Source organism: Macaca nemestrina, chromosome 4 (genome assembly GCF_043159975.1).
Source record: "Macaca nemestrina isolate mMacNem1 chromosome 4, mMacNem.hap1, whole genome shotgun sequence".
Lineage (NCBI taxonomy): Eukaryota > Metazoa > Chordata > Mammalia > Primates > Cercopithecidae > Macaca > Macaca nemestrina.
This window is the reverse complement of record NC_092128.1, coordinates 146,742,734-146,814,822: the sequence shown is the minus strand read 5'-3', so window position 1 is coordinate 146,814,822 and position 72,089 is coordinate 146,742,734. Positions and strand designations below refer to the sequence as shown.

Here is a 72,089-nt window from a genome sequence, read left to right as displayed (position 1 = left end):
AGTCTGTCTGCTTTTTGTTATCACCATGTACCAGCAATCCTAAAAAAATGTTAGTAGTAAAGTACTTCTACCTAAGAGTACTCGGCACAGTAATGTTTGTAACAGTGAAAAACCAAAGAGTGGATAAATGGATCGCAGTGTGTTCAGATCAGAGAACACCATGCATCAGTGTGAACAGAGGAACCATAACTCCACACGTCAACCAGGACAACCCCAAAGCATGATGTTGCTACTTGCAGAAGTCTACATAGTCTAATGTCATTCACATGAAATTTGAAAACATGTAAACTGAGGGTTGTGTGTGACTCCATATTGTAAAAGTTCACAAACGTGGCTAGGCACAGTGGTTCATGCCTGTAATCCCAGCACTTTGGGAGGCTGAGGCAGCTGGATCACTTGAGGCCGGGAGTTCCAGACCAGCTTGCCCAACAGGGCAAAGCCCCTGTTAATCTACCAAAAAAGATTTAAAAATTAGCCAGACATGGTGGTGCACATCTGTTAATTCCAGCTACTCAGGAGGCTGAGGCTCAAGAATCACTTGAACCCGGGAGGTGGAGGCTGCAGTGAGCCGAGATGGCACCACTGCACTCCAGCCTGAGTAACAGAGTGAGACTCTGTCTCAAAAAAAAAAAAAGAAAAAGAAAAGAAAAAAAAGTACACAAACATGTATACATATGACAGACACCGGGCAGAATGGTGATCTCTAAGGGATAGGGAGGAAGAAATGCATTCAAAAAGGGCACACAGGACATTGTTAGTAACTGGAGGTAGAGAGTATTTTTTATTTATTTTACAAAGATGGCGTCTTGCTATGTTGGCCAGGCTAATCTTCTGGGCTCAAGTGATCCTCCTGCCTTGGCCTCCCAAAGTGCTGGGATTACAGGCGTGAGCCACCGCACCCAGCCCATTGTGAGTATTGTTTCTGTTGTTTTTGTTTGTTTGTTTGTTTGAGACATAGTCTCACTCTGTCGCCCAGACTGGAGTACAGTGGCACAATCTCGGCTCAGTGCAACCTCCACCTCCCGGATTCAAGCAATTCTCCTGCCTCAGCTTCCCGAGTAGCTGGGATTACAGGCACGTGCCATGCCTGGCTAATTTTTGTATTTTTAGTAGAGATGGGGTTTCACCATGTTGGTCAGGCTTGTCTCAAACTCCTGACCTTAGGTGATCTGCCCACCTCAACCTCTCAAAGTGCTGGGATTACAGGTGTGAGCCGCTGCGCCCGGCCATTGCTGCTACTGTTTTAAGCCCAGGGTTGGAAACCATGTGTTCATTATATTTACTATCTGTTCTTTTTCTACATGTTAGAAATATTTCTTAATGCAAACAACATTTTGACCCAACAAAAAGGCCCAAATGCTCCTAACTGCCAGGAAGGACTGTGCCCACCTTACCCCTCATAAACCAGTGCAGGTGAATGATTCAGGAAAAAACAAAACAAAACAAAAGCTGTGACGTATGTGAAGGTGTCAAGAGTCTATTCCTATTGTGTCATGAGATGGGCATGGGGCCAGGTGAAAAAAAAAAAAATCTGACCTTCAGGGAAAAGGCTCTTGCAGTATGCCTGAAAACAAGATGCCGTGTCTTTCATGCCGATACAGGGTTGAAAGGTTAACATCCATGTAATAACTGGCCCCAAAACACCTTGCACAGACCTTGTTGTATATAAGCAGGCAGAGATGACTCAACTCTAAATCTGGGAAACAGCCTGCCCGTTACAACCAGGCACCGTGACATTTTGGAATATGTGTTGGCAAGGTTCTCCATGTTAAATAGCTTTACAAGTTGTTATTAGAATCACGTTAGCTCGGTGCTACAGTGAATGTCCCACGTCCACAGGCGATTCTCTCCAAGAAACCTATTGATTTGCTTTTCTTCTCTTTTCCTTCTGAATAGCAACTGACAGACAAAGGGGAGCTGGCCAGGGCCTTTGATGGTAATGCCAGTTGAACAATAGCCCTGCTTGTGGCAAGCACCCTCTTTGTTCAGCCAGGAGAATGCTGAGCTGGTTGCTCATTGGATCCAGTGTATGTGGGTGGCCAGAGCAAGGTGCATTTGGCAGCCAGATGTAGATTCTGGGTGGTATGAGCTGACTGTCCAGATAGCTAAAGCTTGGGACTTGGCTGGAACTCCCCTGGCCAGTGCAATCAGAGAGACCAGATGGACTCGCCTCCTTGTCCTTTGAAGATGGTGTCCTTTATTTAGCTAAAGGGAAGAGGCAGCCAACTATCTGACCTGGAAAGCATTCTCAGGCAGCCTGGTCCTTGTCGTACACATCTAAGAAAAAGGGAAAGTGTACTTTTGAAAGGAAATTCAGGGAGAGCCTTCGCAAGCCACCAAGGAGGTTGCAAAATTACACTTATAAATGGGCACCAGAGGTTCTATTAACCAGTGGGAGCTTCCCCTTTATTTTCCTGGGGCAGTTCCGCTTAGAAGGCAGATGACATTGCAGGGAATTTGTCACTATTCTAGGGGCTTCTGTGCTGTTGCTGTCAATGCTACTATGGCTACTGCTGCCACCAGAGAAGCTAGAAAATGCCTGGAATTCAAATAATAGACATCTGGAAGCTGGAAATGCCCCATCTGTTGTTTTTTTTTTTTTTTTTTTTCAGAGGCAGGATCTCTGCCTGTCACCCAGGCTGGAGTGCAGTGGTGCCATCATAGATCACTGCAGCCTCTATAAACTCCAAGGCTCAAGCCATCCTCCCATCTCAGCCTCCTGAGTAGCTGGGACGATAGGTATGCACCACTATGCCCAGATAATATTTTTTTTTAAGAGATGGGGTCTTACTATGTTGCCCAGACTGGTCTCAAACTCCTGACCTCAAGTGATTCTCCTGCCTTGACCTCCCAAAGTGCTGGGATTATAGGCATCAGCCACTACATACAGTCAGTAGTGTTCTTTAAAGCATAAAAGTTTTGGCTGGGTGCAGTGACTCAGGCCTATAATCCCAGCACTTTGGGAGGCCAAGGCAGGAGGATGACTTGAGGTCAGGAGTTCAAGAAGTGAGAGCCCATCTCTACAAAAAATACAAAAATTAGCCAAGCATGGTGGCACATATCCGTAGTCCTAGCAACTCATGAGGCTGAGGCAGGAGAATCGCTTGAGCCCGAGAGTTCAAGGCTATAGTGCGCTGTGATTGCACCACTGGACTCCAGCCTGGGTAACAGCAGAACCCATCTCAAATTAAAAAAAGGAAAAAAAAATCACAAAAGTTTTGAAATTTGAAGTTCAATTTATCTATTTTTTTTCTGTTGTTACTTGTACTTTTGGTGTCATATCTAAGAAACTTTGCCCCTAGCCCAATATCACGAAAATTTACTCTCTTATTTTCTTCTAAAAGTATAGTTTTAACCCTTGCATTTAGGTCTATGATCCATTGTGAGTTAATTTTGGCATATGGTGTAAAGAAGGGGTCCAACTTCATTCATTCGCATGTAGACACCCAGTTGTCCCAACTGTTTGTTGAAAAGACTATTTTTTTCCTCCTAAATTGTCTCGGCATCTTGTCAAAAATCAATTGACCATACATGTAAAGGTTTATTTCTGGACTCGAAATTTTATTCCGTTGATCTATATGTCTATCTTTATGCCAGTACCAGAGTACTTTGAACACTGTAGCTATTTAGTAAGTTTTGAAAGAAGAAATCATGAGTCCTCCAAGTGTGTTCTTTTTCAACATTGTTTTGGCCATTGTGGTCCCTTTCATTTTCATTTGATTTATAGGATCAGCTTGACAATTTCTATAAAAAGGTAGCCTGAATATGACAGATATGCATTGAAGCTGTTGATCAATTTGGGAATGTTACCAACTTAACAATATTATCTTCAATCCAGGAACAAGGGATATCTTTCTATTTACTTAGTATTTCTATTTTTTCATGCTAATGTAACTGGAATTGCTTTCTTACTTTCATTTTTGAATTGTTCATTGCTAGTATGCAGAAATGGAATCATGTTTTGTATATTGATCTTGTACACTACAAGTTTTCTGAAGTAATTTGTTCCAATAATGTGTGTGTGTTTCTGTGTGTGTGTGTGTATGTGTTTTAAGATTTTCTTTCTTTTTTTTTTAATAGAGACTTGGTCTTACTATGTTGCCTAGGCTGAAGTACAGTGGCTATTCACAAGTGCAGTCATAGTTCACTACAACCTCAAACTCCTGGGCTCAAGTGATCCTCCCGCCTCAACCTCCTGAATAGCTGGGACTACGGGCATGCACCACCACACCTGGCTCTATTTCTTAAGATTTTTCAATGTGCAAAATTATGTTATCTAAAAATAGAGATAGTTTTACTTCTCTCTTTCTAATCTGGATGTCTTTCCTTTTTACTGTGTAGTTGCTTTGGCTAGAACCTCCAGTACAATGCTCAATACAGGTGGTGAGAGCAGACATCCTTGTCTCATTCCTGATCTTAGGGTGAAAGCTTTCAGACTTTCCCCATTAAGTACAATATTAGCTTTGGGTGTTTTGTAGATGATCTTTATCAGGTTGCAGAATTTTCTTTCTATTCCTAGTTTTGTTGAGCTATCTGGGCCTGGGATTGTCTTTGTGGGATGTTTTAAAATGAATTGTTACAGTTTTTAGACTATAGACTGATGGTTCTATCAGTCTTTTTACTTGTTATAGTTCTAGTCAGATTTTCTAATTCTTCTTGAGTCAAATTTGGCTGTTTGTGTCATTCGAGAAATTAGTTCATCTCATCTAAGTCATCAAACTCATTGGCATATGGTTGTTCATGCTATTCCCTTATAATCATTTTCATTTCTCTAAGATACATAGTGACATCTACTTTTTTATTCCTGATTTTAGTAATTTGAGTCCTTTTTTAATTTTTTGGTCATTCTACGTAAAGGTTTGTCATTTTTGTTGATCTTTCAATTAACTCTTTTGGGTTTGTTGATTTTTTTTATTGTTCTATTCTCTTTTTTTTTTCTTTAAAAAGTTTATTTAGTATCAAACAAGAAGAGACTTTAACCTTAAGACAACCTCTTAAGTCTAGTTGGTTTATAGTGTTGTTCAAGTTTTCTGTTTCCTTGTTGAGCTTCTGTCTAGTTTTTCTACCCATTATTAAAGGTAGGATATTGAAGCCTCCCCAGTGATAACTTTTGTTGTTGTTGTTGTTTTTGGTTTTGTTTTGCTTTTTTTCTTTTTAAGAGGTAGTCTTGCTCTGTTGCCCAGCAGGCTGGAGTGCAGTAGCGTGATCTTGGCTCACTGCAACCTCTTCCTCTCAGATTCAAGCAATTCTCCTGCCTCAGCCTCCCGAGTAGCTGGGATTACAGGTACCCACCACCATGCCCAGCAAATTTTTGTATTTTAGTAGAGATAGGGTTTCGCCATGTTGGCCAGGCTGGTCTCGAACTCCTAACCTCAGGTGATCCACCTGCCTCGGCCTCCCAAAATGCTGGGATTACAGGCGTGAGCCACCGTGCCCAGGCTCCAGTTATAATTTTTGAATTGTCTATTTCTCTCTTCAGTTCTGTTGTACTTCCGCTTCATGTATTTTAAGGCTCTGTTTTTAGATGCACGTATGTTTACAATTGCTAAATTATCTTGATGGATCGACCCTTTTATAAAATGTCCCTCTTTATCTCTAATAATATTTTTGTTGAAAGTCTAATTTGTCTCATATTAATATAGCCACTCCAATTTTCTTAACATTGCTATTTGCATATCTTTTTCAATCCTTTTACTTTCAACCTACTTGCATCTTTGAATGTAAAGTGTGTGTTCTATAGACAGTATGTAGTTGGATCTTACTTTTTATCTGTCAGAACACACTCTACCTTTTGATACAATTGTTTAATCCATTCATATTTAATATTATTATTGATATAACTGGAATCACATCTGCCATTTTGCTTTTTGTTCTCTATGTGTCTTAAGCCTGCTTTGTTCTTCTGCTTCCTCCTTTACTCCTTTCCTTTTGCATTAATTTAATACTTTCTAGTGTAACATTTAAATTTCTTTTAATGATTCCCTCACTATGTATAGTTTTATTATTTTCTTATGGTTGCTGTATGGCTTAACATAAATATCTTAATTTATCAGAACCTACTTCAGATTATAGTTTCTTAAACCCAGTAAAATATAAAATCATTGTTCTGTATAGCACTATTCCTTTTTAAATTTATGCTACTATTAATATACATATTACATCTGCATATGTTACAAACCCAACAATATATTTTATAATTACATTATATAATTGTATGTGTGTTGATGAAGAAAAGAAATGAAAACAAGTAATAGTAGAGTTTGTTACGTTAACCTTCTTATTTGCCATTTATGTTTCTTTTCATTTGTTCCTGTGAATTTGAGATACCATCTGGTGATGTTTCTTTCTCCAATACAGTTTTGCTCCCGTTTGCTTCCTTTGTCATGTTATTGTCAGATGTATTACTTTTTAAAAATACAGACAGGTTCTCACTTTGTTGCCCAGGCTGGAGTGAAGTGGCATAAACATAGCTTACTCTAACCTTGAACTCCTGGGCTCAACCGATTCTCTTGCCTTAGCCTCCTGAGCAGCTAGGACTACAGGCACCCACCACCATGCCTAATTTTTAAAAATATTTTTGTACAGACAGAGTCTCGTTATGTTGCCTAGGCTGGTCTCAGACTCCTGGTCTCAAGCATTTTTCCCACCTCAGCCTCCCAAAGTGCTGGGATTACAGGCATGAACTTCTGTATCCAGCCACATTTTTATATATAAAAAACTCAACAATACTGTTCTAAACACACTGTTTTATGAAACTAATTTTTAAATCAATTAAGAGAAGGAAGGAAATATATGTGTTTATAGTTTATTTTAGAATTACATAATGGACTTGATCCTTTCTTCTTTCTTTTTTTGTGTGGATTTGAATTACTGCTTGGGGTCACTTGCTTTCAGCTTGAAGAACTTGTAAAATTGGTCTACTAGCAATTAATTACCTTGGTTTTTTGTTTGTTTTTCTGCAATGTCTTTCCTTTTTTTTTTTTTTTTTTTTTTTTTTGAGACACAGTCTCACTCTGTCACCCAGGCTAGAGTGCAATGGCACAATCTTGGCTCACAACCTCCGCCTCCCAGGTTCAAGCAATTCTCCTGCCTCAACATCCTGAGTAGCTGGGATTAGAGGTGCCTGTCACCACACATGGTTAATTTTTGTATTTTTAGTAGAGACAGGGTTTCACCATGTTGGCCAGGCTGGTCTTGAACTCCTGACTTCAGGTGAACCACCCCCCCTTGACCTCCCAAAGTGCTGGGATTACAGGCATTACCTTAATTTTGAAAGGTGGTTTTACTAGATATGAGATTCTTGGTTGATAGGGGTTATTTTTCTTTGAGCATTTTGTATATGACATCCCTCTGCTGTCTGGGCTCCATGGTTTCTAATGAGAAGTCAACTGTTAATCTTATTGGGGTTTCGTTGAACATGAGTAATTTTTCTGTTGTTATTTCAAGATTTTCTCTTTGTTTTTGTCTTTCAACATTTTTACTCTGATGTATCTGGTATGTATCTCTTTGCACTTATCATACTTGGAGTTCATTGAGATTAATATTTCTCATCAAATTTGGGAAGGTTTTGCCATAATTTCTTCTAATAATTTTTTTCTGCTTCTTTCCTTTCTCCTCTCCTTCTGCTACTCTCATTACGTATATGTTATTACACTTAATGGTGTCCCCACAGTTCCTTGAGACTCTATTCATTTTTCTTCATTTTTTCTCTCTATTATTTGGATTGTATAACCTCTCAATCAATCTTCATGTTCATAGATTCTTTCTTCTTCTGGTTCTCATCTACTATTGTGCTCCCACAGTGAATTTTTTAATCTCAGTTATTGTACTTTCTAGTTCCAAAATTTTCATTTGGTTCATTTTTTATCATTTTATCCCTCTTTTGAGGAAAGAGATATTGTCATTATACCTTCCTTTACTTCTTTAAGTATAGTCTTCTTTAGTTACATATTTATAATGCTTCTTTGAAGTCTTACAGTTGAAGTCGGATGGTTCACACTTGTTGCACTAAAGTATTAATTGAATGCAAATGCCAGAGAGAAGCAACCTCCTGGGCATGGGCATTAAGAGACAAAATGGCGGAGTAAGACCTTACAGGGGCACTCCACCGGAAACGGGAAGAAAGCTTCAGATGGACATGCATACAACTTTCTAAACACACTGCTCATGCTCACTTCCCAAGTGTAAGGAGGGTACTATGCATGCAGGCAGCCTACCCTAAGGGAAGAATCACGGGAGGGGGTGCAAGAAGCCAGAAGTGGGCGAACTTATAAAATCCTAGGATCTAAGTTAAATGTCACATCTGACCTCAGTGCCTGCTTGGGTCTCTTCCAAGCGTACTTTCTTTCTTTCCTTTTCTAAACCTTTTAAATAAACTTCCACTCCTGCTCTGAAACTTGCCTCAATCTCTTTTTCTGCCTTATGCCCCTCGGTCAAAATCCTTCTTCTTCTTTTTTTTTTTTTTTTTTTTTTTTGAGACCAAGTCTCACTCTGGTGCCCAGGCTGGAGTGTGCGATTTCAGCTCATTGCAGCCTCTGTCTCCCAGGTTCAAGTGATTCTTCTGCCTCAGCCTCCCGAGTAGCTGGGACTATAGGCACATGCCACCACGCCTGGCTAATTTTTGTATATTTTTAGTAGAGTCAGGGTTTCATCCCATGTTGACCAAACTGGTCTCAAACTCCTGACCTTAAGTGATCCTCCCGCCTCAGCCTCCTAAAGTGCTGGGATTACAGGCGTGAGCCACCATGCCTGGCCCAAATTCCTTCTTCTGAAGAGGCAAGAACTGAGGTTGGTGCAGACCCATACAGATTCACTGCCGGTAACTCCAATACCTCCCACCAGTAGCAAAGCCTCTGTCACAGTGAACTAGGGATGAAAGTCAGGGAGTTGTGGGAAAGGAGGCAGGTCATGGTTCAGATGCCACAGAGTCTTATTGTTATTGCGATTTAGTAGATTTTCTTAAATAAATGTTTCTTCATTCATTGTATGCCTGTAGGACAATTTCCAGAGACTTCAGATGGTGGTTTTCACATAATTTTTACCAGTTGTGGTTGTCTCACTGGGAAGAGGGTCTACAGAGCTCCTTGTGCTGCCATTCTGAAAGTTGTCTCCAGTACACACTGTTATGAAAATTGCATAACTTTGCATCCTTCCTTTTTTACATGCTTTAATGATTTTCTGCGTAATTACAAATGCTTCATAAATGTCATTTCTAGCTATTGTGCAACAGTCCATCAATTTGGATATACTGTACCTTACTTTGATAAACTTTTTTGATGTTTTGGTTTTTGTTTTGTTTTGTTTTGTTTTGGAAACAGGGTCTCACTCTGTCACCCAGGCTGGAGTGCAGTGGCCTGATCTCAGCTCACTGCAACCTCTACCTCCCAGGTTCAAGCAATTTTCCTGTCTCAGCCTCCTGAGTAGCTGATATTACAGGGAACTGCCACCATATCCAGCTAATTTTTATATTTTTAGTAGAGACGGGGTTTCATCATGTTGGTCAGGCTGCTCTCAAACTCCTGACCTCAAGTGGTCCACCCACCTTGGCCTCCCAAAGTGCTGGGATTATAAGCATGAGCCACCGCACCCAGTCTGATAAACTTATTTTAGAACAGTTTCAGATTTACAGAAAAATTAGGTAGACAGTTCAGATTTTCCATATACCCTACACCCATTTTTTACCTATTATTAACATCTTAAATTAATCCAGAATTTACTTTTGGTTTGCTTCTATTTTTTTTCTTTTTTCTTTTTTTTGAAACAGAGTCTCACTCTGTCACCCACGCTGGAGTGCAGTGGCACGATCTCTGTTCACTGCAACCTCTGCCTCCCATGTTCAAGTGATTCTCATGCCTCAGCCTTCCAAGTAGCTAGGATTACAGGTATGTGCCACCATGCCCGGGTAATTTTTTTGCATTTTTAGTAGAGATGGGGTTTCACCATGTCCACCAGGCTGGTCTTGAACTCCTGACATCAAGAGATCCGCCAGCCATGGCCTCCAAAAGTGCTATGATTATAGACGTAAGCCACCACACCCAGCCAGTTTGCTTCTAATTTTTCACTGTGTTAAATAATGCTGTGATGAACATCTTTGTGCATACCTATTCTTTTGCAATTTTTTTTTTTTGGAGACAAGTTCTCACTGTCACCGAGGCTGTAGTTCAGTGGCATGATCTCAGCTCACTGATCTCAGCTCCACCTCCTGGGTTCGAGTGATTCTCTCACCTCAGCCTCCCAAGTAGCTGGATCTACAGATGGTGCACACCACCATGCCCAGCTAATTTTTTATTTTTTGGTAGAGACAAGATTTCACCATGTTGGCCAGGCGGTCTCAAACTCCTGACCTCAAGTGATCTGTCCGCCTTGGCCTCCCAAAGTGCTGGGATTTCAGAGATGAGCCACTGCACCTGGCCTCCTTTGTATTCTTAACGGTTTACTTGGGATAGATTATTTTCAGAGACATAATTACTCAGTCAAAGCATTTTAGAACATATTTGAATCTCTAAAGTCAAAGTCCCTTAACTTGAGTCTGCTATCAAAATTCTACATGATAGCTGAGTAGTAATTAAGGTATGATTTCTAGATTTGGTCAAGTAAGAGATGTGCCTCTTCAGCAGAGTCTCTGGCAAACAATGATCATAAAGCTAAATAGTTTCCAAGAATTGCTGGAAGTCCTAGATATAAGGTGATCTTGACACCCCTAGGCAGATTTGTCTAAGCCTAAGAATGCCAGTCACTCTTACTGATCAGGATAATCATGCTTATATATATTCAAGAGTAGTTAGACCGGGCATGGTGGCTCATGCCTGTAATCCCAGCACTTTGGAGGCCGAGGTGGGTGGATCACCTGAGGTCAGGAGTTCGAGACCAGCCTGGTCAACATGGTGAAACCCCGTCTCTACTAAAAATACAGAAATTAACTGGGCATGGTAGCAGGTACCTGTAATTCCAGCTATTCGGGAGGCTGAGGCAGGAGAATTGCATGAACATGGGAGGCGGAGGTTGTGGTTAGTGGAGATGGCACCACTGCACTCCGGTGTGGGTGACAAAGTGAGACTCTGTCTCCAAAAATAATAAATAAATAAATAAATAAATAAATAAATAAATAAAGAGCAGTTAGCCTTTCCAAGTCAACCTCCAGATAAATAATCAAACATAAATTACTTATATTTGGTTCTATGTGATGCAATGATGGTCTATATCAGTGGCTCTCAAAGGAACCTCAAGGATTCCTAGACCAGCACAATTACTGGTTTAGAGAGATCAGACCAGGGCTAATGCTGGCACGTATCAGTGTCAAAACCCTCAAACCTTAAAATCTGACATTTGTTGCCTCACATCCAGCCCCAAGGGCTTGTGTGTTTCTGCTGCAAACATTTTACCTTTCTCCAACTGATAAGAAAAAGGATGAAGGAAGGGTATAAGACTAATTGTATGATAATCAGCTGGGAGTGATCTGATATAGGAAAAGGATGTAATGAATCATTAATGTTATGGAACCACTTTCTGGTATTCAGGTCAGTCTGACTGGCTGGAGGGAGGGTACGAGGGCTCAGAGAACACAGAAGGCAAGTTCAGTGTACTCTGTGAATTAGGATTTAAGAGCAAGGTCTTAGAACCACCTGTTCCTCTCCTGCCATGAATAACCCCTGTGATGTAGGGCAAGTTAGAAGTCCCCTGAGATTCATTTCTCGAACTTGAAGGCTACAGGGGCTGCCATGGCACCTGGGTAGCCATTGGCCTATGGCCCCCTGTGAGTGACACTGTGGCACCAGGGAACCTTGGTCACACGGGCTAGGAGAGTCAGCCTTGCAGAATGTTTTTGAGGTTCTGCAGAAAAGCTGCACCAATATGCCTCTCTCCATCCATCCCAACAGTGATTAGAATACAAGCACGACAGCATCAAACACAGGGCCTAGTTTGCATGCCCTCTTATGAATGCTGGGGAATTATAAGTGCCTATAGGCCGGGTGTGGTGGCTCACAGCTGAAACCCCAGCACTTTGGGAGGCCAAGACTGGCGGATCACCTGAGGTCAGGAGTTCCAGACCAGCCTGGCCAACATGGTGAAACCCTGTCTCTACTAAAAATACAAAAATTAGTTGGTGTGGTGGCATGGTCCTGTAATCCCACCTATTTGGGAGGCTGAGGCAGGAGACTCACTTGAACCCGGGAGGCGTTGCAGTGAGCCAAGATTGTGCCACTGTACTCCAGCCTGGGTGACAGAGTGAGATTCTGTCTCAAAAAAAAAAGAAAAAAGAAAAAGAAAAAAGATATCCAGGCAAGAAAGCAGTCTGGAGTTCAGAGACCAGACAGGTCAGTAAATGATGCGTTTTTATGGACACAAATATGTACCATACAAACTGGCTTTTCTAATAATTGTCTTTGATGAACAGCGGTAAGCTACAGCACTCTGCGGTTTCAGCGTGGCTTTAAAATTAAGACACATAATATAACTTGCACATGCAGTTTTTCAATTTTTTCCCCTTAGAGCTAATCTTCACAGATTGTCAGAGATGATAATGATTATTGTTCACTCGGGTAGCTCTGGCCTGGCAGAAGCCTGTAGAAGGAAACTGTCTAACAACAACATTAGTGCTTTACACTGGGTTCAGTGAGTGCTGCCTGTGGCCAAGGAGGGAGGGGGGCGGAATACAGGGAGTGGAGTGGTGGAAGCCAAGGTGTGGGGAAAGGGGGGTATATAATCATTATGGAGGGGCTGTTTTGGGGGAATGTATCCACATTCCTAGAAGGAAAAAACTTGAGCACTTTTCCTGGTGGCATTAGAGAATTGTTTTTTAGTGTTTAATTTTTCTTTTTTTTTTTTTTTTTTTTTACTTTTTAAAATTTTATTAAATGTTTTTGCCACAAACGTAATGCATAAATCAGGCGCAGTGGTTCATGCCTGTAATCCCAGCACTCTGGAAGGCCAAGGCAGGCGGATCACTTGAGCTCAGGAGTTCAAGACGCGTCTGGACAACGTGGTGAAACCCTGTCTCTACAAAAAATACACACACACACACACAATAGCCATGCATGGTGGTGTGCTTGTAGTCCCAGCTACACAGGAGGCTGAGGTTGGAAGATCACTTGAGCCCAGGAGGTTGAGGCTGTAGTGAGCCGTGATCACACCACTGCACTCCAGCCTGGGAAACAGGGTGAAACCCTGTGTCAAACAAAAAAAAGTAATGCACAAATGTTTAAGCAAATCAAATAATTCAAAAGGCATATAATGGTCATTCCCTTATTTTCTCTGTATTAGTCAGAGTTCTCCAGCGAAACAGAATCAATAAGAGATAGATAGATAGATAGATAGATAGATAGATAGATAGACAGACAGACAGACAGACAGACAGATGACCGACCGGCCGCAGTGACTCACACCTGTAATCCCAGCACTCTGGGAGGCCAAGGCGGAAAGATCACTAGATTGCTCGAGGTCAGGAATTTGAGACCATCTTGGCCAACATGGTGAAACCCCGTCTCTACTAAAAATACAAAAATTAGCCAGGTGTGGTAGCGGATGCCTGTAATCCCAGCTACTCAAGAGTTTGAGACAGGAGAATCACCTGAACCCAGGAGGCGGAGGTTGCAGAAAGCCAAGATCATGACACTGCCCTCCAGGCTGGGCAACAAAGCGAGACTTTGTCTTAAAAAAAAAAATAGATAGATAGATAGATAGATAGATAGATAGATAGATAGATAGATAAGATAGATAGATGAAAATTTATTGTGGTAATTGGTTCTGCAATTATGGAAGCCACAAAATCCCACAACATGCCATCTGCAAGCTGAAGAACCAAGAAAGTTGGTGGTATAATACAGCCTGAGTCCAGAGGCCTGAGAACCAGGGTGGGGAGCTGCTGGTGTTAGTCCTGGAGTCTGACAGCCCGAAGAGAACCAGGAACTCTGATGTCCAAGGGCAGGAGCAGACAGATGTCTCAAGAAGAGAGAGAGAGAATTTTCCATTCATCCACCTTTTTATTTTTATTTTTTTCCAGAGACAGGGTCTTGCTATGTTGTTCAGGCTGGTCTTGGACTTCTGGGCTCAAGCCATCCTCCTATCTTGGCCTCCCAAAGCACTGGGATTACATGAGCCACCACACCCAGTCTCTACCACCTTTTTGTTCTGTCCAGGCTTTCAGATGGTGAATGGTGCCTGCCCACATTGGTGAGGGCAGATCTGCTATACTCAGTCCACTGATTCAAATACTAATCTCAGGCCAGGGGTGATGGCTCACACCTGTAATCCTAGCACTTTGGGAGGCCGAGGCAGGTGGAATACCTGAGGTCAGGAGTTCAAGATCAGCCTGACCAATATGGTGAAATCCCGTCTCTACTAAAAGTACAAAACTTAGCCAGGCTGTGGTGGCACATGCCTGTAATCCCAGCTACTCAGGAGGCTGAGGCTGGAGAATCGCTTGAACCTGGGAGACAGAGCTTGGAGTGAGTCTAGATCATGCCATTGCACTCCAGCCAGAGCAACAGAGGGAGACCCTGTCTCAAAAACAAAACAAAGAAACAAATGCTAATCTCTTCTGAAAACACCCTCCCAGACAACCCAAATGTTTTATCAGCTATCTGGGCATCCCTTAGCCCAGTCAAGTTGACACATGAAATTAACTATCACACCCTCCAATCCCATCATTTTGAGTTTGCCATTTTTTTCTGTTTATTTTAAAATAGCTAAACATGTTCACATCTATAGGAGTTTTTCTCATGAGCAATTCTAATCATTAATCCTGATTGATGTGTTTCCAGTGCTAGGAAAATAAAGTCACACCAGTGTTCCAAGCTGTCATCAAAAACCAAAGCTATCATGTCAATATATGACATCAACTGCATGACTGGCTCTATTCTCAGCCCTTTAGCTGTCGCCTTATTTTTGTGTTGTTACAACAAAACCTCTGAGATAAGTATTATTATCAGTCACATTTTAAAAATGAGAAAACTGAGGCTGACAGGAGTTAAGGAGTTTATCATTTGACCATGAAATCTGACAGGTCAGAAACCCTGGATTTTTTGTTTACTGCAGTATCCCCAGTACCCAATACAGTGCCTGGCATGTAGTAGATTTGATAAATAGATTTGGGAATGCTGGTAGGGCACGATGGCTCATGCCTGTAATCTCAGTACTTTGGGAGGCCAGGGCGGGCAGTTCAACTGAGGTCAGGAGTTTGAGACCAGCCTGGACAACATGGTGAAACCCTGTCTCTACTAAAAATGCAAAAATTAGCCAGGTATGGTGGTGGGTGCCTGTAATCCCAGCTACTCAGGAGGCTAAGGCAGGAGAATTGCTTGAACCCGCGAGGCAGAAGTTGCAGTGAGTCAAGATTGTGCGACTGCACTCCAACCTGGACAACATAGTTAGACTCCTGTCCCTACAAAATACATATATATATATATATATTTTTTTTTTTTAATTAGCCTGGCATGATGGTGCATGCCTGTCGTGCCAGCTACAAGGGAGGCTGAGGCAGGAAGATGGCTTGAGCCTGGGAAGTTGAGGCTGCAGTGAGCTATAAGCATGCCACTGCACTCCAGCCTGGGTGACAGAGTGAGATCCTGCCTCAAAAAAGAAGGAGGGAAGGAAGGAAGGAAGGAAGGAAGGAAGGAAGGAAGGAAGGAAGGAAGGAAGGAAGGAAGGAAGGAGGGAAGGAGGGAGGGAGGGAGGGAGGGAAGGAAGGGAGGGAAGGAAGGAGAAAGGAGAGAGAGAAGAAAGGAAAGAAAGAGAGAAAGAAAGAGAGAGAAAGAGAGAGAGAAAGAGAGAAGGAAAGAGAGAAGGAAGGGAAGGAAAGGAAAGGAAAGGGAAATGACTCTTCGTGTTCAGATTGTCTACAAGGGCAAACAGTAAAGTTTCCATGAGGCTGGCCAAGGGTCAGTGTTTCTGCCTTGCTGATTCAGGAAAATCAAAAATGAAAAAAGAAGTGAGTAAATGAACATACTCTGAACACCCACAGACGAGGTGAGCCTAGCTATATCACAGTTTAATTCACTCCCTGAATGGGAGAGTGATTTTGTGGATGAAGATACTGAAGCTCAGAGAGATGCAATGATTGTCCATGGCTGTAAGGGCAGAGCCCACATGGTCCAACTACCAGTCCAAGGCTTCTTCCACAGTACTCCATGAAATGTCTTCGTGTCTCACTTAACTGCTGTGGTGTATGAACTCACAGGGGTATAGGGGCTCCATTTGCTCTACTAACTCCAGTTCCTGCCTCTTGATAGCTCAACATCTAGAAGCTAAGGCAACCTAAGAAGAAATTAAAGAAGCATAGATGAGCCATTTTCTCACTGTAATGTTGCAAAAACGCCCCTCAGAACATGTCTGGTTTTTTTGGTTTTGTTTTTGTAGCAGCAGTTTTGGAGAAAAACATATGAATGAAGTCAAATTGACCAGTGATACAGTTTAGATGTCTGTCCCTTCCACATCTCATGTTAAAATGCCATTCCCAATGTTGGAGGTGAGGCATGGTGGGAAGTGTTTGGGTCATGGGGGCAGATCCCTTATGAATGGCTTGGTGCCATCCTCACAGTAGTAATGAGTGAGTTCTCATTCTGTTAGTTCACATGAGAGCTGGTTGTTTAATGGAGTCTCACACCTCCACTCTCTCTCTGTCTCTCTCTCTCTCTCTGTCTCTCTCTCTCTCTCTCTTATCATGTGATATGCTGGCTCCCCCTTTGCCTTCTGCCTTCACCATAAGCTTCCTGAGGCCTCACCAGAAGCAGAGCAGATACTGCGGCCATGCTTCTTGTTCAGCCTGCAGAACCATTAGCCAAATAAATCTTTTTCTTTCTTTTCTTTCTTTTTTTTTTTTTTTTCTGAGAAGGGGTCTTGCTCTGTGGCCCAGGCTGGAGTGTAGTGGCATGACTTCAGCTCACTGCAACCTCCGCCTCCCAGGTTCAAATGATTTTCCTGCCTTGGACTCCTGAATAGCTGCGATTACAGGTGTGTGCCACCACGCCTGGCTAAGCTTGTATTTTTAGTAGGGACAGAGTTTCACCATGTTGGCCAGGCTGGTCTCCAACCCCTGACTTCGAGTGATCCACCCACCTCAGCCTCCCAAAGTGTTAGGATTATAGACGTGAGCCACAGCTCCAAGCCTAACCATTTTCTTTGTAAATTACCCAGCCTCAGGTATTCCTTTACAGCAATGCAAAATGGACTAAGACAGCCAGCTGAACTCCAAGAAGGACGGGGCTGGCTGAATAAAAGTGGGGTGTCAGAGGAGGGGGAGCCAGGTCCTAGAAGGAGCAGGGTAAAAAGAAGAGCTTTGCAGCTTAGGTCAAGGAGGAGGGAATTGACCTCGTTTCCTGGCTAAGCAGGGTGCTGAAGGAAGAGACAAAAAAGCATTATCCAAATGACCTCATGTTGCATGAGAGGAGGGGACCTCTTGGAGGTGGAATTACAGGCAGGACCCAGAGGCTTCATGACCCAGAGGAGCTAATGTGAGTCAGCAGGAGAGGGGTCACACGCAGGCAAAGCCAGTAGCCTGGTGTTGGAGACTGATATGGTTTGAGTCTGTGTTCTCTCCCAGATTTCATGTCGAATTGTAATCCCCAGTGTTGGAGGAGAAACCTAGTGGGAGGTGATTGGATCATGGGGGCGGAGATCTCCCTTGCTGTGCTGTTCTCGCGATAGTGAGTGAGTTCTCACGAGATCTAGTTATTTAAAAGTATGCAGCAGGCTGGGCACAGTGGCTCATGCCTGTAAACCCAACACTTTGGAAGGCTGAGGCAGGCAGATCACTTGAGGTCAGGCATTCAAGACCAACCTGGCCAAAATGGTGAAACCCCATCTCTACTAAAAAATATAAATTAGGCAGGTGTGGTGGCAGGCACCTGTAATCCCAGCTGCTCGGGAGGCTGAGGCAGGAGAATCACTTGAACCCAGGAGGGGGAGGTTGCAGTGAGCCAAGAATGGACCACTGCACTCCAGCCTGGGAAACAAAGTAAGACTCCGTTTCAAAAAAAAAAAAAAAAAAGTCTGCAGCACCTCCCCCTTCCCTCTCTCTTCCTCCTGCTCCAGCCATGTAAGACGTACCTGTTTCCCTTTTGCCTTCCACCACGATTGTAAGCTTCCCGAGTCCTCCCCAGCCATGCTTCCTGTACAGCGCACAGAACTGTGAGTCAATTCAACCTCTTTTCTTTGTAAATTACCCAGTCTCAGGTAGTTCTTTATAGCAACGTGAGACCGGACTAATAGACAAAAGCTTTCTAGCAATGCAGTTGGCTCTCTTGGCATTGGGTTCCTGAACATACAGTAGGGCACGGGGCTTCCTGCAGATTCTGGGCAGTGAGATCAGTTAGGAGCTTCTGCAAGGGAGGCTCTGGGGAAGGCCGCCTTCCCTGAGACATGACAGACAACAGTTTATTTCCACATCAACTTATACTCAGCTATAGCTGCAGGCTGAGAAGGCTGGCCAAGAGGGGAAAGAACACTACTTATTATGTTTTTTCCAATTGCATATTTTGCCTCAAAGTCACTCATTGAAAAGGACTGGCTGGACAGGGCGGTCATGCCTGTAATCTCAACACTTTGGAAGGCTTGAGGCCAGGAGTTCAAGAGCAGCCTGGGCAACACAGTGAGACCTCATCTCTATAAAAAATATGTTTAAAATTAGCTTAGGCCGGGCGTGGTGTCTCATGTCTATAATCCCAGAAGTTTGGGAGGCTGAGGCAGGTGGTTCACTTGAGGTCAGGAGTTCAAGACCAGCCTGGGCAACATGACGAAACCTCATCTCTATGAAAAACACAAGAAAACTAATCAGGTATGGTGGCATGCACCTGTAGTCCCAGTTACTCAGGAAGCTGAGGTTGGAGAATTGCTGGAGCCCAGAAGTTCAAGGCTGCAGTCAGCTGACATCACATCACTGCACTCCAGCCTGGGCAGAGAGTAAATTTTTTTTTTTTTTTTTGAGACAGAGTCTCTCTCTGTCACCCAGGCTGGAGTGCAGTGGCGTGATCTCGGCTCACTGCAACCTCCGCCTCCCGGATTCAAGTGATTCTCCTGTCTCAGCCTCCCAAATAGCTGGGACTACAGGCGTGTGCCAGCACACCAAGCCAATTTTTGTATTTTCAGTAGAGCTAGGGTTTCAGAATGTCAGCCAGGCTGGTCTCAAACTCCTGACCTCAGGTGATCTGCCCACCTCAGCCTCCCAAAGTGCTGGGATTACAGTTGTGAGCCACCTCACCCAGCCAAAAAAAATTGTTTAAATTAACCAGACATCATGGTGCATGTCTGTAGTCCCAGCTACTGGGGAGGCTGAGGTGGGAGGGTCACTTCAGGCCAGGGGTTCAAGAGCAGCCTAGGTAAGATAGTGAGATCCCATCTCTACAAAATAATTTTTTTTTTTTTTTTTTTTTTTGAAATTAACCAGGTTTGGTGGTGCATGCCTGCAGTCGTAGCTACTGGGGAGGCTGAGGCTGGAGGATCACTTGAGCCCAGGAGTTCAAGACTGCAATGAACACCACTGCACTCCAGCCTGGGCAACGGAGTAAGATTGTCTCAAAAAAAAAAAAAAAAAAAAAAAGCAAAAGCAAACTACAAAGGGGACCAACATTTTAAAAGCTAGATTTGAGTGGAAGATACATATTTGTTTCCAAGATAGGTAGTTTTTTGAGGCTTGCCAGTACATATCTGGAGCCAGTGCCCTCACAGTCTCCCTTTCCTTTCCCCACCCTTCACCCTTGGGTTGCATTTTCTCATCTTGCTTCAATCAGCCTTATCCACATTAAGGGAAATCAACTACTCCTAAGGAGGCTTCTCTGCTGTTCCTCAACTTGGCAACTAGTTAATTCTCAAAAGAAGGGTTGCATTTGAAAGCAAGTACCGCCTTTATTTTATTGTGATGCAGTTCTCTGATCCTCCTGCTGCTGCTTTGAATAATCAGTATTTAAAAAAGAAAAAGGACAGGGCGTGGTGACTCATGCCTGTAATCCCAGCACTTTGGGAGGCTGAGACTGGTGGCTCACCTAGGTCAGGAGTTCGAGACCAGCCTGGCAAACATGGTGAAACCCTGTCTCTACTAAAAATACAAAAATTAGCTGGGTGTGGTGGTACACACCTCTAGTCCCAGCTACTTTGGAGGTCGAGGCAGGAGAATTGCTTGAACCTGGGAGGCAGAGAGCCAAGATTGCACCACTGCACTGCAGCCTGGGTGACAGAGCGAGACTCAGTCGCCAAAAAAAAAAAAAAAAAAAAAAAAAGGAAAGAAAGAAAGAAAAAAAGAAAAAGAAAAGGATCAAACAAATGGTTAACCTCTTCATTCTCTTCATTGGCCTTCAGCATGGTGGCTCCAGTGAGCTGTCAGGAATAGCATTCCGTAACAAATGAGATTATACCTCTTTTCATTATCCATCCTTTTCATTTGAGTACAGTAGCAGTACTGGGACTTTCAAGGATCACATCAATTAAATCCTGAGTTAGAGACATTTAAATTCAAAAATCCACACTCAGCTGTACCTGTTCTTTCCTAGATACCTCGGTGAATTTGGGGTTTGGTTATAACTGCTTGAAATTCTATTTTAAAGTAAACGGAAGCTTGTTTTGACATCGCAAAGTTATTTCAACATGCATCCCCAAGAGTATGCTGCAAATGGAGTATAAATATGACAGGATCCCAACTTGAGATTTTCGTTTTAGCCCAGCTCATTCAAAGCAATAATCTACATTGTGCCATGCCAAGTAGTGAGTGACTACACTAGGAGGATTAAAGGATTATTTTTTTAATCCACTGGAACTCAAGCCATGGCCCCTCTATCAGTAATATTAATAACTAAAATGGACTGAATTCACATACCTCTTTTCTCCAAGATTCTCAAAATGTTTTTGCCAAATGTAACATACCAAATCACAGATTAATTTTTCGAGCTGGGAAGAGAGCTTAGAGATCAACTAGACAAACTCAATAATTTAAAGATGAAATCCGGGACCCAGGGATGTTCAATAACTTAGTCCAGGTCTTGTGGCCACTTACTGGCAAAGCCGACCTATAACCCAGGCAATCAGATTTTTAGCCTGGTGTGCTTTCCCCCAAAACTCTGCTCTGTGGATTTGCATCCAGCATTGACGTCACATGGGAACTTATTAGAAAAGCAGAATCTCAACCAGGCGCAGTGGCTCATGCCTGTAATCCCAGCACTTTGGGAGGCCAAGACAGGCAGATCACCTGAGGTCGGGAGTTCAAGACCAGCCTGGCCAACATGGTGAAACACTGTCTTTACTAAAAATACAAAAATTAGCCTGACGTGCTGGCAGGTGCCTGTAGTCCCAGCTACTCGGGAGGCTGAGGCAGGAGAATCACTTGAACCCAACAGGCAGAGGTTGCAGTAAGCCAAGATCATACTACTGCACTCCAGCCTGGGCGACTGAGTGAGACTCCATCTCAACAAAAAAAAAAAAAAAAAAAGAAAAGCAGATTCTCAGGCTCCATACCAGACCTGCTAAATCAGAATCTGCATTTGGACAAAGCCTTCTGTGTTTGTGTCCCCATTAAAGAATGAGAAGCCTCCGAGAGGCTATGGCAGGAGGATCACTTGAGCCCAAGAGTTTGAGGCTTCAGTGAGCTATGATCATGCCACTGCACTCCAGCCTGGGCAGCACAGCAAGACCCTGTGGCTGAAAAACATAAATAAAATTAAAAGGATGAGAAGCCTTGCTTCACATTTTTCTGCTATCATCCCACAGCTCCGTGACCTTTGCACTTAACATTAGTACCATTTTCTGAACATGCCCAAGAGAGTCCAATAAAATAAGTACAATAATAGTGTAGAAAGAAAATTCCCTCCTGAAAGAAAAGTGTCATAGTGCATCTGGCCATGGCAACAGACGGAAAAGATCAGAAGAGGATCCTGTTCTCTGGGGTTTTTCTTTTTTTCTTTCTTTCTTTTTTTTTCTTTTTTCTTTTCTTTTTTTTTTTTTTTTTTTTTTAAGAGATGGTGTCTCCTCTGTCACCCAGACTGGAGTGCAGTGGTGACAGCCTCACTGCAGCCTCAACCTCCTGGGCTCAAGCAATCCTTCTACCTCAGCCTCCCAAGTAGCTGGGACTACAGGCATGTACCACCATGCCAGACTAATTTTTGTATTTTTTGTAAAGACGAGGTCTCACTATATTGCCCAGGCTGGTCTCGAACTCCTGGTCAAGCAATCTGCCTACGTTGGCTTCCCAAAGTGCTGGGATCATCATGAACCACTGTGTCCAGCCTCTGGAGATTTTATGGGAACTTAATTCTGTGCCCTTAGAAAAACAAGGTCCCCACGCTGAACAAGCTTATAATCAGGTAGGAGAGAAAAATTCAGTGCCTGAGGAGCAAAAATAGAAACATTAAATTCTAAACTGGGATGTAATGAGTCTAGAGGAATAGGTATTAATATACAGACTGAGTGGACTGGGGTGCTCAGGGAGAACTTCCATGGTACCTCCTCTAATTCATCCTTCTCCCTGCTGCCTGAGAGAAGTGTCTAAACTGCAACTGTGACCAACTCTTATCTTTCAGGGATGTGCCACTGCCTTCAGAGTCAAGTCCAAAGTCCCCTGGGTAGTTCCTGGAGTCTCTCTTCAGCCTCAGCGGTCACTTTCCCCATCACCGCTTCTCACGCCCTTGTGAGCCAGGAACACGGAGCTGCTTGAAGTTCCCTAGTTTGTCTTTGCTTCTTTGGCCCTGGATCTTTGCAAGAGGCTTCTCCTGTATGGAATGCATTCTCCCTTCCCCATTCCCTTGTTACTGGTAGAGGGTCTTTTTTTTTTTTTTAGATGGAGTTGCACTCTTGCTGCCCAGGCAGGAGTGCAAAGGTGGGATCTCTGCTAACTGCAGCCTCAACCTCCTGGGCTCCAGCAATTCTCCTGCCTCAGCCTCCCAAACAGCCGGGATTATAGGCATGGCTAATTTTTGTAATTTTAAGTAGAGACTGGGTTTCGTCATGCTGGCCAGGCTGGTCTCAAACTCCTGGCCTCAGGCGATCCGCCTGCTTCAGCCTCCCAAAGTGCTGAGATTACAGGTGTGAGACAGTGAGACACCACACCCGGCCTGGTAGAGGGTCTTAACTGCAAGTTATCCAGGTTCTTGGTGTTTTGAACAAAGCATTGGACAAAATGCACAGCAAGGCAAGGAAAGAATGAAGCCACGAAAGCAGAGATTTATTGAAAATGAAAGTACACTCCACAGGGTGGGAGATGGCCGAGCAGCAGCTCAAGAGCTCTGGTTACAGAATCTTCTGGGGTCCAAATACCCCTTAGAGGTTTCCCATTGGCCACTTTGTGGCCCACAATCAGAGACTAAAGTGACGTTACCAAGTTATACTCCTATGCAAACTATTACTTTCTACAACCAATCAGAGGTACTTTCAATTTTCCATCTGTCGTGCAGAAAAGCAGGGTGTGGTTTGCTAAGGGAGTAGCCTCTGGTCCTTTTGTTACTTGGGCATGGAAAGTTGGGGTTTACCTTTCAATTTAGTTCTAGGAAGTCAGCGTGAATAGTTCTAGGAAGTCAGCGTGAATCAGCCTTAGGTTCCCTGCCTCCAGACCCTATTCTCCTGCCTCAGCCTCATCCAGCTAATCCTTTCGCATCCTATAGTCTCTGACTGAAGACCAGGAGACAGCCTCTGAAACTTGGATAAGTGGCTGTCTTCTGTGTTCCCATCATGCCCTGTGTTATGGACTGAATGTTTGTTTCCCACCTGCCCCCAAATTCACATGTTGAAGCCCTGACCCTCACAGTGTGATGGTATTTGGTGGTGGGGCTTTTGGGAGGTAATTAGGTTTAATCAGGTCATGAGGGTGGGGCTTCCATGATAGGATTAGTGCCCTTAAAAGAACAGACACCAGAGAGCAGGTTTCCTCTCTCTCTCTACCATGGGAGAAGAAAAGAGTAACTGTCTGCAAGTCAGGAAGAGGGACCTCACCAAAAACTGAACCCTGCCAAAACCTTGATCATGGACTTCCTAGGCTTTGGAACTGTGAGAAATAAATATCTGTTCTTTAAGCCACTCAGTCTATGGTATTTTAGCTCACTTAGACACCCTGTGTTAACAGCTATCTTAGTCAGTGGGTTATTACTCATCCGTGTCTCCCACAGATGGCAGGCTCTTTGAAGGCACGGACTGTGTCTCTCAGTAAACCTCTGTGGGACCCTTGGCCTGGCACATAAACCACACTCTGCAGATGCTTGTCACATGACAAAAAGAGTGTGTGAATACATTTGTGCTTACAGGAGATGGAATTTGAGCTGGGCCCTGAAAATAGATTTTAAAAGCTATGAAAAGGCTGGGCACAGAGGCTCTTGCATGCCTATAATCCCAGCACTTTGGGAGGCTGAGGTGAGTAGATCACTTGAGGCGAGGAGTTTGAGACCAGCCTGGGCAACATACCAAGATCCTGTTTCTACTAATTTTTTTTTTTTTCCAAGAGAGATAACATGGTTTGTCTAAAGTCACATGGCTACTAAGTGGTAGGTCTGGTTCCAAACCCAGGCACACTGACTCCAGTTCATTCCATTTATTATGCTTTTGGAGGGAAAAGGAGTCAGCTGAAAAGGAGGCTAGTTCAAATAAACTAGCTGTATTGCACTGCTATAAAGAACTACCTGAGACTGGGTAATTTAAAGAAAAGAGGTTTGATTTGGCTCATTGTTCTGCAGGCTGTACAAGAAGCATGGCTAGGGAGGCCTCAGGGAACTTACAATCATGGTGAAAGGTGAAGGGGAAGCTGGCATGTCTTTCATGGCCAGAGCAGGAGGAACAGAGGGAGTGGGGAGGTGCTACACACTTTTAAACAACCGGATCTTATGAGAACTCACTCACTATCACGAGAATGGCACCAAAGGGGAAATCCACCCCTATGATTCAATCACCTCCCACCAGGTCCCACCTCCAACACTGGGGATTACAATTTGACATGAGATTTGGGCAGGGACACAGACCCACACCATATCACTAGCCTGGTGCTTTTTTTTTTTTTTTTTTTTGAGACAGTCTCACTCTGTCGCCCAGGCTGGAGTGCGGTGGCGCTATCTCAGCTCACTGGAATTTCTGCCTCCCTGATTCAAACAATTCTCCTGCCTCAGCTTCCTGAGTAATTGGGACTACAGGCGTGTGTAACTACACCTGGCTAATTTTTGTATTTTTAGTAGAGATGGGGTTTTGCCTCCCAAAGTGCTGGGATTACAGGCAAGAGCCACCAAGCCCGCCTGCCTAGTGCTATTCAATGTCATTGTTTAAAATTCCTCAAGCTACGGTGCTGATGCTTTCAGAAAGGAATAAGCCTTTGACTCTGACATCAGTGTGTTCCTCCTGATACCTCACCTACAGCACCCTGGTTGCATTTTAATGAAGAATGCCACCTTCCCTCTGTTCAGCTGCCTGGTGAGTTTGGATCTGCTGCTGATTTGTTATTATTACACATCCTTGAAGACGGTATATCTATTAACAGTTGTTCTAGTTACTTAAAAATGTGAGCTTCTTATGCTTTTCCTTTACTTCTGGCCCTTGAGTTCAAGCTCCCCCTCTGTGGTCACTTTTCTCTTGACAGCTCAGTTATCTTACATCTCTGGCACGCGGAGACCCTGCACAGCTCATGGAAGCCTCTGGCACTCAAGGTCCCCATAGGTCTAGGAGAAGACAAGATCACATTCCCATGAATGTGCTTCTATGCATATTTTGCAACTTCAGAGTTGTCCATATGCCCGAAGAAATATCCTATACTGAGGCCAATAAAAGACATCAACAGGTGCAAAGCTTAGAACCACCAGAATTTAGCCAAAAGGGTCTCTAGACCTTTCTCTCCAAACAACTTTGTGGGTTTTTTTCCTTTTTTTGCTCCAGATTTATCTCTCAGTGTGCTTTATTTTCTAATAATTGAACATTTATAAAATAGCACCTCAAATGCACCTAGCAAATGTGCAAACTGTTTCATAATTAAAGAGATATCTAGTCCCTAAAACCTGAGGGGTGTGGTTAAAACATTTGATTTGCTTAGTGTTTTAATGGAATGTGTGACTAAAGGTCAGAGCCTCACTCTGATCACCAGCTGAAACAATGCTCAGAGCATCCAGCCATTATGTGTGAAGCCCTACCTTGCCATTATTGTTATCATAGCTTTTTTTTTTTTTTTCGAGAAGGAGTCTTGCTGTGTTGCCCAGGCTGGAGTGCAGTGGCACGATCTTGGCTCACTGCAACCCACGTTTAAGTGATTCTCCTGCCTCAGCCTGCTGAGTAGCCGGGATTACATGCATGCACCACCAAGCCCAGCTAATTTTTGTATTTTTAGTAGAGATGGGGTTTCACTGTATTACTCAGGATGGTCTCAAACTCCTGACCTCAGGTGATCCACCCACCTTGGCCTCCCAAAGTGCTGTGATTACAGGCATGAGCCACTGCACCCAGCCATCATAGCTATTTTTTGACCAAGAAAGCCCCATTCCTAGTAGTGATGCAGCAGGATTCTTAAGAAAGACAGAAAAGGGCCATTTGGAGAAAACAAAATGCTAAATCTAGAAACATTCTGGGTTCCCGATGGTTGTTTTTTTTCCCCAAGTCATCTGAGAGACGTTTCTTATTCCATAGCAGATGTCTGGCCATGAACATCATAACCTAATTAATTATTATGGCTATTTATAGGTATGACTTGCATGTAGAACATTAATAATAATCTCAACAATGACTATTAACAAGAATGAATTGCCCGTGTATTGAGCTTTATGACTCACAAAATAATTTCACTTATTTAATTTTATTTTAGATTCTTCCAACAACCCAAGGAGGTAGTCAAGGTAGGTGATATGGTTGGGATTTGTGTCCCCACCCAAATCTCATGTGGAATTGTAATCCTCGATGTTGGAGGAGGGGCCTGGTGGGAGGTGACTGAATCACAGGGGCGGATTTCCCCCTTGCTGTTCTCGTGATAGTGAGTTCTCATGAGATCTGGTTGTTTAAAAGTGTATAGCACCTCCCTCTTTGCTCTCTCTCCTGCCACCGCCATGTAAGATGTGTCTCCTTCCTCTTCATTTTCCACTATGATTGTAAGTTTCCTGGGGCCTCCCCAGCCATGCTTCCTGTACAGCCTGTGGAACCGTGAGCCAATTAAGTCTCTTTTCTTTATAAATTACCCAGTTTTTGTTTTGTTTTTGAGATGGAGTCTCGCTCTGTCACCCAGGCTGGAGTGCCATGGAGCAATTTCAGCTTACTGCAACCTCAGCCTCCTGGGTTCAAGTGATTCTCCTGTCTCAGCCTCCCGAGTAGCTGAGATTACAGGCACCCACCACCACGCCAGGCTAATTTTTGTATTTTTAGTAGAGACCAGGTTTCGCCATGTTGGCCAAGCTGGTCTTGAACTCCTGACCTCAGATGATCTGCTCACCTTGTCCTCCCAAAGTGCTGCGATTACAGGCGTGAGCCACTGTGCCCGGCCTTCAGGTAGTTCTTTATAGCAATGTGAGAACTAATATTGTAGTATTCCCATTTTAGTCTTTCCGTTTCATAGGTAAGGAAATTGAACCACAGGAGTTTCTGAATAATATGTAATTGGAGGGAAAGAGCCTTGCAGGCCGCGTTTTTCTTTAGATTGGCAGGATAATGAGTATAATCTCAAGAGTTATGATTTATCCACAGATATCCAGAGTTTAAGTATTTAAACTATCTCTACACTGTGAGTATTTATGTAGTCAAGTGAACTCTCTGAAGGCCCGGCTGTTCCCTATCTTGCAGATGAAATCAGCTGAGAAACTGTCCATCACATATGCTACCTGAAGAGTACAAATTGAGTCGTCATCAATTTGAGACAAGACATTGTCTGATAAGGTTCAGTTTTGAGGGTAAACGACCTCAAACTTTCAGAACATGATATCAGACCATTTTGGGCTCATTTAAGTAATGGGATAACATGGTTTTCATGTATTCCTCTGGTGATGAATGTGGGTGACCCATTTCCTTCATCAGTGTCAATAATTCACATTAATAGTTGGATAGCACCTTAGTTTGTCAAAGAATATTTGCTTAGAAGATTTGATTCTGTTGTAGACCCCATGAGCCAGGATGGGTTCTAGTAATACTATATTCCCATTTTTCAGACGAGGAAATCAAGGTGCAGTTAAAAGAAGGTATTCAAGTATTTACAGCACACCTACTATGTGACAGGTGCCACACAGTGCTAGGGGTACAATGAAAAGAAAATGCAGGTGTATTTTAAAAATCAGCCAGGTGTAGTGGAGCACACCTATAGTTCCAGCCACTCAGGAGGCGGAGGTGGGAGGATTGCATGAGGCTGGGAGACAAAGGTTGCAATGAGCCATGATCACGTCACTGCGCGCTAGCCTGGGCAACAAAGCAATACCTTGTCTCAAAAAAAAAAAAAAAAAAAAAAGCCAGGTGCCATGCTGTGGCTCCCGCCTGTAATCCCAGCACTTCGGGAGGCTGAGATGGGCGGATCACTTGAGCCCAGGAGTTCGAGACCAGCCTGGCCAACATGGTGAAACCCCATCTCTACTAGATGGGGTTTTTTTTTTTCTACTAAAGATATAGTATTAATAATATAAAGTATAGTATAAAATATAGTATTTTTAATATAAAGATATATAGATATATATTTTTTTCTACTAAAGATTTATTTTTCTCTACTAAAGATAGAAAAAATTAGCCAGGTGTGGTGGTGTGTGCCTGTAATCCCAGCTACTTGGGAGGCTGAAGCAGCAGAGTTGCTTGAACCTGGGAGGCGGAGGTTGCAGTGAGCTGAGACTGCACCATTGCACTCCAGCCTGGGTGACAGCACGAGACTCTGTCTCAAAAGAACAAAACAAAACAAAAAAACCACACACACACACACAGAAAACAGGCCAGGCAGGGTGGCTCACACCTGTAATCTCAGCACTTTGGGAAGCTGAGGCAGGTGAATCGCTTGAGGTAAGGAGTTTGAGATCAGCCTGGCCAACATGGCGAAACTCTGTCTCTACGAAAAAATACCAAAATTAGCTGGGTGTGGTGGCAGGGGCCTATAATCTCAGCTACTCAAGAGGCTGAGGCAGGAGGATCGCTTGAATCCAGGAGGTGGAGGTTGTAGTGAGCTGAGATTGCACCACTGCATTGCAGCCTGGTGACAGAGCAAGATTCCATCCAAAAAAAAAAAAAAACAGAAAAGAAAGGAAAAAGCCAATGCAATCTTGCTTCTGTCATTTCTTACTGTTTGGTGTGGAAAATAATCAAATATTTTGCCAAGAAATGTAAAATTTTGACTGAGTGTGGTACTGCTTTCGTCCATATATTCCATCAAAACATTGTACACAGCCAGGCACAGTGGCTCACACCTGTAATCCCAGTGCTTTGAGAGGCTGAGGTGGGAGGATCGCTTGAGCCCAAAAGTTTGAGACCAGCTTGGGCAACATGGCAAAACTCTTTCTCTACAAAAAACACAAAAATTAGCCAGGCATAGTGGCACACACCTGTAGTCCTAGCTACTCCAGAGGTGGGAGGATCACTTGAGCCTAGGAGTTCGAGGCTGTAGTAAGCTATGATTGCACCACTTTGCTCCAGTGTGGGCAATGGAGTGAGACCCTGTCTCAGAAAAAGAAAAAAAATAAATAAAATAAAATAAAACAAGGTCCAGGTCAGGTGCAGTGGCTCATGCCTGTAATCCCAGCACCTTGGGAGGCCGAGGCTGGCAGATCACTTAAGGTCAGGAGTTGAGACTAACCTAACCAACGTGGTGAAACCCCATCTCTACTAACAATACAAAAATTAGCCGGTGGCAGGCACCTGTAATCCCAGCTACTCGGGAGACTGAGGCAGGAGAATCACGTGAACCTGAGAGGCAGAGGTTGCAGTGAGCCAAGATCAAGCCACTACACTCCAGCCTGGGCAACAGAACAAGACTCTGTCTCAAAAAGTAATAATAATAAAATAAATAAATAAAGTTGAGGAAACTCAAAGAGGATAACTACATTGTCAAAAATCACACTCCTGGCCTGGCACAGTGGCTCACACTTCTAATCCCAACACTTTGGGAGGCCAAAGTGGGCTGACCACTTGAGCCCAGGAGTTCGAGACCAGCCTGGGCAATATTGCAAGACCCTGTCTCTATTAAAAAAAAAAAAAAGGCTGGGCGGGGTGGCTCAGGCTTGTAATCCCAGCACTTTGGGAGGCTGAGGCAGGATCACTTGCGGTCAGGAGTTCAAGACCAGCCTGGCCAACATGGCAAAAACCCGTCTCTGGTAAAAATACAAAAAATAGGCAGGCCTGGAGGCACATGCCTATAATTCCAGCTACTTGGGAGGCTGAGGCATGAGTATTACTGGAACCCAGAAGGTGGAGGTTGCCTTAAAAATAAATAAATAAATAAATAAATAAATAAACAAACAAACAAACAAACAGGGCCTGGGGTTGAATCACAGCTCTGGGCCTTTCCAGTCCTGGCATTATAGGTTTCTATAGCAGACAAGACCCATTTAATGGCATGGTACCTTGGGAGGGGGGAGAAAAGGAAGAGGGATGCAGAGAGAGAGAGAGACAGAGACAGAGACAGAGAAAGAGGCATTTCTCTTGCCTCTAGAAAGATGTTTAAAGTTAGGTTGAACTAGAATAGAACCAATTGAGGTGTGTAAATCAGATCGCATTTTAAGTGCTCAGAGAAGCTGCTATTTTTAAAAAAAGAACTCCTGAAGGCAATCTTCAGTAAAGTGAGGAGTTCTTTTGTAGAAGGCATAAATGCCCCTGGATTGATCCTCTTTTAATCGCCTAAACGTTTGTCTATCAGGTTTCCATAAGGCACTAGGTACATTTGTCCCCAATAACAATAAGTAGTAAAGAAATGGTTGAGATGCTCTGATCAAGATTAATGCTTGACTTCCTCTTTGAATTCTTTCTTACACTGCATTTGGCTTTGAAAAGTACTTCTCTCCCTTTGTACTCCAGCCTCTGAAATCATCCTTACGAAGTCACTTCATGTAGGAGACAGTGCAGAAGATGTGCTGTTTCCGAGAGCAGGGTGTGACAGGCATCCAAAATACCTTCTTTAATTCAGAACCGTCTTCTGGCTGGGTGCGGCGGCTCACGTCTGTAATCCCAGCACCTTCGGAGGCCAAGGTAGGAGGATCGCTTGAGCCCAAGAGTTCGAGACCAGCCTGGGCAACATAGTGAGACCTCGACTCTACTAAGAATTTTAAAACTTTAAAAATTAGGGTGGGCACAGTGGCTCACACTTGTGATCCCAGCACTTTGGGAGGCTGAGGCAGGTGGATCGCATGAGGTCAGGAGTTCAAGACCAGCCTGGGCAACACAGTGAAACCCCGTCTCTACCAAAAAATACAAAAATTAGCTGAACATGGTGGTGCAGCCTGTGGTCCCAGCTATTCGGGAGGCTGAGACAAGACTGCTTGAACCTGGGAGGCGGAGGTTGCAGTGAGCCAAGATTGCACCACTGCATTCCAGCCTGGGTGACAGGGCGTGCCACCACACCCAGCTAATTCTTGTATTTTCAGTAGAGATGGGTTTCGCCATGTTGGCCTGGCTAGTCTCGAACTCCTAGCCTCAAGCAATCCACCCACCTCAGCCTCCCAAAGTGCTGGGATTACAGGCATGAGCCACCGCGCCTGGCCAGATCTCAGTGTTTCTGTTCTTGCGGGCTTCTCTCAAAGCTGGCTAGCACTCCAGCCTCCATTTACAGCCACCACTTCCTCCGCTCTGCAAAGACAAGCTGTCTAAGTTAATCCATTAGTTAGCCTTCTGCATTTACACATAACACATGGTGCTCCATGCTTCATTAGGACGCACAAGGTGTTCCAGTCGCCGTGTTCCTGCATAGAACATACTGCGGTTGCTGTCCCCAAACAAATGCTTTCATACTCTGCACCCTTCCTGCCTCTGTCCGCAGCCTCTCTCGTCACTCTATGAACCTGGACAAAGCCTTCTGATCTCCTGCCAGCAACCACTTCTGTGTTAATTGATACTTCCGTCTCGCTCTGTGCCACGCCAAACCGAGCTGGGTTTGCTGCCCGTCCAGAAGAGCAAGAGCCGTGCAGCTGGACAGATTTGTCGGCCCAGGGCAGGCACTAGACACGAGGTGATTAAGGAAGATAATGATGAATGAAAGACTCACAGGTGAAAAATGACCTCTTTGCAATCCTTATTGATCCACCAGCTGAGGTCTTTTTTATGTGGAACCTAAATTTGACATTTCAAATTGAACCTGACTCTCAAATAGCTCATGCAATTTTAGAACTGGCAGTGATTTTAGATGGAATCCAGGATGTTGCCTAGATGGGGAAACTGAGGCTTACAGTATGAGAGTGACTTGCCTACAGTAACAGAGTGTTAATGGCAAAGCCAGGGCTAGGACACGGATCTGAGGCTCAGGTTGCCGTCCTGGGCCAGGGCTAGATCACCATCCCTGACTGCAGGGCTATTTTCTTCTGCACAACCCACGTTTTGTCAGTGAGCTAATGTTGTACCCTTGCCCGTTAAAAAGGACAAGGTCACACTGTTATAATTTGAACCTTGGCTCCCAAAGGGACAGTAAAAAAGAAACTGAGGCAGGGCATGGTGGTTCACTCCTGTAATCCAAGCACTATGGGAGGCTGAGGCGGGAGGATCATTTGAGCCCAGGAGTTTGTGACCAGCCTGGGCAACATAGGGAGATCCCATTTCTACAAAAAAATTTTCAAAAAATAGCTGGGTGTGGTGGTGCACACATGTAGTCATAGCTACTCAGGAGGCTGAGGTGGGAGGATCACTTGAGACCGGGATTTTGAGGCTGCCCTGCAACCTGGGCAACAGAGGGAGACCTTATCTCAAAAAAATAATAATAAAAGAAGATGACAGGAGGAGGGATGGTGCCTAGAGAAAGGAAAACCAGTCTTACAGGGAGTAGCCAAGAAACAGCTCTTCTTTTGGAGAGAGCTATCTTTTCTCAGAAGCGTCTGACTTTGGGATTTATATCTCCATGCGGTGAACAACACGAAGATGAAATGAAGCTCTACCAAAACAGGCCCTGGCAGTCAGAGGCAATGTGGGATGGAACTCCCTCTTAATGGGCAACCAGGAATAGCATCTGGATTGGGGAGAAATGCAAACTGCCTGGAAGCAGAGCAGGGCAGGCTCCACTCACGGTGTATGACAGATACGATTCCCCAGTTAAAATGTAAACCACCCCAGGAACTCTTACCGGCACCATCTCAAGTGACCAGTTAACACCTGAGCATGTATTGTCACCACAGAGTTCCTTGCCTGAGAGTATATAAATTTTACTTAAGAAAAGAGCACTAGGCCAGGCATAGTGGCTTAGTCCTGTAATCCCGGCACTTTGGGAGGCTGAGGCGGGCGGATCACCTGAGGTCAGGAGTTCAAGGCCAGCCTGGCCAACATGATGAAACCCCATCTCCACAAAAAACACAAAAATTCACTGGGTGTGGTGGCGTGCACCTGTAGTTCCAGCTGCTCGGGAGGCTGAGGCATGGAAATCACTTGAATCCAGCAGACAGGGGTTGCAGTGAGCAGAGATCATGCCACGGCACTCCAGCCTGGGTGTCTCTAAAAATAATGACAAAAAATAAATACATATATAAATAAATCAAATATAGTAAAATGTTGATAATAGAATTTAGGTAGAGGGTATGTAGGTGTATACTGTACAACTCTTTCAATTTTTCTGAAAGTGTATAAGTTTTCAAAATAAAATATTAGGGAAAGTAAATCTTAAAAGTTCAGTAAGTATTTGTCTGAGGAGGGGCAGATCACGAGGTCAGGAGATCGAGACCATCCTGGCTAATGAGGTGAAACCTCGTCTCTACTAAAAATACAAAAACAAAATTAGTTGGTCATGGTGGTGGGCGCCTGTAGTCCCAGCTACTAGGGAGGCTGAGGCAGGAGAATGGTGTGAACCAGGAGGCGGAGCTTGCAGTGAGCCGAGATCACACCACTGCACTCCAACCTGGGCAACAGAGTGAGACTCTGTCTCAAAAAAAAAAAAAGGTCAATAAGTACTCCCCAGGCAAACAGAATGAAGAAGGGATAATCTAACACCATTTCAAACTTCCCAACCCTCATCTGCTTTTCCTGCTTCCTCTATAAAGCTTGGCAGCTAAATATTTACTTACCTCCTTTGCTGCTGGGGTAAACACATGGCACAGTTCTGGTCAGTGAGACATTAAGGGAACTCTACTGGGCTTTTTGGGGAAAGCTTTCGCTTAGTTGGTGCTGCCCCTTCCTGACTTGAATACAAACATGGTATCTGGAGCTGCAGCAGCCCTTGCAATTGCAAAGGAAAATCTAAAAGAATCCGACTCCCACCCTGGCCTTATTAAGCCACAAAACCAATGTCAGCAGCTACCCATCTCCAGACTTGTTGGCTGTGTTAGAAAAATAAACCCTTATTTGTTTTAGCCACTGTTAGTCAAGTTTACTTGCAACTGAAACATTCTGAGCAGAGGCGGAAGTGTAAAACCACCTGGTTTTCAGGTAATTGCAAGCAATTTGATGGCTACAGCCAGAGCTTGGAGACAAAAATGTGAATCAAGAGATGGAGCCAAAGAAGTAGGAAGAGGCCAGATCCTGCAGGGCTGTTTGCTATTCTGGGGACTTCAAATTCTCTGAAAGTAGCACAGCTTGGGGGAAACCTGTTCAGATTCCCTTTCACAGCCATGATTCTTAAGCTTTTGTAAAGATCAGAATCATCTGGGGTTGAAAATACAAAGTTCCCAAGTCCCACAGCCACAGCCAGAGATTCTGATTGTAGCTGTCAGAATCACACCCATATCCCTCCAACCTCTCCTCTTTTTTTTGAGACAGAGTCCATTTTTTTTTTGTGCACCCTGGATTGCAGTGGTGCGATCATGGCTCACTGAATATCTGGGCTCAAGCCATCTTCCCACCTCAGCCTCCCAAGTAGCTAGGACTACAGGTACACACAACCATGCCCAGCTAATTATTTATTTATTTATTTGTTTTGGTAGAGATGGAGTCTCACTATGTTGCCCAGGCTGATCTTGAACTCCTGGGCTCAAGCAATCCTCCTACCTCCAGCCTTCCCAGTAGCTGAAACTACAGATGCACCACCACCATGCCTGGCTAATTATCTTATTTAATTTTTTGTAGAGACAAGGTCTCATGATGTTGCCTAGGCTGGTCTCAAACTCCTACATATCCCCTCCTTTATGGGGAGCTTCCATGACTAGTCCCTGCACACTAGAGATTTCTACCTTCGTATCTCTGTGTCTTTCTGCCTGGGGATTTTCTCTGGTCACAGAAGCATGCTGTGTGCACACGCAAGGCAGGCCAGAAGTATCAGGGAGTCCACGCCCCCAACAGCAACTGTCAACCAATGAGAAACAGGAGCGTCAGCTTCCTTGTTTGTCAGTGAGAGACTACTGAGGTGCCTTGCAGTGTCTCAGGAGGTCCCCTTGGGGTTGACCCTCAAGTGGCCGTGGTGATAAATAACCTTCTCATTAATACAGCCTTTATTGCTTTTCCTTCCTTCCTTCCCTGCTTCCCTTCTCCGGACCCCTTTCAGTGAGCCATTGGGATCATTTCTCAAATAAACTCCTGGCACTCAAATCCTTGTCTAAGGCTCTGCTTTGGCAGAACCTAAAGTAAGACACTGATTCAGAATACTTAGGATGCAGGCCGGACATGGTGGCTCACACCTGTAATCCCAATGCTTTGGGAGACCAAGGCAGGAGGATCACTTAAGGCCAGGAGTTTGAGACCAACCTGGGCAGCATAGTGAGACCCCATCTCTACAAAAAATAATAAAAGGTAGCCAGGCATGGTGGTGTTCACCCGTAGTCCTAACTACTCAAGAGGCTGAGGCAGGAGCGTCACTTGAGCCCAGGAATTAGAGACTGCAATGAGCCATGATCATGCCACTGCACTCCTTCCTGGATGATAGGATGAGATCCCATCTCTATAAGAAATTTAAAAATTATCTGGGCATGGTATCTGAACCCGTAGTCCAGGAGGCTGAGGCAGAAGGGTCACTTGAGCCCCAGAAGGTCAAGGCTGCAGTGAGCTGTGATAGCTGCATCCCAACCTGGGTGACAGAGCAAGACCCTGTCTCACACACACACACACAAATGCTTGGGGTGGGGCGCAGGACTCTGCATTTAACCATCATCACTCTCTAAGCACTCAGATATGCAGACTCAACCTCTATCCCTCTGCCCCAAGTAAATTTTCCTATTGATGCTGTCAGACAAATTTGTAGATTAGACTGAAATTCCTCAGTGACAAGCAGATTTTTCAGTTGAGTTGAGACCAAGAGATTTAGCAAATTCTCTAGCTAATTCAGTTAATCTATGAAAAGTTTCCAAACATAAGCATTTTCAAACATAAGACCTAAGTACAAATCAGCTTATGACATGGAAAGTAGTAATCAGGATATTGTCAAAACCCTACTACATAAATAAATAAGGATAAAGAATTCTAAATGTTCCTTACCTCATAACACCCAGAATAATTTTGTCTAAATTAATTAATATTTACTATCTATCCTTTTAGTTTCTTTCAAATGAGGAATTTATCTTTCACAGAAAAAGAGAGGAAAAGTTGATCTTAATTGAAGCAATGATATTAGTATTTTTAGGGGTTAGGCAAAAATCATCCCCTGTTGCTTTAATATTTCCTTACCAGGAAAAGAGATGGCCAAGTTTTTTTTTTTTTTTTTTTTTTTTTTGGAGACAGGATCTTGCTGTGTTGCCCAGGCTGGAGTGCAGTGGTGTGATTTCTGCTCACTGCAACCTCCCAACCTCTGTTTCCCGGGTTCAAGAGATTCTCTTACCTCAGCCTCCCAAGTAGCTGGGACTACAGGCACATGCCACCATGCCCAGCTAATTTTTGTATTTTTATAGAGATGGGTTTTCACCATGTTGGCAAGGATGGTCTCAAACTCCTGACCTCAAGAGATCCACCTGCCTCGGCCTCCCAAAGTGCTGGGATTACAGACTGAGCCATAGTGCCTGGCCATGGCCAAATATTGTTATACCATCATTCGTTCTCAAATCAGTATTTTGAGAGGAGGAGCTGATGGGGAAGAAGAGGACACAAGAGAGGTCAGAGTGGAAAATGTTCTTGAGTTCCTCTAATGAGACAATCCTCTCCAGGTGAGTGGACCAAAGCGAGTAATATAGTGTCTCATTATCGTAAGCTATGGCTTATGAGGTTTTTTTTTTTAAGTATCATTTAAATTTCCAGCTGCAATTCTAGGGATTATTCCCAACAAGAAAGTCTTTTGGGTTGGTTTTTTTGTTTTGTTTTGCTTTTTGAGATAGAGTTTCACTCTTGCCCATGCTGGAGTGCAGTGGTGCAATCTCAGCTCACTACAACCTCCACCTCCCAGGTTCAAGCAATTCTCCTGCAGCCTCCGGAGTAGCTGGAACTAAAGGCGCACATCACCACACCCAGCTAATTTTTGTGTTTTTAGTACAAATGGGATTTCACCATGTTGGCCAGGCTGATCTTGAACTCCTGACCTCAGGTAATCCGCCTGCCTCAGCCTCCCAAAGTGCTGGGATTACAGGCGTGAGCCACAGTGCCTGGCCAGGTTTTGTTTTTAGAGATAGGGTCTCACTGTGTCACCCAGGCTGGTGTGCAGTGGCACAATTATAGCTCACATCAGCCTCAAACTCCTGGACTCAAATGATCCTCCTGCCTCCGCCTCCCAAGTAGCTGGGACTACAGGCACACACCACCATGCCCAGATAATTTATATTTTTTTAGAGATAGGGTCTTGCTATATTGCCCAGGCTAGTCCCAAACTCCTACGCTCAAGCAATCTTCTCACGTAGGCCTCCCAAAATGCTACAATTACAGGTGTGAGCCACCATGCCATGCCTAATTTTGTTTTGTTTTTATTTTTTGTTTTGTTTGTTTGTTGTTGTTTTAGAGTTAAGGTCTCACTATATTGCCCAGGCTGGTCTTGAACTCCTAAGCTCTGGCAATTCTCCCATCTCAGCCTCCCAAACTGCTAGGATTAGAGGCGTGAGTCACCGTGCTAGCTTGTTTTGTTTGTAAATCTAGTTCCTACACGGGCTAAAGTGAAATTCAAAGGAATTTTCCCTCAGGTGCCTTCACAGTCCTGGGATGCTGGTGGTTGTCATATGAAAACTACAAATAATCTTAATTAATTGAGGGCATGTAGACAGCACCCAATTCACCCTGAAAACGTAACAAGCCCCCACTTACTTGGTTAGTTGTTCTTCCCTTGATTGAATATAGTTGAGCCAGTGTGTATAACTTGCACAGGTAAAATCTTTTTTTTTTTTCGAAATGGAGTCTGGAAACTTGCTCTGTTGCCCAGGCTGGAGTACAATGGCACAATCTCGGCTCACTGCAACCTCTGCCTCCCAGGTTCAAGCAATTCTCCCATCTCAGCCTCCTGAGTAGTTGGGACTACGGGCATGTGCCACCATGCCCGGTTAGTTTTTGTATCTTCAGTAGAGATGGGGTTTCACCTTGTTGGCCAGGCTGGTCTCTAACTCCTGACATGAAGTGACCTGCCCGCCTCAGCCTCCCAAAGTGCTGGGATTACAGGCGTGAGCCACCATGCCAGGCAACTTGGGCAGGTAAGATCAGAAAGATGTTTGTAACCCTCTCAAGTTTTAAGAAGAAAAATTACACTATTATATACATCCTAATATATCGCATGATGCTTTTTACCTATTCCATTTTGTTTTGTTATCTCGTCAGTCTTTCAGGTAGGACTAGTTTTTTTAATCCTAATTAGACAATTACACATCCCGATACACTAATTTGTTAACCTATGTTCACAAATCATTTAATTACCACTGCTGGCTTTGATGTGCTGTTACTATTCAGTTATGGGAGTAAACAATTCAACCGCTAACAGGAAGAAACTCATTATTTTCTGAGAGATACTGTTGTTATTTTCAGTGTTTTAAAAACACTTTAATCAAAACTTTAAAAATACTTCAATCAAAACTTTTACAAAATATTACATTGTTTTTATAGTAGTAGTAAGTAAAAGAGTATTCATTGCTTTCATGTAAATAATTAAAGGACCAAATAACAGCTCCTGAAACTCACAATGAATAGAATTCTTTAAAATTTTTTTTTTACTTTTACTACTTTTGTAGACAGGATCTCACTCTGTCACTTAGGCTGGAGTGCAATGGCGAGATCATAGCACACTGCAACCTTGAACTCCTGGGTTCAAGGAATTCTTCTACCTCTGCCTCCCCAATAGCTGGGACTACAGGTGCGTACCACCACATTTGGCTAAACTTTCACTTTTTTTTTTTTTTTAGAGACAGGGTCTTGCTGTATTGTCCAGACTGATCATGAACTCCTGGCCTCAAGCCATCCTCCCACCTCAGCCTCCAAAAGTGCTGGGATTACAGGAATGAGCCACTTCACTTGGCTGAATAGGATTCTTTTTTTTTTTTTTTTTTTTTTAGACAGAGTCTCACTCTGTTGCCCAGGCTGGAGTGCAGTGGTGCGATCTCAGCTCATTGCAAGCTCCACCTCCCAGGTTCACGCCATTCTCCTGCCTCAGGCTCCTGAGTAGCTGGGACTACAGGTGCCTGCCACCTCGCCCGGCTAATTTTTTGTATTTTTAGTAGAGGTGGGGTTTCACTGTTAGCCAGGATGGTCTCGATCTCCTGACCTCGTTATCCACCCGCCTCCCAAAGTGCTGGGTTTACAGGCGTAAGCCACCGCGCCCAGCCAGGATTCTTAAAGAAAACTAAGTTTTTGTTCTTCATGCCAATTCACAGACAATTTCCCATCATGGTATAATTTTTTAAATGCAGCCTCCAATATTGATTTGTGAAGCACTTTGATGACTAGAGATAAGAGGAGCAATCTCCTTCCCATTTGATGCTGCTGTCTACTGTCACTCAAACTTTCTTGATCTTCTAGAATCATTCACCCCATTTGGTAAGCACTCTGGGTCGCTGCCACATCCTGGGAGCTGTAGGTGCTTTGGGGTTCTTTCCCTGGCTCCTTGATGAATAGGGAAACCAGGCTGCCAGGTGCAAACTCCCAGAAGGTTTCACAACTGTTTCTGCTGGGAGTTTGCATTCAGGATCAATAATATCATTATGCGTTCCTGTGCAAACATCAAAATTACTCTAAGCAATTAAGCTCCTACCTTTGCTGCACTCCCCCAGAAAGAAAATATCCTAAGGGAGGAGGAGAGGTTTCTATGTGAAGCTTTGTGATAATATTATTGACCCATATTGTCATTTATTGCATAACATATGCACATTTAGACTTGTTTGTTTATTGGTTTGTTTTTGGTTTGATTTGGTTTTTTTTTGAGACGAAGTCTCGCTTTGTCACCCAGGAGTGCAGTGGCACAATCTTATCTCACTGCAACCTCCACCTCCCGGGTTTAAGTGATTCTCCTGCCTCAGCCTCTTTGGTAGCTGGGATTACAGGCGTGTGCCACCATGCCCAGCTAATTTTGTGTATTTTTAGTAGAGATGGGGTTTCACTATGTTGGCCAGGCTGGTCTCAAACTCCTGACCTCAAGTGGTCCACCCGCCTCGGCCTCCCAAAGTGCTGGGATTACAGGCATGAACCACTGGGTGTGGCCTCTGTGGTTTTTTTTTTTTTTTTTTTTTTTTTTTTTTTTTTTTTTTGAGACAGGGTTCCACTCTGTCACCCAGGTTGGAGTGCAGTGGCACGATCATGGCTCACTGCAACCTCCGCCTCCCAGGTTCAAGCGATCCTCCCACTTCAGCCTCCTGAGTAGCTGGAACTACAGGTGTGTGCCACGATGCCCAGCTAATTTTTTTGTATTTTTTGTAGAGATGGGATTTTGCCATGTTGCCCCAGGCTGGTCTTGAATTCCTGAGCTCAAGCGATCCATCCACCTCGGCCTCCCAAAGTGCTGGGATTACAAGCATGAGGCACCGCAACTGGCTTCAGACTGTTTTTTATCTTTTAGGTTCTTGTCATTTCTCTTCAACTATACTGTGAATTTCAGGCCTGAGATTGTGCTGTCTACCTTGATGAAATCTTTGTATTACCCAGAAAAGCACCTGGCACATAGTAGGTTCTCAAATAAATATTTGTGCTGGTGAGCAATAAAAGTGAGAATGCAATAAATAAAGTAACTTTTTCCTTTGTAACTCAAGGTATGGGTATAAGGTTCCTATTTTCCTGTTATGACAGAATATCGCTTTATGAAGCTTTTTCTGGGAGACTTTTAGGTGGCACTGTATGCTTCCTCTGCATGCAAACTCACTTTTAATCTTCAGAAAAACACACCAACTGAACACAAATCCAAGGCATAGAAACGCAGACCTTCTCTACATCTCCTGTTAGGATTAAAGAAAAGCCGATCCAGTAGTATCTTTGCATTCTTCCTTTATCCTCTATCAGTCAGCAGCTTTAGTCATAGCCCACACTCACTTTCTGACAGGTTTCATCTTCATTTCCATCCAGAACAGCAAGGAAAGTGATGTTAGCAGTAAGGCTTGAAGACAGTCCTCTAACTCTTGAAGATTTTGTTGGGAAGTTGACTGAACATCCTGTCTGGCTTCTGAGGCATTAGGTATAACATCTTACAATAAAGTAGGGTAATACTACAGTGATTCCCCCTGACAAGGCACAGAGATAGGGCAGTCCTGCAGCTCGCAACACTGGGGCAGCCTGGAGGTACAGGGAACAGCATGTGTGTGCTGCTCACCATCATTAGGGAGGTGCTAATATTTCAGTGCAAGTCTAAAAGCTTTCCTTGTTGGCGCCGGGTGTGGTGGCTCATGCTTGCAATCCCAGCACTTTGGGAGGCTGAAGTGTGAGGATTGTTTGAGTCCAGGAGTTTGAGACCAGCCTGGGAAACATCGTGAGACCCCATCTCTACAAGAAAAATTTAAAACTAGCTGGGTGTGGTGGTGCACGCTCATAGTAACAGCTACTTGGGAGGCTGAGGTGGGAGGATTGCTTAAGCCCAGAAGGTCGAGGCTGCAGTGTGCTATGATCACAGCACTGCGTTCCAGCCTGGGTGACAGAACAAGACCCTGTCTCTTAAAAAAAAAATTTTTTTTTGAAACAGAGTGTCACTCTGTCTCTCAGGCTGGAGTGCAGTGGCAGGATCTCAGCTCACTGCAACCTCTGCCTCCCAGGCTCAAGCAATTCTCCTGCCTCTCAGCCTCCCGAGACTACAGGTGCGCACCACCACACCCAGCTAATTTTTTAAAATTTTTAATGGAGACAGGGTTTCGCCATGTTGGCCAGGCTGACCTTGAACTCCTGACCTCAGGTGATCCACCCACCTCGGCCTCCCAAAGTGCAAGGATTACAGGTGTGAGCCACCACACTCAGCCTAAAAAAATTTTTTTTCAAATAAGGAGGATTCATCCCTTACTCTTATTATTAAGCATTTGTTATTTAGTATCCACTTACTCAATACATGCTTACTAGGCACTTACTGTATGCCCAACAAAGCATTAAGATTTGTCTTTTTGTCTTTTTTCTTTTTTTTTTTTTTTTTTTTTTTTGAGATGGGGTCTCACTGTCACTCAGGCTGGAGATAGTGGTATGATCATAGCTCACTGCAACTTCAAACTCCTTGCCTCAAGGCGTCCTCCCACCTCAACCTCCTGAGTAGCTAGGACTACAGTCATGTGCCACCATGCCTGGCTAATTTTTTATTTTTTATTTTTTATAGAGACAGGGTCTTGCTTTGTTGCCCAGGCTGGTCTTGAACTCCTAGGCATAAATGATCCTTCCATTTTGGCCTCCCAAAATGCCTTGATGACAGGCGTGAGTCACTGTGCCCAGTCTCCGAACGTCTGAGAATCTTCAGTGATCATGTAAGTAGCCAAGTTCCCTAAATATATACAAGTCGTGTATTGGAATGGATTTGAAAATTTAAAAAGGCCCGTGAAACTCACACAACACTCTTTCCTTTCAGTCTCCATGCTTGTGATGTTGTAGGACACTTTCAGTCCTAGGTGTAGACACATTCTTGGGAACAGGGAAAGCACTCCCTGGTTTACACTCCACCACCGTATCCTCCTGCAGCCTTGGAAAGCAGCTTCAAATTGCTAGCTAAATACAAAGCAAGGATGTGTTGAAGGAGGTTTCCTGCTTTTCCTATTAGTTGCAAGAATTGCCAACAGTCATTGGGCTGTGTGTGTATCTACGTGGGCAAATAGCAGAGATCAAACTGCTTATTAATCCAAGTCAGGGCAAGGAGGAAGAAGCTATCAGCAAAAAGAAGTGATTTCTTTTTAGGGTTTTACTCTGAAGACAAAAATTTGCTTAATGAAATGAGACCTTCTGCCCTTTCCCTGACACCAGCACATTTTCCTTTCACACCAGGGACCTCCCACAGTGAACCATGAACATTCAGTCTCAGAGCCTAACCTTTCTTCTGGTTCAGTTCCCATTGTTTAGTCATTCATACCTTGTATTCCAGCCATTGTCATTCGTCTCTTCTGCCTAGTATCATTAGCCAGTTTTCTTTTTTAACTTTTGCGTAAGAAAATACTCAGGTACATTTTTAGAAAATGTACATTGGGATGTGAGTTATGTGAGTAATGCAAAACTTGGAAGCTATTCAAATAGAGATTGCAAAGTGGTTAAAAGTCTGTAAAATAAAATCACCTAAAATCCCAACACTTTCGGATCACGAGGTCAGGAGATCGAGACCATCCTGGCTAACACGGTGAAACCCCGTCTCTACTAAAAAAATACAAAAAACTAGCCGGGCGAGGTGGCGGGCCCCTGTAGTCCCAGCTACTCGGGAGGCTGAGGCAGGAGAAGGGCATGAACTCGGGAGGCGGAGCTTGCAGTGAGCTGAGATCCGGTCACTGCACTCCAGCCTGGGTGACAGAGCAAGACTCCGTCTAAAAAAAAAAAAAAATTCCCAACACTTTGGGAGGCCAGTGTGGGAGGATTGGTTGAGCCAAGGAGTTTCAGACCAGCCTAAGCAATATAGTCAGACTATGTCACTAAAATGAAAAAAAAAAAAAAATTGGCAAAGTGTGATGGTGTGAGCCTATAGTCCCAGCTACTCAGGAGGCTAAGGCTGGAGGATGGCTTGAGCCAGGACGTGGAGGTTGCAGTGAGCTGAGATTGTACCACTGCACTCCAGCCTGGGCAACAGAGCGAGACCCTGTCTCAAAAAATTAAAAAAAAAAAACATTATTTTTGCTGGACATGATGGCTCATACCTGTAATCCCAGAACTTCAGGAGGCCAGGGTGGGAGGATTGCTTGAGGCCAGGAGTTTGAGACTAGCCCTGGCAACATAGGGAGACCCTCTCTCTACAAAATAACAACAATAATAATAATAATAAAATTAATCAGACATAGTGGTGTGTGTCTGTAGTCCCAGCTGCTCAGGAGGCTGAGGCAGGAGGATTGCTTGAACCCAGGAGTTTGAGGCTGCAATGAGTTATGGCCACTGCACTCCAGCCTGGGCAATATATTGAGACCCTGTACCCTGTCTTAAACAAAACAAAAGTTTCTTTATTTTATTTTACTATTTTTTTTTTGAGATGGAGTTTCAATCTTGTTGCCTAGGTTGGAGTGCAATGGCGCAATCTTGGCTCACTGCAACCTCCACCTCCCGGGTTTAACAGATTCTCCTGTCTCAGCCTTCCAAGTTGCTGGCATTACAGGCGTGCACCACCATGCCCAGCTAATTTTTGTGGTTTTAGCAGAGACAAGGTTTTACCATGTTGGCCAGGCTAGTCTCAAACTCCTGACCTCAGGTGATCCACCCGCCTTGACCTCCCAAAGTGCTGGGATTACAGGCATGAGCCACCACACGCAACCAAAACAAAAGTTTCTTTCACGTGAAAGAAATTGACTTAGGAGGACTACAAGGGAGAAGAGAAGAACAGAGGCATCATCTAACACTGTTCTTTCAGGGTTAGGGAGCACCAGTGCCCATGCTGTTAGCTTGTCTCACTGGAATCATGGCTGGGACTGATTTTATAACATGCTCACGCAATCTGGTTCACAGGAACTCACAAGCTGTCCCCCAGAAACCCAAAGCTGATTGAGAAGGCAGGAGAACCACTTCCATTATTGCAGGCAGGAGTCATAAATTCCAGTCCCTGCTCAGTCACCAACTTGCTGTGGGAGACCTTGTGAAAGTCATTTAATTCCCCTAGACCTTAATTGTTGCCTCTCTAAGATGAGGTTATTGAGCTTTAAGAAAGGAGATCATATAATTTATCGGAAAAACCAAGACTTTTTGCCAGGACACATGTTAAACTGGACAGGTGACTGCATGGCAAACCAGGACTGCTGGGCATGCCATCTCAAAAATCCCTGTGGGCTGGGCATGGTGGCCCATGCCTGTAATCACTTTGGGAGACTGACACTGGCAAATCATTTGAGGTCAGGAGTTCAAGACCAGCTTGGCCAACATGGTGAAACCCCCGTCTCTACTAAAAATACAAGAAAAAATTAGCTGAGTGTGGTGGCTAAGTCAGGAGGCTGAGTCAGGAGAATCACTTGAGCCCAGAAGGTGGAGGTTGCCATGACCCAAGATCGCGCCACTACACTCCAGCCTGGGTAACAGAATGAGACTCCTTCTCAAAAAAAAAAAAAAAAAAAAAAAGTTCCTGAGAACTCTGGAGTCTGATTCAAAAGGCCCTTCTCCCAAGAGTAACCCCAAAACTTTCAATAACACAGGCAAAATTAAGGAGAACACAAACACAGTAATGTAACAAAAATTGCTACTTTGGAAAAGATATTTTAAATACAGTTTCACTGTTGTAAAAGTGAGAGGCAGAAGGAATTTCGTATCAGAAATTAAGAATCACTCAAAATAGCTTATTTAGGAAGGGGCATTGAATTATTTCCTAGAACCTATTGAGGTTTAAAATATATATATAGGCCAGGTGCGATGGCTCACACCTGTAATTTCAGTACTTTGGGAGGCCAAGGCAGGAGGATCACTTGAAGCCAGGAGTTTGAGACCAGACTGGCCAGCATGGTGAAACCCCGTTTCCACTAAAAATACAAAAATTAGCCGGGCGTGCTGACCCATGCCTGTAGTCCCAGCTACTCAGAAGGCTGAGGTGGGAGAATCACTTGAACCTGGGGGGCAAAGGCTTCAGCAAGCCGAGATTGTGCCACCGCACTCCAGTCTGGGTGACAGAGTGAGACCCTGCCTCAACAACAAAAAAAAAGAAGAAGATAAGGAAAGAGAAGAAAAGAAAGTCCGAGAATGCTCTGTATGGCTCAACAAAGGGAAGAAATTTCTAAGGACCAGAAGTTTTTAGCAATGAAACAGACCTCTCTGCAAGAAGAGGGTTCCCCATCACCAGAAGTATTTCGGTAGGTTCTGGGTGGTCATCTCCTAGGGTCATAGTGGAGACAAGTTTTCGTTGGAAGAGAGGCTACATGAGGTAGTCTCTAAGATACTGTCCAGTTCTAAGTCTTGTGACTTCTATGATTCTAGGGCTCTGGATTCTAGGGTTCTGATTGAATCAGTAGTTAAATATCAACTAACACAGTCTCTTAGAGCAGGGCACTTCATGCATTAACATCTCCCCGTAGAAAGCCGCCACCATCACCCAAACTGTCGTATGTGTGCTGAAGTTAAACTGCTTGCCTGCTGCTTGGCCCAGAATGAAACTGAGTTTCATTTTGACTGAAACAATTTTAATGCATTTGGGAGAAACAAAGTTCTAATAACACGCCTCAGGTCTGTGAAAAGAACACTGCTCCACAGCCAGTTCACGGCAAAAGAGGAGCACATTGGCCCGTATAATAAAATTCTATCTCAGTGATTTAATGTTTAGTGGAAAACTAGTGGAAGTAAAATCGGACCTGGATTCAGTTCAACACATGGGGCAGTAGTGCAAAGTGGGCCAATGATGAGCCTTTGCATTCATTTGTGTTGGCAGATGTCCAAGGCTGCTTCACATCTGTACTGTGAAGCCTCTGTTGGCAGGCAGTGTGGAAGAAAACATGCAATGTTTTTCCCCACGTTGTGGTGCCCTTTCTGGGGCAAACGAGCAGGGCTGTTGCTGACTGATTGAGTGTTGCTTGCAGCAAACTCTACAGCTCAAGGAGAAATCCGTCACCCTTCTGGAACTTTAGAGCTATGCTTCACAGCGAAACTAAACCTGAGAGCTCTGCAGAAGGGTGAAAGGGTGAGCTAAATTGAGAGGACTGAGCAGTGTTGGAGGGCATTAGATTTACAAGGATGCCTCTTAACTCTTAAAGAGTACTCTCTTTTCCTTTATAGGACTGGAAATTCATAATTTCCTTGTTTTAAAACAAGGACTGATAGGAATGTCAATTTTCTTCTTCTTTGATCATAAAAAATATATATATATATATTTTTATTTATTTTTAGAGACAAGTTCTCACTCTGTCACCCAGGCTGGAGTGCAATGGCACGATTACAGCTCACCACACCCTCTACCTCCCAGGCTTAGGTGATCCTCCCACCTCAGCCTCTGGAGTAGCCGGGACTACAAGCCTGCGCCACCCCACGTGGCTAAATTTCTTTTTTGTATTTTTTTATATTTTGTAGAGACAGGTTCTCGCTGTGTTGCCAAGGCTGGCCTCTGACTCCTGGGCTCAAGCCATCATTCTGCTTGGGACTCCCAAAGTCCTGGAATTACAAGCATGAGCCACAACATCCAGCCAAATATATCTTTTATTTATTTATCTATCTATTTATTTGTTTATTTATTTATTTATTTTTAAGAGACAGGGTCTCTCTCTGCCACCCAGGCTGGAGTGCAGTGGCGTGATAATGGCTCATTGCAGCCTTGAATGAATTCCTGGGCTCACATGATCCATCCACCTCAGATTCCTAAGAAGCTGGGACCACAGATGCACAGCACCATGCCTGGATGATTTTTAAACTTAAATTTAAATTTTTTGTAGAGATGGAATCTTGCTATGTTGCCCAGGCTGGTCTCTAACTCCTGGTCTCAAGTGATCCTCCCACCTCTGCCTCCCAAAGTGCTGAGATTCCAGGTGTGAACCACTGTGCATCGCCTCAATTGTTCTTTTTGAGTCTCATCGCTGAAACTGGCTAAATAAGTCACCTACAATGTGAAAAACTACCCAAATAAAAGACATGTAACACATTAACTCTGCAAGAATGAAATGCACTCAACAGACTCAAGGCCAAGTATTCTGATTTATAGGCTTTTGTAGGACTCAGCAAGATAAAAGTAGCCATTATCAGCTGAGTGTGGCGGCCCGTACCTATAATCCTAGCACTTTGGGAGACTTAGGTGGAAGGATCACTTGACACCAGAAGTTAGAGACCAGCCTGGGCAACATAGCAATACTCCTGTCTCTACAAAAAATAAAAGATTAGCCAGTCATGGTGATGGGCACCTGTAGTCCCAGCTACTCTGGAGGCCAAGGCAGGAGGATCACATGAGCCTGGAAGGTCAAGGCTGCAGGGAGCTGTAATCACGCCCCTGCACTCCAGCCTGGGTGACAGTGAGATTCTATCTCAAAAAAAAAAAAAAAAAAAAAAAAAGCGGTCATTATCAAAGGCATTTCCTCACCATGGCTGGGTTCTTTATAAATATATGGATGAGACCATCACCTGAAGCATCTTGGCCAAAATATTTGAAAGTTCGGTCCAAAGACCTAAATAAGAAACTGACCATCGGTGTGGCCTCAAGTAAACATTCCACCTTCTAATCATTATCTAAAAAATAGAGACAATAAAATCTGTTTACCGTGGTTACTGTGGTGATTAAATTTTGTAATTAATTATTTGAAAAATGTAATGAGCACTTAAAGAGTCTAAATAGACACTTCCCCAAAGACATAGAAATCGCCAATAAGTATAGGAAAAGATGTCCAACATGATTAGCTATCAGTGAAATTCAAATCAAAATGAGTCAGATACCACTACACATCCACTAGAATGGGTATAATCAAAAAGATGATAAAAAGTGTTGGTGAAGATGTGGCGAAATCAGTACCCTCGTGCACTGCCAGTGGGAATGTAAAATGATACGGCCACTTTGGAAAACAGTCTAACAGCTCCTCAAAAGGCTAAACGTAGAATTCTCAAACAATCCCGGAATTTTACTCTTAGGTATATACCCAAGAGAAATGAAAACATAAGTCCACACAAAAACATATACATAAATGTTCATCGCAGCATTAGTCATAATAGCCAAAAAGTGGAAATAATCCAAATGTCACCAGATGAATGGATAAATAAAATGCGGTAAATATCTATGATGAAATATTCTTTGGCATCAAAAGGGAATTAGCGATACACGCTACTATATGGATGAACCCTGAAAACACTATCCGAAGTGAAAGAAACCAGTCACGAAAGACCACATATTGAGTGATTTCATTTCTATGAAAGGTTCAGAATAGGTAAATCCAAAGAGACAGAAAGTAGATCAGTGGTTGCCTGGGGCTGGAAGGAGGAGGGGGAGTGGGGTTTGGGGAAGGTAAAAGCTAAGGGCTGCAAGCCCTCTTTCTGGGGGAGATGAAAACATTCTAAAATTGATCATGGTGATGGTTGCACAACTCTGAATATACTAAATGTCATTGAATTGTACACTTTAAATGGGTGAATGGTATGTTATATGAATTATATCTTAATAAAGCTATTTCAAAAAATATGCCAAGCAATTTCCTAGGTACTCAATACGTAACGAATGTGAAATGTACGTGGTGTGAGCTTGATAAATACAATGCAAACATGTCGTGCCTCATTTACTTTGAATAAAAGGGAAAATAACTTTTAAAAGGAATACAAATGCATGTGAAATATAAAAGCCTAAATTAATGTGCTAATTAGGAATAAAATAACCATAACTAAGGCATATCACCACGTAGTATTGTACTGGGACATCATTAAGCTATACTTAAGTGTACAGCTAGGCACAGCCTTCAGTAGCAATAATCTTTGGTAATATGCCATTGAATCATAGTGTTATTTAAACAGAAAGCGAAGGTCATTATAAACTACACCTGAGAATCAAAGACAAAGTGATACAATGACAGTTTATTGCACAAGAAGAGAAACCGTGCCTCTATCTTTCTTGTCTTGGCTGTCATATCCTGAATGGGTATGATTTGCACATGTTCCCAGCTCCCCCACACAGTCACTCATAATGCAAGAAAACAGATATCTTGCTTTTCCATATCAAGGAATTTTTAAAAAATCAATGACATACTTCTCTAGTCCCTAACCTTTCCCATTCTCCTGTTATCCCCAGGAGGCTGTCGTTTCAAAGCCTAAGAGCTAACACAACCCTCAGATTATTGATGGGAGTGGGTCCTACAGAAGTCACCATCCATGTCCTGCTCAAATAATACGTGGGCAGTCTGAGAACAGATGCTGGCACCTACCTGAGCTTTCAGTGACTCAAGCTCTTAGCATTTTTGTTTAGGCTTGACGTTATGGATGGAGGAAGGTATACTGGGGAAACACGTTAACACAAGCAAAGGCAGTTTTGTGAAAGGTTTCCAGCAGCGGTCATACATCTGGTTCACCTAGCTCTGGGTAAAAGATCTGGCATTGTGCCGATCCCAGTAAGGACCAGAACTCTGGATGGAGAGCATGTGTGGGTACATGAAAAGTTTACTTAAAAGTGATCACCAGCCTGCCCAACATGGTGAAATCCTGTCTCTACTAAAAATACAAAACTTAGCTGGGTGTGGTGGCACATGCTTGTAATTCCAGCTACTTGGGAGGCTGAGGCAGGAGGATCACTTGAACCTGAGAGGCAGAGGTTGCAGTGAGCTGAGATCACGCCACTGCACTCTAGCCTGGGCAACAGATCTCAAAAAAAAAAAAAAAAAAAAAAAAAACACTCCATCTCAAAAAAAATACAGTAAAAAAACCCAAGGCCAGAATTGACTACATGATGAACTTGGCTAAATGAAAACAGTCCAGGAAGATAAAGTAAAATCAGATTCAATGACATAAAAAGAGTGAAAGAGTGACTACGATGCACCTCCAAATAGAAGCAGATTTAAATGAAATTCCAAGACATTTGCTGAAAGGCTTACATGACTTTGAAGAATTTATTTATTTATTTAGAGACAAGATCTTACTTCGTCTCTGAGGCTGACATGCAGTGGTACAATCACAGCTCACTGCAGCCTCCACCTCCTGGGCTCAAGCGAGTTTCCCTTCTCAGCCTCTTGTGTAGCTGGGACTTCAGTCATGCACCACCATGCCCGGCTAATGATTGTGTACTTTTTGCAGATACAGAGTTTTTCTATGTTGCCCAGGCTGGTCTCAAACTCCTGAGCTCAAGCAATCCTCCTGCCTCGGCTTCCCAAAGTGCTGGAATTACAGGCATGAACCACTGAGCCCAGCCAAGAAGTGTTATTTAGTTGGGAAGAGCAACTAAAACTTGAAAATAGAATGCGAGTTCTAAGCCTGAAAAACTAGCAAGAAAACTTACTTTACACAATATAAATAAGTTATGTTCCTTCTTTTCATTCACTAATTGTTTGTTTTGCTTTGTAACTGAGAAACGCTTTCCACAGCAACGATGTGATAACCAGTGGCTAAGTTCCAAAGGTACCCACCAAAGACTGTTGACCTATAACAACTCCACCTTCCCAATAATTCTAGTAGTATTGATGCAAGGCAGGCAAGCACCAAATTAGGGATTATCCTGGAAAGGTTCTTGGATTCGCTCAGGAAACAATTCAAGAGCAAGAAACAATTCAAGAGCAAGCCGGAAAAAACAGCTTTATTGAGGGGGCAGTGTTACAGCTCCTGTTACAGCTCCGTGACTGTTCCTGCAGAGAGGGCTACTCCGCAGGCAGTGTGGAAAGCAGCTGCTCAGGGGCACATTTATACCCACTTTTAATTACACACAAATTAAGGAACAGGCCGGGGGTGGTGGCTCAAGCCTGTAATCCCAGCACTTTGGGAGGCCAAGGCAGGCAAATCACCTGAGGTCAGGAATTCGAGACCAGCCTGGCCAACGTGGTGAAACCCTGTCTCTACTAAAAATACAAAAATTAGCCAAGCGTGGTGGCGCACACCTGTAATCCCAGCTACTCAGGAGGCTGAGGCAGGAGAATTACTTGAACCTGGGAGGCAGGGGTTGCAGTAAGCCCAGATCGCGCCACTGTACTCCAACCTGGGCGACAGAGCAAGACTCCAGCTCAAATAAAAAAAAAAAAAAAAGAAAGAAAAAAATAGACCTGGTGTGGTGGTTCATGCCTGTAATTCCAGCACTTTGGGAGGCCAAGGCAGGAGAATTGCTTGATGGCAAGAATTCGAGACCATTCTATAACATAGCGAGACCCCATCTCTACAAAAAATAAATTAGCTGGGCATGGTGGCACACATTTGTAGTCCCAGCTACTTGGGAGGCTGAGGTGGGAGGATCATTTAAGCCCAGGAGGCTGAGGCCAGAGTGAGCCATGATCGTGCCGCTTCACTCCAGCCTGGGTCATATAGTAACACCCTATCCAAAAAAAAAAAAAAGAAAAAGAAAAAATGATTTCTTCAATTGTACATAGAGAAGTTATAAAGTAAGATGATGTATACATAGAGACTATTTAAATCTTTTAACATGGAGAAGTACTCTATAATGTTCAAAACACTACGTCAATGGGTGAAAATTGTGTGATTACTCAGAGATCTAGAAGGAATGTAACAATTTAGGGATATAAAGAAGTGACAGATTTAGAAAAAACATGGAGACTCAACTTGGAAGTTAAGGTATGGAAAGAGAAATGACTCAGGCAATTGAAAAGATATAAAAAGAAAAAATGGTCAGAATTAAATATCATATTTGCATAAGTAAGAAAACAAGATTAGTCAAGCTATGAAGAAAAGTAAGAATTACTCTTAGAACAAAGGAAGAAAATGAAAAAGGTGTACAAAACTCCCACTGATCAGATAATTTGAAAGGTAGTTGTTAATACCTAAATTCAAAAGAATAAAAAACGCTGAGACGAGAAAACCTTCAAAAGGACCCAAAAAATGTTTAAATTGTAAAGGTATGTATTACATTTGCAGGATGCATAAATAAATCTGTGAGAGGCTTAGAAGAGGAATTTTTAAATGTAATTTCCCAATAAAAGGTCTTATTATTGGGCCGGGCATGGTGGCTCACGCCTGTAATCCCAGCACTTTGGGAGGCGGAGGCAGGCGGATCACTTGAGGCCAGAAGTTCCAGACCAGCCTGGCCAACATGGAGAAATCCTGTCTCTACTAAAAATACAAAAATTAGCCGGGTGTGGTGATGCATGCCTATAATCCCAACTACTCAGGAGTCTGATACATGAGAACCACTTGAACCCAGGAGGCAGAGGCTGCGGTGAGCCGAGATCACTCCACTGCACTCCAGCCTGTGTGACAAAGCGAGACTTGGTCTCAAACACAAAAACAAAAAAAAGGTCATTTTGTTGTTGATGTTTCAGGGGAAAATTATCTCCACGGTGTTTGAGACCAGCCTGGGCAACATGGAGAAATCCTATCTCTACAAAAAAAAAAAAATACAAAAATTAGCCTGGCATGACGGTGTGCACCTGTAGTCCCAGCTACTTAGGAGGCTAAGGTGGGAGGACCACTTGAGTCCAGGGGTGTTGAGGCTACAGTGAGCCATGCTCGATTGAACAGAATGCGCCACTGCACTGCAGCCTGGGTGACAAACGAACAAGCAAAAACTTCCAAAGAACAATGAATTATATGGCACATTTCCATTGAAAGTTGATTTATTTTCAATGTACTACCTCCCCCAGGGGTGATATGCCTCTAAATTGCACAGGTAAAACAAGTAGATACACTTGAAAAATTTTATTTAGTAAGGTTGCTTATTTTTAGCTGTCCAGAAGTTATTTTTATTCACCTTATTTCCTAAGAAGCTTGGCAATTTTCTAATTTATCATCAATAACATTTAATTGAACACTCTTTCACATGTAATTGCTAGCTGCCTGTACTTGTAAAATAGGGCTGAGAATATTGAGTCAACTAACCCAGGTTTGAGCCCCTGCTCAGTCACGTATCAATAACTTTAAGCAAATCCATCAAACCTCAGTTCCTTTATCACTATATAAAGTGAAAGCCTTGAACAGAAAGAAATTATATATCTTAAATCCCTTATAGGTATGGTTGTTATTCTCTAAAGGATAATGTTTTCCCTAATCTGTGTAAGTCATTATTGCAATCTTGTCTTCAGAATGATTTTATAGTGTGCAATTTTTCACTAAAATTTATTGACAGCCTAGAATAATTCAAAATTGCAGATTTTAGAGAATAAATAGAATATGGCTTCCAAGGCAATATTTCTGCCTTTATATGAAGAAATTATTTGGATATCATTTTAAAAATTTAAACACACAAATTACATAAATAGATCAGGTACAGTGACTCATGCCTGTAATCCCAACACTTTGGGAGACTGAGGCAGAAGGATCACTTGAGGCCAGGAGTTCAAAATCAGCCTGGGCAATATAGTGAGGCCTCATCTCTACAAATAAAAATAAAAATAAAAATAAAAAAATTAGCGAGGCATGGTAGTCCCAGTTACTAGGGAGGCTGAGGCAGGAGGATCACTTGAGCCCAAAAGTTGGAGGCGGCAGTGAGCTATGATCATACCACTGCACTCCAGCTTTAGGCAGACCCTGTCTCACAAAGAAAAAAAAGAAATTATATAAATAGCATGCATTTATTATATCAATAAATGCATAAGTATACATTAGCAAATTAATAATATATTAATAGCTAGTTAATATTTTAACCGGTTAGTATTAATCATAGCTAACAAACTGCATAAATGTGTCAAATATGATATAGCCTTCACAATGACACCATGAAATTTATACTTTTTTTTTTTTTTTTTCCTTTTTGAGATGGAGTCTCATTCTGTCGCCCAGGCTGGAGTGCAGTGGTACGATCTCGGCTCACTGCAACCTCCGTCTCCCGGGTTCAAGCGATTCTCCTGCCTCAGACTCCTGAGTAGCTGGGATTACAGGTGCCTGCCACCACGCCCGACTAATTTTTGTATTTTTAGTAGAGACGGGGTTTTGCTGTACTGGCCAGGCAGGTTTCGAACTCCTGACCTCAGGTGATCCGCCTGCCTCAGCCTCCCAAAGTGGGATTACAGGCGTGAGCCATCCTGCCTGGCCAAAATTTATACTATTATTATCCTTATTTAACAAATAAGGGAGGTTGGAGATACTAAGTAACTCATCCAAGATCACACAGATTTTAAGTGGTACAGCCCAGGACCTTTTAATGCCAAAATTAGGACATTATTGTATACTGAGATATTATTGTATATTAATGGGATATTATTGTGGATACTGTTTTGTGATTTGCTTTTTAAATTTAACATGTCCTGACTATAGTTCTTTGTCACACATTTACTTCAATAGCTTCATTTTGAAGGATGGCAGAGTATTCTATATACATGAATGTATGAATACACTATAATTTGTTTAACTGTTCCTCCATTGTTGGGCATTTAGACAGTTACCAGTTTTTTACTCCTTGTACACAAATTTTTGTAAATCTAATATTTAGGCTGGGTGCAGTGGCTCACGCCTATAATCCTAGTCCTTTGCGAGGCTGAAGCAGGAGGATCACTTTAGCCCAGGAGTTCAAGACAAGCATGGGCAACGTAGTGAGAACCGGTATCTACTAGAAAACAAAAAACTTAATCAGGCATGGTGGCACATGCCTGTGGTCCCAGCTATTGCAGAGGCTGAGGTGGGAGGATTGTTTGAGCCCAGGTGGTCAAGGCTGCATTGAACTGTGATTGCTCCACTGCACACCAGCCTTGGTGACAGAGTAAGACCCTGTATCAAAGAGAAAAAAATTAAACATTTCTTCCAAATAAATTTTGAGATACATAATTGCTCAAAAGCCATATTTTCTTTCTTTCTTTTTTTCCTTTTTTTTTTTTTTTTTTTGAGACGGAGTCTCACTCTGTCACCCAGGCTGGAATGCAGTGCTGCAATCTTGGCTCACTGCAACCTCCACCTCCCGGGTTCAAGTGATTCTCCTGCCTCAGCCTCTGGAGTAGCTGGAATTATAGGAGTGCCACCACACCCACCTAATTTTTGTATTTTTAGTAGAGATGGGGTTTCACCATGTTGGGCAGGCTGGTCCCGAACTCCTGACCTCAGGTGATCCACCCACCCCGGATTTCCAAAGCGCTGGGATTACATGCGTGAGCCACCACGCCCAGCCAAAAGCTATATTTTTAAGACTTAAAATATATATACTGACTATGTATTTCATGTTACTCTTTTAAATGTAGTCTTTAATACATTTAACCTAATACAATTAGGTTAGCTAAAAGATTGTTAAACGTTTTGTTGGTTGTTGTCAATAGTTCCTCTTGTGGTCTCTGTCTGCCATTTAAAAGGTAAGTTCAAGTAAGTGAAGAGATAGTTCAGTAGTTCCCAACAGATAAAAGAATGAGGGGATAAATTTTTTGTTTTCCCCACTCTTTGTGGAAAATTACAGAAACGGACAGAGTAAGTGCCAGGAAGGAAATTGATTCCCTTCATGGGTGTAGTATTGGGACTGAACAAGGGAGAAGAAAACTGAAACATTAAGAACAAACAAAAACAAAAGTATTTTGGTACCAAACATACTTTTTTCTTAAAATTTTATTGTATATTTTTAAGATACTCATCATGTTTTTATATACATACAAGTCATGAAATGGTTACTATAGTCAAGCAAATTAACATATCTATCATCTCACATAGCTACCTGTTTTTTTGTGTGTGGCAAGACAAACTTTTTTTTTTTTTTTCTTTTTGAGACAGTTTAGCGCTTGTCATCCAGGCTGGAATGCAGTGGCGTGATCCTGGCTCACTGCAAACTCCACCTCCTGGCTCCTGGGTTCAAGCAATCCTCCTGCCTCAGCCTCCTGAGTAGCTGGGATTACAGGCGCCCACCACTTGCCCAGCTATTTTCTGTATTTTTAGTAGAGACCCGGTTTCAGCAAATTGACCAGGCTGATCTCAAACTCCTGGCTTCAGGTGATCCACCCACCTCGGCCTCCCAAAGTGCTGGGATTACAGGTATGAGCCACCGCGCCTGGCTGACAAACATTTTTATATCTGGAAAAATCTAGCTATTTGGCCAAACATTTTTTAAAGCCCTGAATCGTCAGAATAGAGGTTACTTGGGGAGGAACTTGGGATGGGATTTGACTGAGGAGATGAAAGGCAGGAGGGAAACTCCTCGGGTGCTAGAAATAACATATATTAAATCTAGATGATGGTCATGTGTATAAAAATCTGTGTACTTTACAGTACATAAATGACGCCTTCAAAGAAACAAACTCAGATAGTTGGCATCACGGAAACCAAACATCTAGGAACAACTGGACTTCCGTTTTTCTCAGATATTTTGTATATGTTTTACTATAATTTAAGCATTCCATATTTAAGCCATAAATAAATAAACACATAAGTCAAACTCTGACAAACTGACAGAGTATTTTTTTTTTCTCTTTCTAAGTATTTGTTTGGATGAATCCACACTTCTTTTCTCTCTTTTTTTCTTTTTCTTTTTCTTCTTTCTTTCTTTCTTTCTTTCTTTCTTTCTTTCTTTCTTTCTTTCTTTCTTTCTTTCTTTCTTTTTTTTTTTTGATACAGGGTCTCACTCTGTCCCAGGCTGGAGTTCAGTGATGCAATCACAGCTTATTGCAGCCTTGAAGTACTGCTGGGCTCAAGCAATCCTCCCGCCTCAGCCTTCCAAGTAGCTGGGACCACAGGCACATGCCACCACAGCCAGATGATGTTTTTTAAAAAAATGTTTTGAGAGACGTGGCCTCCCTATGTTACCCAGGCTGGTCTTGACCTCCTGGGCTCAAGCGATCCCCTTGCCTTAGCCTCCTAAAGTGCTGGGATTATAGGTGTGAGTCACCATGCCCAGCCCCATTTCTTATTTAACCAACCCCTAACAGTTGGGCATTTAGATAAGCCTTCAATTTTTTGCTATGATTACTCCTGGCACATACATTTTTGAGTGTGCCTTTAATTATTAACTGAAGGGAGATTCCTGGGAAGCTGCCTTTCAGACATCTGAAGAGAAGATGACATGCAAATTCTGCTAACATTTATCTAGAAGTTAAATGGGGCACAAGGTGTCTCAACAGAATAAGACTTTGATCAAACACTGTTTAGGTCGCTTGGGCCACACTAGAAAAAAAGGTTCAGAATGTAGCATTCACTCATCTTTAAAAAGTATGGGTGTTTGGAGTAACTCAAAAGAGAATAGTGAGTATGTAAATAGTCTACTTTTCCTAAGCATCCACAGGTCAGTTTTCTGTCTCCAGAAATTCAATCTCAGTCTTTACGTTTTAGAGGATTTGGCTGGGCACAGTGGCTCACGCCTGTAATCCCAGCCCTTTGGGAGGCCAAGGCAGACGGATCACCTTAGGTTGGGAGTTTGAGTCCAGCCTGACCAACATGGAGAAACCCCATCTCTACTAAAAATACAAAACTAGCCAGGCGTGGTGGTGCATGCCTATAATCCCAGCTACTTGGGAGGCTGAGGCAGGAGAATCGCCTGAACCTGGGAGGTGGAGGTTGCAGTGAGCCGAGATCATGCCATTGCACTCCAGCCTGGGCAACAAGAGTAAAACTCCATCTCAAAAAAAAAAAAATTTTTTTTTTTTTTGAAGGATGAAGCATAAGATTTGGGGACTTTTCCAAAATCTTAGTTACTTTAGAAAATATTGACCCGGCCTGGTGTGGTGGCTCATACCTGTAATCCTATCACTTTGAGAGGCCAAGGAGGGAAGATTGGTTGAGTCCAGGAGTTTGAGACCAGCATGGACAACATAGTGAGACCCCCTCCCGCACACACGTCTCTACAAAAAATAAAAATAAAGACAAGTTAGCTGGTAATGGTGGCATCCACCTGTAGTCCCAGCTACTCAGGAGGTTCAGGTGGGAGAATCATTTGAGACCCGGACTTTGAGGATGCAGTGAGTTCTGATTGCATCACTGCACTCGCCTGGGCAACAAAGCGAGATACGGCCTCAAAAAACAACAGAAAAAACAAAAAACACAGAAAATGTTGACCTAACTTTTGATAAAAGTGCATCTGTCATTATCAGCTATGTCATGACACATAGATTGGGATCCTAGCTCTTTTTGACTCAGACTATATTGTACAGGCAATGTTTTATTATTATTGTTTATTATTTTTTCTCACACCCATTTACTCATTCGTGGAAAGGCAATATTTTTATACTGCTGAATAATTACTTGGATGCAGGTGTGTTTAACATTAGACAAACCTGCTTTCCTTCTGCCCTTTAAACACCCCCACTCCCTTTGTTTTCTAGAACACATATTTTGGTTGGCAGCAAGAAGTAAAACCTCAGCCTCCATTTGCATTTCTCTAACCTCTCCGTACAATGACATAGACATTTGTTTGTGAACACAATATTGTAAGATATCTGTAGTTTTGGTTGAAATCCAGTTCATCTGTTACAATTTAGTGATGTTCTAAGCTTTTACTTCCATCTCTTGGACCCTAAAATGACTTCATGTTTTGGCCAAGCTTCAGAGTTTCAACATCCACAGACAGAGCCAGACTTTCTTATTCACCCTGCCATGCTGGGCTGCCACCAGCAGTTTCTGGGGCATGAAAAACATCCAAACTGGCAAACTTCAGAAAGAGCAGGCATTTTTTTTTTACGAAGCATATTTTGTGACAAAAGGCCAACCTGTTCCCCTGATTAAAATATTCAGTGGAGTTATTTTAGCTTCTGAAATTTTCCGTTCTGAATAATAATTTATATTGAGAAAAAGGAGATAAAAAGAAGAATTCTATCAACTCTCCTTAGCTTAGTAACTGTAGGTGCTCTGAAACTGATAACATTGGTCTGGAACCTTATAACCCTCACCTAGATAAATGCTTAGGATGCAAGTAGTCAAGCTTACACCTATCTCTCCTCCCCACAATCAGCCTGGCAGGAGAGAATTCTTCTCTGTGGAAACTAGACAGCCCCAGAAAAAAAGACCTACAAATACCAGCATTTATAGGTCTGCCCAGGGACAAAACCAGCTTGAAGTCCCATCACCCTGTGATGAAGCTCTTCAGCCACCAATCTTCTCTGGAACCTAGATTTCCAATTAGCTTGTTATTCCCATATCCTTTAATGTGAACAGGCAGCCCAGGAACCAGACACTAAAGAAAAGACTCAAATATGAAGGACAGAAACTGGGCCAGATGCAGTGGCTCACGCCTGTAATCCCAGCACTTTGAGAGGCTGAGGTGGGCAGATCACGAGGTCAAGAGATTGAGTCCAACCTGGCCAACATGGTGAAACCCCATCTCTACTAAAAATACAAAAAATTAGCTGGGTGTGGTGGCACGTGCCTGTAATCCCAGCTACTCAGGAGGCGAGGCAGGAGAATTGCTTGAACCCGGGAGGCGGAGGTTGCAGTGAGCTGAGATCATGCCACTGCACTCCAGCCTGGGCGACAGAGTGAGACTCCGTCTCAAAAAAAAAAAAAAAAAAAAGACAAAAAAACAGGGTTCAGTAGCACTTGCCTGTAATCCCAGCACTTTTGGGAGGCCAAGGCCCATGGATCACTTGAGGCCAGGAGTTCGAGAGCAGCCTGGCCAACGTGGTAAAACTCCATCTCTACAAAAATAGCTGGGCATGATGGCAGGTGTCTGTAATTCCAGCTACTCGGGAGGTTGAGGCAGGAGAATCACTTGAACCTGGGAAGCAGAGGTTGCAGTGAGCTGAGATAGCACCATTGCACTCAAGCCTGAGCAACATTGAGACTCTGTCTCAAAAAAAAAAATTAGAGGGCCGGGCGCGGTGGCTCAAGCCTGTAATCCCAGCACTTTGGGAGGCCGCGACGGGCGGATCACGAGATCAGGAGATCGAGACCATCCTGGCTAGCACGGTGAAACCCCGTCTCTACTAAAAAATACAAAAAACTAGCCGGGCGAGGTGGCAGGCGCCTGTAGTCCCAGCTACTCGGGAGGCTGAGGCAGGAGAATGGCGTAAACCCGGGAGGCGGAGTTTGCAGTGAGCTGAGATCCGGCCACTGCACTCCAGCCTGGGCGACAGAGCGAGACTCCGTCTCAAAAAAAAAAAAAAAAAAAAAAAAAATTAGACATAGAATTATCATACAATTCAGCAATTCCACTTCCAGGTATATACCAAAAGAAAGTAGGGATTTGAACAGATATTTGTAAACTCATATTCACAGCAGCATTACTCACAGTAGTCAAAAGCTGAAAACAACCCAGGTGTTCACCAACAAATAGATAAACAACGTGTGGTATACACATACAATAGAATATTATTCAGCCATAGAAAGGAATGAAATTCTTTTTTTTTTTGTTTTTTGAAGTGGAGTCTCTCTGTTGCCCAAGCTGGAGTGCAATAGTGCAATCTCGGCTCACTGCAACCTCCACCTCCTTGGTTCAAGCAATTCTCCTGCCTCAGCCTTCCGAGTAGCTGGGATTACAGGCGCTAACTACCACGCCTGGCTAATTTTTGTATTTTTAGTAGAGACAGGGTTTCACCATGTTGGCCAGGCTGGTCTCGAATTCCTGACCTTAAGTGATCCGCTGACCTTGGCCTCCCAAAGTGCTAGATTACAGGTGTGAGCCACCACTCCTGCCTGGAAGGAATGGAATTCTGATAACATGTTACAACATGTGTTACCGAAACATCAGCGGTTAAGTCTAGGTCCTGCTGCTTGCTGCACAGAAAGCCAATCACTGTGACTATGATTATTGCCATGGAAAATTATTGCCAAGGAAGGCGGCTTTATTTAATCAGGTGCTGCAGCCGAGGATTGGGAGATCAGTCTCAAATCCATCTCCCTGATTGACTAAAATTAGAGATTTATATAGCAGGGAAGAAAAGTAACAATGTGTTAGAAAATAGGAACTAGGAGGCTGGGTGCAGTGGCTCACGCCTGTAATCTCAGCACTTTGGGAAGCCAAGGCGGGTGGATCACTTGAAGTTAGGAGTTCAAGACCAGCCTGACCAACATGGTGAAACCCCATCTCTACTAAAAATACAGAATTAGCCCGGCGTGATGGTGCATGCCTGTAAGCCCAACTACTCAGGAGGCTGAGACAGGAGAATTGCTTGAACCTGGGAGGCGGAGGTTGCACTGAGCCGAGATCGCGCCATTGCACTCCTGCCTGGGTGACAAGAGTGAAACTCCATCTCCAAAAAAAAAAAAAAAAAAAAAAAAAGGAGAAAACAACACCACCACAAAAAGAAAGAAAATAGGAACTAGGGAGGAGCAAGGCAGCAATCATGATGAATGAGGGGGTTGGGCATCTCACTATCTGGAAGCAGTGATCTGGTGAGTTTCAGTACTTTGATAATTTTTTTTTTGAGATGCCTGAAGGTCATTTCCCTGGGAAGGAACTCAGATATAAGTTTCAAACTTTAAGACCAGAAGGGTCGATTTCTATGTTTATTAAAAAAAACTGTTTACGGGTCCGTTCGCATGCATGAGCCTTGAAAACATTATGCTAAGTGAAATAAGCCAGACAAAAAAGATAAATTTTGTATAATTCTGCTTATGTGAGGTATCTAGAATACAAATTCATAGTAAGTAGAATAAAGGATACCAGGGGCTGAGGGAGGGGAGAAAATGAGGAGTCATTGTTTAATGGGTTTCTGTTTGGGATGATGAAAAGTTCTGGAAATGGATGGTGGTGATGGTTGCACAACATTGTGAATATACTTGATGCCACTGAATCATATACTTAAAAATGGCTAAAATGGGCCGGGCGTGTTGGTCCATGTCACTACAAAAAATAAAAAAATTAGCTGGCTATGGTGGCACATGCTTCTGGTCCCAGCTACCTGAGAGACTGAGGTGCGAGGATCACATGAGCCCAGGAGGTCCAGGCCGCAGTGACCTGTGATTGCACCACTTCACTCCAGCCTGAGCAACAGAGCCAGACCCTGTCAAAAAACAAAAACAGAAACTCTAGAACGGTAAATTTTATATCATGTGTATTTCACCACAATAAAAGAAAAACAAAAACTTGTAAAAGGAAGACACAGTGGTCATAGTATTCTACTTGGTGTTATCAGATTTCTGGGGCATTTTAAGAGTAGCCAGAAATTAAGATATCTGCTGAGTTTTAATTTGCAAAATGTAATGACATCGCATGAATCAGACAAAATAATTCTGTAGGCGTGTGGGCTGTCAGTTGAGACTTCTAGAGAGATATGCTAGCATGTGATTCTGATGGGGGAAAGACTGGGATTGAAGAAATCCAGATTCTAATCATTCTTTAAATTACTTTCTAACTCGTGTCTTACATTTTCCCAATCTGTAAAGGGGAATGAGTAATAGCTGCTAGCTCAATCTCCCAAAAGTGTTAGGGCAAAGCCAACACTGGTCACATGGTACATTCTGCATCTTGAAAGATGTCTTATGTGATCCTCACATCTGATGTCATTATGTTGGGTTAGTTGGTAAAGAAAGGGTCTTCACGAGTCTTTTGCTTAAAAACCAGAAAGGTGGCGGTGGCTCACGCCTATAATCCCAGCACTTTGGGAGGCCGAGGCGGGAGAATTACAAGGTCAGGAGATCGAGACCATCCTGGCTAACACAGTGAAACCCTGTCTCTACTAAAAATACAAAAAATTAGCCGGGAGTGGTGGTGGGCGCCTGTAGTCCCAGCTACTTGGGAGGCTGAGGCAGGAGAATGGCGTGAACCCAGGAGGCGGAGCTTGCAGTGAGCTGAGATTGCGCCACTGCACTCCAGGGTGACACAGCGAGACTCGGTCTCAGAATAATAATAATAATAATAATAGAAGAAAGCTATTCTTTTACCCCATACAGAGAGAAGAAAATTGTCTTTGAGTGATAGAGGTTTTATTGAGCAAGAGTCAGGATATTGGTTCCCACAGGCTTTTTCTAGCATTTAAAATGTTCTTTGTTAGTAAGAATCCTGCTTTACCTGCTTTACCTGTATTATTAGGAAAGATACTTGGATATCCAGAGAACCCTTCTTCAAAGTTCTAATGAAATTATAATCTTTTTTTTTTTTTTTTTTTTTTTTTAGATAGAGTCTCACTCTGTTACCCAGGCCGGAGTGCGATCTCCACTCACTGCAACCCCCACCTCCTAGGCTCATGTGATTCTCCCACCTCAGCCTCCCGAGTAGCTGGGACTATAGGCATGCACCACCGCGCCTGGCTAATTTGTGTGTTTTTAGTAGAGATGGAGTTTCACCATGTTGGTCAGGCTGGTCTTGAACTCCTGAGCTCAAGTGATTTCCCTGCCTTGGCCTCTCGAAGGGTTGGGATTACGGGTGTGAGCCACTGTGCCCAGCTGAGATAACAATCTTCTTAAACTTGTTGAGCCTCAGTTTCTTATCTGTAAAATAAGGATAGAATCTACATCATCTACTTGACAGAATTGTTTTGAGGATTCAATAGATCTTTATGTTCATTTATTCTCAGTAAATATTCATGTATGCTTATCAGTCATGCTGATTGCTGGAAATGTAATGGTCAAAAAAAGAGACATGGTCCACACCTTCCTAAAGTCTCCAGGTAAGGGGATCAGATGCTGTATGTAAAGCACACAAAACAGTTCTTGGTACATTAGTAGATGTCAGTAAATATTAGTTCCTTAACTGTAATGGTTAACTTTATATGTCAATGTGACTGGACCACAAGGTGCCCAGATATTTGCCTAAATACTCCTTCTGGGTATGTCTGTAAGGGTGTTTCTGGATGAGATTAGCATTTGAATCAATGAACTGAGTATAGCAGATTGCCCTCCCCAATGCAAGTGGGCATCATCCCATCCATTGAGGGTCTGAATAGAACAAAAAAGTGAGGAAGAGTGAATTCTCCTTCCCAGCCTGACTGCTTGAGCTGGGACATTGGTCTTTTCCTGCTCTTGCACTAGGATTTATACCATTGGCACTGCTGATTCTCAGGCCCTTGGACTTGGATTGGAACAACACTACCAGCCTTCCTGGGTCTCTAACTTATAGACAGCAGATCATAAGACATTGCAGCTTCCACAATCACAGGAGACAATTCCTTAATAAATCTTCCTTTTGACCGGGCGTGATGGCTCATGCTTGTAATCCCAACACTTTGGGAGGCCAAGGTGGGTGGATTACTTGAAGGCAGGAGTTTGAGACCAGTCTGGCCAACATGGTGAAAACCCATGTCTACTAAATATACAAAAAAAAAAAAAAAAATAGTCAGGTTTGGTGGTTTGTACCTGTAGTTCCAGCTACTTGGGAGGCTAAGCCAGAAGAATCGCTTTGAACCTGGGAGGCAGAGGTTGCAGTGAGCCAAGACCACACCATTGCACTCCAACCTGGATGATGGAGCAAGACTCTGTCTCAAAAATAAATAAAATAAATCTCTCTCTCTCTCTGTCTCTCTCTCTTTCTCTCTCTCTCTCTCTCTCTCTCTCTCTCAGTACACTAACCCTTGAGATAAGAACCCCCAAAGTCACTCATGCAAATCTAAGCAATACCCTGAAATAAGCAAAAAAACAGTGGCAACTTGGTTCCTTATTTCGTAAGGTCATATTGCCCATATTTACAACTCGAGGCCACTGCTAGCCATACTGTAAGCATTGAAGTCATTCTTCTGCCCTGTAATATAAAACTTGCGAAGGAGGAAGTCACTCAGTTTATCTTCCCCAGAGAGCTGGGAAATGTAATATTCTGTCCAGAGCATAAGGGATTCAAAAGTTTACCAAAGTCCTGGGAACTTAAATTGTAGGCAAAGATAATATTGCTGTTCGTCACTGTCTACTTATTTTCTATTTAAAGAGTTTTATCTTCTTAGTAGAGGGGGTTGGTTTAATAGAGTGTCAGGGGAAATGTCTAGTGAATGTATTGATTGACTGTAGGATGATAAATGTGGGCAACTTATCTCCTAATCTTCCTCCAGATTTGCCTGAGGGTGAATATAATTATTTTTAATATAGCCAAGAAGTCTTTTTTTCTTTGCCTTGGGATTCTGCTACCATACATGTGCCTAGATAATGCTTCTCTCCACCACCCCACCAAGAAATTATAAGAATTTATAGATGGGCACCAGGTAGAAGATATTTCAACATATGGTATTTTATGCCCGAATGTGGAGTCTTAGCATCTCAGCTAGGAATAATTAAGTTATGCCAGGGTAGTACTTAAGGAAGGAAAGAAAGACATATATATAGTATTTACACATCAAATACACCAACATTTTACCAGAAAAGAAGATGATCATAATACCTCATACCTCATAGAGAAAGAACAAGGACCTTCATTATCAAGGGAAGGAAAGGTTTCTAAGGCATTGCACATATTTCTTTTTTTTGTTTTAATTTGAGACAGGGTCTCACTCTGTCACCCAGTCTGGAGTGTAGTGGCATGATCAGAGCTTACAGTAGCCTCAAATTTCTTGGCTCAAGTGATCCTCCCACTTCTTCCTCTGGAATAGCTGGGACTAGAGGCATGCACCACCATGTCTGGCTTTTAAAAATGTTTTGGAGAGACAGGATCTTGCTATGTGGCCCAGGCTGGTCTAGAACTCCTGGGTTTAAGCGATCCTCCCACCTTGGCCTCCCAAGGTGTGGAGATTACAGGCATGAACTACTACAATCCAGCTGCATTGTACACATTATATGCAAAAAAGAAGCAACCGCAACCTGATGGGAAAGGAAGAAGATGAGGCTGTTTAATGAAGCAAATTAGTTTTATGTCAGATTCCACTCTCAGGTATGAAATATTTCTGAATAAAAAAGTTTGCGCAAAACACAGCACTCTTATTATTGCACATTTCCTCCCTTTTGCTTGCTCAAGACAAATGCAATGCTGAAGAGGTTTTTACTCTGATGCTCTAACAAGAAGTGTACTTCTGTCACATCCAGAGTGACTGATAATGGTCAGGCCTATCCATTACTCCATTCAAATAATAGGGTTTCCTTGCTTTTAAGGTCACTTGAGCTATAATGTTGTTATTGTCCTTTCTTCTGCTCTGTAGTGTCATTTTCACAGAGGACTGGTAGAGAGAGAAAGAGGTATTGGGCAGCACTCAGTCATGGGCAAAATGGCACTGTCACCAGTTTTGCTGAAGTCCTGAATCTTCTTGCTACTGGCAGACATGCATGAGACAGTGGGTTTAGTGGGGACAAGTAGCTTGGGCTTCAATATGGATTAAACAATAGCAATAGAACACAATAACAGAAATCCATTCCTGGGCCGGGGGCAGTGGCTCATGCCTGTAATCCCAGCACTTTAGGAGACCAAGTGGATTTAGGAGGCGGGTGGATCATCTGAGGTCAGGAGTTCAAGACCAGGCTAGCCAACATGGAGAAACCCTGTCTCTACTAAAAATACAAAAATTAGCCAGGCCTGGTGGCATGTGCCTGTAATCCCAGCTACTCGGGAGGCTGAGGCAGGAGAATCACTTGAATCTGAGAGGCAGAGGTTGCAGTGAGTCAAGATTACGCCATTTGCACTCCAGCCTGGGCGAGAGAGCGAGACTGTGTCTCAAAAAAATAAAAAACAAAAATAAGAAATCCATTCCTGGATATTTTTTGTTCCAATTAGAAACTAGGGTGAAAAATACTCTAGTTCTGGCCGGGCGTGGTAGCTCACACCTGTAATCCCAGCACTTTGGGAGGCCGAGGCGGGCAGATCACAAGGTCAGGAGATCGAGACCATCCTGGCTAACACAGTGAAACCCCATCTCTGCTAAAAATACAAAAAATTAGCGGGGCGTGGTGGCAAGCGCCTGTAGTCACAGCTACTCGGGAGGCTGAGACAGGAGAATGACGTGAACCCGGGAGGCGGAGCTTGCAGTGAGCCGAGATCGCGCCACTGCACTCCAACCTGGGCCATGAGCAAGACTCCATCTCAAAAAAAAAAAAAAAAAAAATACTCTAGTTCTATGCTCAGCCACCATCTTATTATTAGACTGAAAAAGGTCAGGTATGTTGGCTCACGCCTGTAATCCCAGCACTTGGGGAGGCCCAGGCAGGAGGATTGCTTAAAGCCAGGACTTCGAGACTAGCCTAGGCAACAAAGCAAAACTCTGTCTCTACAAAAAATAAAGTAAAAAATAAACTGAAATATACCACGCAGTGGCTCACATTTGTGATCCCAGTTACTTGGGCGGCTAGGGTAGGAGGATCACTTGAGCCCAGGAGCTCGAGGTGCAGTGAGCTATGATTGCAACACTACACTCCAGCCTGGGAAACAGAGCAAGACCCTGTCTCTGAAACCCTTCCCCCGCCAAAAAAAAACAAACAAAACAAACAAACAAAAAACAAAACACACACACACACACAAAACCACACAGGACTCCTGGGTTCTCTCCTAAGTCCAGCTCTGTCACTATATAAGTATGTGACACTGAACAAGACAACATATGCCCTGGGCTTCTGTTTATCTATTTGTATTAATATATGGACTACAGCATTTCTAATGTCATATTCAATTAAATAAATATCTGTCTGTCCTGAAACAAGTCTACATGGCAATGTCCTGCTGGACAGTTGGTCACTTTGTCACACATTTGGACTTCTTCATAATTTCTTGTAGGCCTGAAGCAAAGCATGTTGGCTTAACGTATTTAACTCCAGGATGTCTTTTCCCAAGAAATGCAAGGCTTGGCTAGGGACAGTGGCTCACGCCTGTAATCCCAGAACTTTGGGAGGCCAAGCAGGTGGATCACTTTGAGGTCAGGAATTCAAGACCAGCCTGGCCAACGTGGAGAAATCCCATCTCTACTAAAAATACAAAAATTAGCCAGGTGTGGTAACGCATGCCTGTAATCCCAGCTACTAGGAAGGCTGAGGCAGGAGAATTGCTTGAACCCAGGGTGCAAAGGTTGCAGTGAGCCATGATTGCGCCACTGTACTCCAGTCTGGGCAACAGAGCAAGACTCCATCTCAAAAAACTAAAGAAAAAAAAATAACTGGCTTTGGTTTAATAGGTTTTCTTAAGCTTTTAATTTTGTAATGTTTCAAACCTTCAGAAAAGTTGCAGGCACAGAACAATGAAAGGTCTCATACCCTTCACTTAGATTTACCAATTGTTAACATTTTGCCACATTTATTTTCTATTTCTCTTGATTCCCATCCTTAATATACACATTGCTGAACCATTTGAGAATGTATTGTAGACATCATGACACTTCATCACTAAATACTCCCTAAATATAGCATTTATTTCCTAAGAAAAGAGACATTCTTCTACATAACCACAATACAACTACTTGAAAATTTTAACAATGATTCGACACTATTATCTAAAGTATATTCCATATTCAAATTTCCCCAACTGTCCCAATAATGTGTCCCAATAATGCTTGATATGGTTTGGATGTCTGTCCCTTCCAAATCTCATGTTGAAATGTGATTCCTCTTGTTGGAGGTGGGGCCTGATGAGAGGCGATCGGATCTTGGGGGCAGATCCTGTATGAATGGTTTAGCACCATCCCCTTAGAGATGTGTGAAGTTTTGCTCAGTTAGTTCACATGAGATCTGGTTGTTTAAAAGAGTGTGATGCCTCCCGCTTACCCAACCCTTGCTCCCACTGTCACCACATGACAGCCCTGGTCCCACTGTGTCTTCTGCCATGATTGTAAGTTTCCTGAGTCCCTCACCAGGAGCAGATGCTGGAGCCATGATTGTACAGCCTACACAGCATGCAGAACTGTGAGCCAAATAAACCTCTTTTCTTTATAAATTACCCAGTCTCAGGTATTCCTTTATGCCAACACGAAAATGGCCTCATTCAATGCCCTATGTAATTTTATTTCATTTTATTTTATTTATTTATTTTTTGAGACAGAGTCTTTGTTTGTCATCCAGGCTGGAGTGCAGTTGCAAGATCTTGCCTCACTGGAACCTCCGCCTCTCGGGTTCAGGTGATTCTCCTGCCTCAGCCTTCTGAGTAGCTGGGATTACAGGCACCTGCCACCAAACCCAGCTAATTTTTGTATTTGTAGTAGAGATGGGGTTTTGCCATGTTGGCCAGGCTGGTCTCGAACTCCCGACCTCTAGTGATCTGCCTGCCTCAGCCTCCCAAAGTGTTGAGATTACAGGCATGAGCCACTGCTCCAGGCCAATGTCTCATGAGGTTTTATTTATTTTTATCTTTGGTATTCCAGGATCCAATCAAGAATTATTTGTTGCATTCAATTTTCATTTTTTTTCCTTCCCTTGAGCTATAATTCCCCAGCCTTGTTTGTTTGATTTTCATGTTATTGACATTTTTTGAAGAATTTAGGCCAATTGTTTTGCAGAATGTCCCTCAATTTGAATTTGTTTGGCTATGCCCTAATGATTAGATTCAGGTTAAGTATTTTTGGAAGGAATAGCTATGGTATTGCTGTGTTCTTCTCAGTGTATCACATCCAGAGGTAAGTGATGTAACTGGTGATAGTAAGTTTGATCATTTGGTTAAGGTGGTATTCACCAAATGTCTGCAAAATTAAAGTACCATGTCCCTTTAAATTAACAAGTAATCTTGGATGTGACACTTTGAAACTTGGTTAATATCCTGTTTCCCAAAGATTTTGACATCCATCATCAGTGCTGGTTGTAAAGTTACTTTGTTTTAATTGCTCTTTACCAAGGTGAATTGGGATAATCAACAGATCTCTGGCAGAAAGGAGGAAGAATCAGTCAGGGTGTCCACAGAAAAACCCTGGGGGGAGAGAGAGAGAGAGAGAGAGAGAGTGTGTGTGTGTGTGTGTGTGTGTGTGTTCATGATGGAGGTGCTGAAGTAAATTGAGAAGGTAAAGTGGGGCTGGTCAAAGTGGCTCATGTCTGTGATCCCTGCACTTTGGAAGGCCAAGGCAGCCAGATCACTTGAGGTCAGGAGTTTGAGAGTAGCCTGGCAACATGGTGAAATCCTATCTCTGCTAAAACTACAAAAATTAGCCGGGCGTGGTGGCACACGCCTGTATTCCCAGATACTTGGGAGGCTGAGGCAGGAGAACCGCTTGAACCCAGGAGGCGGAGGTTTCAGTGAGCTGAGATTGTGCCACTGCACTCCAGCCTGGGTGACAGACAAGACTCTGTCTCAATAATAATAATAATAATAAAGTAAAGTGGGCTCAGCACAGTGGCTCATGCCTGTAATCCCAGCACTTTGGGCGGCTGAGACAGGAGGATCCCTTGAGGTCAGGAGTTTGAGACCAGCCTGGGCAACAGAGCGAGATCCCATCTCTGTAAAAATAAATAAATAAATAAAATTAGCCAGGTGTGGTGGTGCATGTCTGAAGTCCAAACTACTCAGGAGGCTGAGAAGGGAGGATCGCTTGAACCTAGGAGTTCGAGGCCTGAGAGCGCCAAAATCATGCCACTGCACTCCAGCCTAGATAACAGAGCAAGACCTTGTTTCAAAAATAAATAAATAAATAAAACGACATGCTGTTAGCATTTTAAGCCATTTTAGTGGAGGCTTTGGGGATGTCTCACGTTCAGAATCAAGAAAAATAAACTGTTGCTAGGTGTTGAACAGAACAAACACAACATACTATTTCTGTCTTTACAATTTCTCCATAGTGCAGGACTTAGAGCTTGAAAATAATGGGTACACACAATACAAATAATGCATTCATGTGTCAATTATAGATAAAATAGGCTGGGTGCGGTGGCTCACACCTGTAATCCCAGCACTTTGGGAGGCCGAGGTGGGTGGATCACTTGAGGTCAGGAGTTTTAGACCAGCCTGGCCAAAATGGTGAAACCTCACTTCTACTAAAAATACAAAAATTAGCTGGGTGTGGTGGTGCGCACCTGTAATCCCAGCTATTTGGGAGGCTGAGGCACAAGTCACTTGAGCCCTGGAGGCAGAGGTTGCAGTGAGCTGAGATCATACAGCCTGGGCAGCAGAGTAAGACTCTGTCTCAAAAAAAACAATAAAAATTAAATAAATAAATAAAATAAAATAAAACAAAAAATATTTTATAGGTGAATTATAACTTCCTTTATTTCTTCTTCCACCATCCGCATTCCATTATATTTTTGTTGTAATTTCACTACACTTCTGTTAGATAAAATTTAGGTATTATTAACAGGAAACACAATTAGTAATCAATAATGTAAGATGAGCAAAAATTTGCAATCGATTTTACAGATAATGAAGTGATGATTTCATGCAGTAAGCGAGAGTAACTTTCAGGAGATTGATTTTAAAAAGAGAGCAGCAAATAATTTGAGTATGCCTTTTTGTTGTTGTTGTTGTT

General features: G+C 43.2%; 1 long non-coding RNA gene across 2 annotated transcripts; it reads right to left on the bottom strand.

The window, feature by feature from the left end:
• Positions 1-15,830: 15,830 nt before the first annotated feature.
• On the bottom strand, positions 15,831-46,319 carry LOC139362578 (uncharacterized). Of its 2 annotated transcripts, XR_011621719.1 has the most exons (4): positions 46,197-46,319; positions 42,834-42,990; positions 18,043-18,104; positions 15,831-16,251 (listed from the first exon to the last, which is right to left on the bottom strand). It is a non-coding gene; the product is annotated as an uncharacterized lncRNA (long non-coding RNA). The 2 variants fall into 2 exon arrangements; XR_011621720.1 differs by lacking the exon at positions 18,043-18,104.
• Positions 46,320-72,089: the final 25,770 nt, after the last annotated feature.